The sequence below is a fragment of the Callithrix jacchus genome, chromosome 8 (genome assembly GCF_049354715.1).
Source record: "Callithrix jacchus isolate 240 chromosome 8, calJac240_pri, whole genome shotgun sequence".
In the NCBI taxonomy this organism is placed as follows: domain Eukaryota; kingdom Metazoa; phylum Chordata; class Mammalia; order Primates; family Cebidae; genus Callithrix; species Callithrix jacchus.
Window position 1 is genome coordinate 110,149,830 of NC_133509.1, and position 71,244 is coordinate 110,221,073.

At 46.9% G+C, this 71,244-nt stretch overlaps 1 protein-coding gene and 2 pseudogenes across 2 annotated transcripts; 2 read left to right on the top strand and 1 right to left on the bottom strand.

Moving 5' to 3' along the window:
• Positions 1 to 8,986: 8,986 nt before the first annotated feature.
• On the bottom strand, positions 8,987 to 9,616 carry LOC108593532 (small nuclear ribonucleoprotein G pseudogene; annotated as a pseudogene).
• A 35,510-nt stretch (positions 9,617 to 45,126) lies between these two features.
• Positions 45,127 to 48,549, top strand: FOS (Fos proto-oncogene, AP-1 transcription factor subunit). Its single transcript, XM_002754121.4, has 4 exons — positions 45,127 to 45,426; positions 46,181 to 46,432; positions 46,881 to 46,988; positions 47,106 to 48,549. The coding sequence occupies exons 1-4, from the start codon at positions 45,286 to 45,288 to the stop codon at positions 47,745 to 47,747; spliced, it is 1,143 nt and encodes a 380-aa protein (XP_002754167.1). The 5' UTR covers positions 45,127 to 45,285; the 3' UTR covers positions 47,748 to 48,549.
• A 13,035-nt stretch (positions 48,550 to 61,584) lies between these two features.
• LOC103795856 (large ribosomal subunit protein eL29 pseudogene) lies at positions 61,585 to 65,267 on the top strand (annotated as a pseudogene). The gene is made up of 2 exons (XR_623496.5): positions 61,585 to 63,601; positions 64,954 to 65,267. The product of XR_623496.5 is annotated as a large ribosomal subunit protein eL29 pseudogene (transcript).
• Positions 65,268 to 71,244: the final 5,977 nt, after the last annotated feature.

Genomic DNA, 71,244 nt, shown 5'->3' on the forward strand with positions numbered 1-71,244 from the left:
AACCTGTTCAGTGGCAGTGGAACTGTCCAGTGGGGCCAATGTTCAGTAGGGCTAGTGAGACAGAGATTGAAAGCAGGTAGAGAGTACAGAAAAGGTGGACAGAATACTAAATCAAAATACCATGTACTTTCAATAAGCTCTTGGTCTCAACTCTTAGTGACCGTACAAGATAGGCCAAAGACAAAAACTGTCAAACAACAGAAATTTCACTTTGAAGTTCCCTCCACTCCATTTCTCCCTGACTTCCTTCCCACCTCCTTTAGCAAAGTCCTTTCCTCAGAGATCTCCCTGACCCTACCTGTCCGAGCACTACAGCCCTGTCAGTCTAGCAGGGTGAATAGCTGCACTGTCTCTGAAACCTCAAGCCTGGACTTCGAAGGGGGAACAGATTCTTGCTTACTGAGTCAGCTTTGGCTGCTTCTTTTTGTGTGTGAAGAAGCCAAAGAGTGAGCAGATTGGAGAGGACTAGAAGAAGCCAGAGATGCTGGTGAATTGATACAAAAATAAAGAGCTAAGCGAGAGGTTGAGAGAGGGAAAGAAATATTTATGGGTGTCTGGGATTTTTAGGGGGCTCAGAGTAGCCTGTAAGACTTGGAGGAGGAGGCCAGGAGCAGTGGCTCATGCCTGTAATCCCAGTACTTTGGGAGGCCGAGGTGGGTGGATCACCTGAGGTCAGGAGTTCAAGACCAGCCTGACCAGATCAATATGGTGAAACTCCATCTCTTAAAAAAAAAAAAAAAAAGATTTGGAGGAGGGGGCGGCAAGGTGGCTCAGGCCTGTAATCCCAGCACTTTGGTAGGCCGAGCCTGTTGGATCATGAGGTCAGGTGTTCGAGACCAGCCTGACGAACAAGGTGAAACCTTGTCTCTACTAAAAATACAAAAATTAGCCGGGTGTGGTGGCCCGTGCCTGCAGTCCCAGTTACTGGGGAGGCTGAGGCAGGGTAATTGCTGGAACCTGGGAGGTAGAGGTTGGAGTGAGCTGAGATTGTACCACTGCACTCCAGCCTGGGTGACAGAGCAAGATTCCATCTCAGAAAAGAAAAAAAAAGACTTGGAGGAGGGAAAGGGGAAGTTCAGAAGTGCGGCTTTGCTTTCTGTCAGATCCTTTTTGTCACTTTTCTCAATATTTAAATAAAAATGGGAATTATTTTTAAAATTATTTTATCTTATTTTGAGACAGAGTTTTGCTCATTACCCAGGCTGGAGTGCAGTGGCGTGATACCGGCTCACTGCAACCTCCACCTCTAGGGTTCAAGCGATTCTCCTGCCTCAGACTCCTGACAAGCTGGCATTACAGGCATGTGCTACCATGCCCAGCTAATTTTTTTGTATTTTTAGTAGAGATAGAGTTTCACCATGTTGACAGGTTGGTCTTGAACTCCTGACCTCAGGTGAGCCACCCACCTCAGCCTCCCAAAGTGCTGGGATTACAGGCATGAGACACCTCGCCCAGCCAAAAAGCTTTTTTAGAGAGGCAGTCTCACTCTGTCACCCAGAGGGCTGGGGTGCAGTGGTGCGATTGTAGCTCACCATAACCTTGAACTCCTGGGCTCAAGCAATCCTCCCACCTCAGTCTCCCCGACAGCTAGGCAGACGCCACCATAGCCAGCTTCTAAAGCTTTTACTTAAAAGGGAAGTCCAAGAACATAAACTTCTCAACATGAATGTGTGGTAGTAGAATTTCAGAGGTCCTAGTGTGGGATGACGGCTCTTTCCTAAAAACAAACAAAACACAATCTTGTCTCGTTCTGCCTAGCTTTTACGTACTTTACCAGGTCTCTGGTTCCTGGGGTCAGCCATGCTTCCTCCCTTGAAATTTATATCATATCTGGTACCTAGTGACCCAATTAACTGTGCATTTTTTGGGGAAAAAAGTTCTTCTGCCCTCAAGCAGAAAAAGAACAAATGACCTGCTGCCTGGGCAGGACAGGATTTCTGCCAGTCCCACCTGTGAGCAGCCTTCATGGCTTCCAGGCAAGGTGGAGGCACGGGCTGCAGAGCAGTCAGCCTCGTTCACAGCCTGTCTCTCCTCTGGACCTCTTGGCACAAGCTTTTACTCTCCAGACTGTGTACGTTTGGTTGGATTGAAATAAACACAGTAGGATTTTGTTTTAGTTTATTGTTTGTTTTGCAGAACAAGGTTTTAAAGGGAAGTGTCCCAGCCAAACTTGACCCCACACAGGCCAGAGAGAAGCAGTATGGAGAGCGGCGAAGGAACTGTGAAGTACATGGGGACTGGTGTGGGGACTGACTTCCACCCCAAAAAGCCTGGAAAATTCTTCCCAAAGCCCTATGCCGCCAAACTTCCCAACCATTAACTTGAAATGTTCTCCGAGCAGGGCTCCACATGGCCCGCATGTACACCCGTGCACATGTGTGCCACACACGGAGACACACACACACACACACACACACACACACACACACACAGCTCTGTCTGGTAACAGATTGGGTCTGAAAAATCTGGCAGTCTGCGTGGCTGATGGCAGAGTGTCGAGCCTGTTCTCGCTGTCTCCCTGGAGTCCCTGTGCAGACGCAGGTGCACGTCAGCGCCTGCTCTAATTTTATCCCTGGTTGATGGAGGAGGCTAACTGAGCAGCAGAGAGGCTGCTATTTTGGGTCTCTCCGTGGCTCTGGGTTATATAAAGCCTATTGCTGTGACCTGCATTGCTTTGAGCCTGTGCCTCACTGTCTTGTGTCCTCTGTCACAATATGTCATCAGTTCAGACATTCACACACACCCCCCTGGGTCTCTGGAGAATGAGAAAGGAGGTGTGTGCTGGAGGAGTGTGTGTGTGTGTGTGTGTGTGTGTGTGTGTGTGTGTGTGTTCCTGCCAGCTCCCTGTGGAGTGAGGCCTGCATATGCTACTGGGAGGGATATTGTATGTGAAGGAGGTTTGTTCTTGAAGGAAATGGAACAATCTTTGGAGGAACATGAGGGCATGTGCTTTGGGCTTTAGGACAGAACGTTTGTAAGCTGATGTTGTGGGTTTGCTGTTGGCATGGCGATAAGAATAACTTCTATTTCAGCAACTCTTTTCATTTCGAAGGAACCCAAGGGTTGCATAAATTACACACAAACGGTTCTGCCGTTGAATGACAGGAATTTTTCATCTGGAATTAGGAGTAGCAGCTACATGAACAAATGTGATCGTGAGAATTTAGAGATGAGCTGATGGCAGGAGATGGCATTTCCTAAATCACTGGGGAAAATGTTCAACTGGAAATGTTGCCATCCTAATTAAAACAAAACAAAACTTCTGTTTGCTGCTATTGTGATTATTGTGTATTGTGTTAAGATTTTTTTTTTTTTTTGAGTCGGAGTCTCACTGTGTCACCCAGGCTGGAGTGCAGTGGGGTGATCTTTGGCTCACTGCAACCTCCGCCTCCCAGGTTCAAGTGATTCTCCTGCCTCAGCCTCTCGAGTAGCTGGTATTACAGGTGCCCAACACCACGCCCGGCTAATTTTTGTATTTTTAGTAGAGATGGGTTTCACCATGTTGGCTAGGCTGGTCTCTTGGCCAGGCTGGTCTTGAACTCCCGACCTTGTGATCCACCTGCCTCAGCCTCCCAAAATGCTGGGATTACAGGCGTGAGCCACTGCGCCCTGCCAAGATATATGTTTTCTGACCAGGCATGGTGGCCCATACCTGTAATCCCAGCACATTGGGAACCTAAGGTAGAAAAATTGCTTGAGCTCAGGAGTTTGACACCAGCCTGGGCAACATAGTGAGACCTCTGTCTCTTAAAAAAAAAAAAAGAAAAGAAAAGAGCCAGGCACGGTGGCTCATGCCTGTAATCCCAGCACTTTGGGAGGCCGAGGTGGGTGGATCACGAGGTCAAGAGATCAAGACCATCCTGGTCAACATGGTGAAACCTGTCTCTACTAAAAATACAAAAAATTAGCTGGGCATGGTGGCACGTGCCTGTAATCCCAGCTACTCAGGAGGCTGAGGCAGAAGAATTGCCTGAACCCAGAGGCGGTGGTTGCGGTGAGCCCAGATTGCGCCATTGCACTCCAGCCTGGGTAACAAGAGTGAAACTCTGTCTTGGAAAAAAAAAAAAAGAAAAGAAAGAAAAAGGCTGGGTGCAGTGGCTCACACCTGTAATCCCAGCACTTTGGGAGGCTGAGGCAGGAGATCATGAGGTTAGGCATTTGAGACCACCTTGACCAAGATGATGAAACCCCTTGTCTCTACTAAAAATACAAAAAAAAAAGTTAGACTGTCTGGTGGCACATGTCTGTTATCCCAGCTACTCAGGAGGCTGAGGCAGAATTGCTTGAACCCAAGAGGTAGAGGTTTCGGTGAGCTGAGATCTTGCCACTGCACTCCAGCCTGGGCAACAGAGCCAGACTTCATCTCAAAAAAAAAAGATACGTATTTTCTAGAGTTAATCGTATATGATATCTAAATTATCTCTCCCCATATTCAATGTGAATATTTTAGGTATAAATTTTGATAGATGAACGTACAACAGAATCCTAATATAACACAGCTCATCATTGTATGAATGTGAAAGTACGAGGTTTCTCAAAATATAAATTATTCACAGAGAACAAGGCTAACAGAGCTCAGTGAGCTTATCACACAGATATTCGTCCTGTCCCCGCAATACCAGCAGGGGAAAGATGTCCCGTACTTGGAGAGCTACGTGTCTCCCAGATATAATCTCCTAGGGTATATTCTGGCTGACATGAGGGAGCCCATAAGGCATCACCAAGGGAATGAGGACTTGGCACAGATGCCTCTTGGCTCATGGAGGCTGCCAGAATGTGAGGCCTGAGGCTGGGGCTCATGTTGCTGATTTGGGCTTCCCGTCACTGGCAGCTCCCACAGCAGGTGGCATTCCCATAACTAGCAACTTCACTGAGCCACTATTTCTTAGCTGCTCTTTGAAAAGCGTTGAAGACCGGTCTCTTCCACCGGCCAAAGCACTTCTAAGGAATCTGGGCGAGAAAAACTTGGGCGCTTTCCATGAAGAAAACAGAAGAATCTGGTGGTTGTTTCCATAGGGCTGAATGGTCACCTTAAAGAATTCCAGTGAAGGGGGCAGCTAAGGGAAGAAGGAAAGAGAAATGGACTGGAATCACAGTCAGGGATCCTAGGGGTTGGATGGGGAACTGAAGCTAGGAATGGGGAAGTATAGAGGAATCACTGTGTTATTATTAATAATTGATTTAGGCAGATTTTGCTACTCATGTCCTCCCCACACCCATGGCTGGGTCCAGGAACTCCCCACTCTGGCTTCTTGGGGGTCTGTTTGCTGCTCTCCAATACCCCTCCACCATGCTGTCCATGTCTTTCTAAAACACAAATCCTGTGATCCCTCTAAGTAAGCCTATCCTGTGGCCCTTCATTTATCTCTCTGGAGAAAACTTAAATGCTTTAGCAGACAGACAAGGCCCTCTGCAACCCGGGACCTGCTTATTTCTCTGGCTTAGCTCCTACTGCAATCCTCTCAACCCTTCACACCAGCTCCTCTCCTCCTTCCACTCCTTGGCACCTTTTTTTTTTTTTTTGAGACAGTGTCTCACTCTGTCACCCAGGCTGGGATGCAATGGCACAATCTCAACTCACAGCAGCCTCAACCCTCTGGGTTCAAGGAATCCTCCTATCCTCCCACCTCAGCTTCCCAAGTAGCTGGGGCCACAAGCATGTGCCACCAGGCCCGACTAATTTTTCTACTTTATTTATTTATTTATTTTTTTGTAGAGATAGGATTTTGCCATGTTGCCCAGGCCAGTCTTTAACTATTGGGCTCAAGCGATCCACTTGTCTCAGCCTCCCAAAGTGTTGGGATTACAGGCATGAGCCACCGTGCCCTGCCCTTGGCACCTTAAAGCTAAGTGTGCTGAACTCTCACATCCTCTGTGTGTTAGCAATCACCATTCCATCTGCCTGGAATGCCCTTCCCATCACGTTTTTTACCCTGAAAAATTCCAAAGCTTCCTTCAGGCCTCAACTCAAGCAGGATGTGTTAACCCCTCCACACCTGGATCAGGTGCCTTTCCACACCATCTTTGCTCACTGTTGCTGGAGTGCTTGAATGCTCTGCAGTCTTTTCTGGGGTTCTACAAGACCAGACTGCTTTTTTTTTTTGGGACAGAGTCTCACTCCTTCACTCCTTCACCCAGGCTGGAGTGTGCAGTGGCACAATCTCGGCTGACTGCAACCTCTACCTCTTGGGTTCAAGCTATTCTCATGCCTTGGCCTCCTGAATAGCTGGGATTACAAGTGCACATTATCATGCCTGACTAATTTTGTTTCTTTTTGTATTTTTAGTAGATATGGGGTTTTGTTGTGTTGGCCAGGCTGGTCTCAGACTCCTGACCTCTAGTGATCCACCTGCCTCAGCCTCCCAAAGTGCTGAGGTCAGGAGTTCGAGACAAGCCTGACCAATATGATTAAACACCATCTCTGCTAAAAACACAAAAATTAGCTGGTCATGGTGGCATGCACCTGTAATCCCAGCTACTTGAGAGGTTGAGACAGGAGAATTGCTTGAACCCGGGAGGCAGAGGTTGCAGTGAGCTGAGATCACACCATTGCACTCCAGCCTGGGCAACAAGAACAAAATTCCGTCTCAAAAAAAAAAAAAAAAAGAGACCTCATGCTATAAATCAAGTTCAAATGCACTGAGAGAGGTTATTTAATTAAATACCTGATACTGCCTATGTATACAAAGTAATTTTTTTATGAGACAGCTAATCACCACTTAATTCATCTGTTTTAATATTTACACTTTCATTTATTAGGCTTTATTAAAGTAGGATCTAGCTTTTCTATAATCTGAAGGCATCACTGCTCAAAATATTTTCATTTAATACTGTGTCAAAAACTACCTACTTATCTTCCAAAGACAGATTTGTGTGTGTGTGTGTGTGCATGTGTGTGTGCATGTGTGTGTGCACGCACGCACATGGGCTGTTGTCCTAAGTCCTTTGTCTCCTGTTCTCAAAGTTTGCCCCATGATAATAGAATAATAATGATGTTATTCCAGAATAAACTTGCAATGGGGGGGCTGGGAGTGGTGGCTCACACCTGTAATCCCAGCACTTTGGAAGGCTGAAGAAGGTGGGTCGCTTGAGGCCAGGAGATCCAGACCAGCCTGGCCAACATGGTGAAACCTCATCTCTACTAACCATACAAAACAAAAATTAGCCAGGTGTTGTGGCACATGCTTGTAATCCCAGCCACTTAGGAGGCTTAGGTATGAGAATTGCTTGAACCTGGGAGGCAGAGTTTGCAGTGAGCCAAGATTGTGCCACTGCACTCCAGCCTGGGTGACAGAGAAAGACTCTGTCTCAGTAAATAAATAAACAAACAAATAAACAAACAAACTTACCATGGGGGATGTGGGTACATAACTGGCATTTTTGGGGAAACTTTCAGAATTTAATTTAATTTATTTATCTTTTTTTTTTTTTTTTTTTGAGTCTCGCTCTATCACCCGGGCTGGAGTGCAGTGGCGCTATCTTGGCTCACTGCAACCTCTGCCTCCCTGGTTCAAGCAATTTTCCTGCCTCAACCTCCCGAGTAGCTGGGATTACAAACGCCTGCCACCACGGATGACTAACTTTTGCATTTTTAGTAGAGACAGGGCTTCACCATGTTAGCCATGCTGGTCTTGAACTCCTGGCCTCAAATGATCTGCCAACCTCGGCATCCCAAAGTGCCGGGATTATAGGTGTGAGCCACTGTGCCTGGCCAACTTTCAGGATTTTAGACAGTGCCTTCTTAGGCTTGTGAATCCTGACAGCTAGCCCACTGTGACAGAGAGGGAGCAGCAGAGAGCCTGTGTGTGAACAGGAGGCTGGGGGACTGGAGAGTAAAGGAAGATGACTGTTTGCACACTTAGAATTTTAGAACAGCTGCAGTGGTTAGAGTAGCTCCTCCTGAATGTGATGATGCTGGGCCACTTAGGGGAAAGGGAGGGAAGATTCTGCAGCCAATGACAAGGAGGAGGGAGAACTCACTATAATCAGTGGGTGGGTATTAAAGGGATTATGTGAATTAGGCAGTATTACCAGAAAGGCATGTGCTTTAACTGCCAAGAAACCAATAATGAATTGGAATGCCTTCCGGGGATGAGAACAAGTTAAAACAATATCTTCTGTGCTCAGCATGTATAATATTTCAAAATCAGTAGCACATTTGGCTTTATGGGATCAAAATCAGTAGCACAGTTGGCTTTATGGGACATGATGAGGGAGAAATTATAGAAGATCTCATATCATCATTTAATTTGGTCTCTTTTTAAAAGTCACATAACAAGGCTCTCCACAGTAAGGGTACCAGCTAATATTTATTGAATGTTGACTGCATGCTTATTGACATTTAAAGGTTTTATATCCAGGCTGGGCGCAGTGGCTCATGCCTGTAATCCCAGCACTTTGGGAAGCCGAGGTGGGTGGATCAGTTCAGGTTAGGAGTTCGAGACCAAGCTGGCTAATATGGCGAAGCACTACTAAAAATACAAAGAGTTCCCATGACAGTGCTTGCAAAAATGCTGAAAAAAAAAAAAAATAGAAAGAGTAACCAGGCATGGTGCATATGCCTGTTGTCCTAGCTATTTGGAAGGCTGAGAAGGCAGAGAGGTTGCAGTGAGCTGAGATCATGTCACTGCACTCCAGTCTGGTCAACAGAGTGAGACTGGTCTCAAAAAAAAAGTTCTATATCGATCAACTCAGGTAACCCTCACAACTTTGTGAAGTAGATACTCTTATTATCCCCATTCCACAGATGAGAAAATAAAGCCACAGAGAGATTAAGTAACATGCCAAGACCCCACAGCTAGTAAATGTTAGAGGTAGGATGAATTGAACCTAGGCTGGCTGACTCTAGATCCCAAATTTATTTTTATTTTATTTTTTTTTACTATTGCAAAAGTTTATTTAACAAAAAGTCTAATAAGAAAATGTACATGACCTAATACATCATAGTAAAACAGGCCCTATGGAGACAGGACATGGGTTTCTCTGCTGAACAGCCATTATTTATACTTGTTCCAAGGTTTCTAACATGATGATACTATTTCCTCGTATTACCACCATTCCAATATTGTTCTGTTGTCCGCTAGTCGCCATCTATCACAAGATTCATAAAGGGATCAAATCCCTGCAATATTCCTTGGACTTGTCTGCCACCATTTAATTTCAAGGATAACTTCTTGTCCATCAATCTTTTCAACTCGGGAGGGTGAGCTTTGCTCATGATGGCTACTCTGCAGGCTCACAGAGAGATCCCAAATTTATAACCACCATTCTATGCCACTTTATGATGAACCAGGTGCCTTCTTCTGTTTTTTTTTTTTTTTTTGGACATAGAGTCTTGCTTTGTTGTCCAGGCTGGAGTGCAGTGGCACCATCTCTGCTCAGTGCAACCACTGCCTCTTGGGTTGAAGCAATTCTCCTGCCTCAGCCTCCCTAGTAGCTGGCGCCACAGGCACGTGCCACCACGCCCAGCTAATTTTTGTATTTTTAGTAGAGATGAGGTTTCACTATGTTGGCCAGGCTGGTTTCAAACTCCTAGCCTGAAGCTATCCACCCACCTTGGCCTCCCAAAATGCTGGGATTATAAGTGTGAGCCACCATGCCTGGCCCAGATGCTCTTTTAAAACTGTCTATTGATGGTATGCTAGGTATTTGTTTTACTGAAATACATAAGAATGAGAAACGATGTGGAAATCCTGTTTAAACATCAGCATGACATCATTAATAATAAATGCTTATGAATCCAGGTCAGTTGTGTTCACCTTTAGGGCTTAGGAGCCTCTCCCCAGAGGACTCAGCATGGGTCTCATTTCTTGATGCCCTGTGCCAAAGTTTTCAACAAGCAGTCCCTTTATCCAGTCACTCAATAAATGTTTCTTGAGCACTTACTCTGTGCCAGCCATGCCAAGCACGCTGTACTAGGATCTGGAATAAACTTGGGTCTAAAGCATAGTCTCTGTCCTCAAAGGGCATGTAACACACGGACATCTCTCAACCAATGACCAATGGGTTAAAAGCTCAATAGCTTAAGGTTGATGCCCACCTGTTTTTCATTTGTCAACTGCTTCAGACATGAGGGTTGTTGCTATTTGCTGGAGGCCTGAGGGGAAGCTCAACTCCCAAATGAATGGGCTGCCATCCTGAAAGTCATCTGTGTCCAGAAAAGTTTTCCCAGCCAAGAGTTTGATGTTCTTAACAGGAAAGTGACATTGAGTGATGTCAAAGATGATAGTCAAAACAGATGATTGTGAATAGAATGTGTAACATGAACTCATTGTGGTTTAAATATGTATATATGTATATTTATGACTAAACATCTAATTACAGGCAGTGTAGTCTGGTGGCTACGAATCAGGGTTCTAGAGTCAGTTTATTTGGATTTTATTAGCTTTGCAACTTTAACCTTTCTTTTTCTTTTTTTTTTTTGAGATGGAGTCTCGCTCTGTTACCCAGGCTGGAGTGCAATGGCACGATCTTGGCTCACTGCAACCTTTGCCTCCTGAGTTCAAGTGATTCTCCTGCCTATGCCTCCTGAGTAGCTGGGACTACAGGCACACACCACCATGCCCAGCTAATTTGTGCATTTTTAGGAGAGAAGGGGTTTCACCGTGTTGGCCAGGATGGTGTTGATTTCTTGACCTTATGATCCGCCTGCCTCAGCCTCCCAGAGTGCTTGGATTACAGACGTGAGTCACCACACCCGGTGCAACTTTAACCTTTCTATGCCACACATTCAATGTGAAAACACATGAAAAGTACATGCAGTGATGCCTGGAACACAGTAAGTCCTTTAGAAATATTAGTGATTATTCTCATCAATATTGGTACTCACCAAAGCGACCTCTAAGAAGTGGTTCCAGGGGAGAAGGCAGAGATGACCTTACCTTTTTATTAGTGTTACTTACTTCTTGGTTATTGGCATTTCAAAAACATGTATTACTTTTATAATTAAAAAACAGCAAATCTTAATTAGGAGTATTTAATGCAGAAAAATAAAACAAACTAAACTGGCCAGGTGTGGTGGTTCACACCTGTAATCCCAGTACTTTGGGAGGCTGAGGCAGGCAGATTGCCTGAGCTCAGGAGTTTGAGACCAGCCTGACCAACATGGTAAAACCCCATCTCTATTAAAAATACAAAAATTAGCTGGGTGCGGCGGTGCAGGCTTGTAATCCCAGCTACTCAGGAAGCTGAGGCAGCAGAATCGCTTGAACCTGGGAGGCAGAGATTGCAGTGAGCCAAGATCGCAACACTGCACTCCAGCCTGGGTGACAAGAGTGAAACTCTGTCTCAAAAAAAAAACAAAACAAAAAAACAAACTAAACTAACCATTTATTTTGACTATCGGGAGGCTCCTGTTGAAACATAATGAATTACCTGAAAGGTACATAAAAAGTGTACCCCAGCCGGGTGTGGTGGCTCACGCCTGTAATCCCAGCACTTTGGGAGGCTAAGGCGGGTGGATCACCTGAGGTCAGAAGTTCAAGACCAGCCTGACCAACACGGAGAAACCCTGTCTCTACTAAAAATACAAAATTAGCCAGGTGTAGTGGCACATGCCTGTAATCCCAGCTACTTGGGAGGCTGAGGCAGGAGAATTGCTTAAACTCAGGAGGTGAAGGTTGTGGTGAGCCAAGATCGTGCCATTGTACTCCAGCCTGAGCAACAAGAGTGAAACTCTGACTCAACACACCAAAACAAAACAGTGTACCCCTCAGCCAGGTGCAGCGGCTCACACCTGTACTGTCACACTTTGGAAGCCCGAGGTGGGCTGATAACTTGAGGTCTGGGGTTCAAGACCAGCCTGGCCGACATGGTGAAACACCATCTCTACTAAAAAAATACAAAAATTAGCTGGGCATGGTGGCATGTGCCTATAATCCCAGTTACTCAGGAGGCTGAGGTAGGAGAATTGCTTGAACCTGGGAGGCGGAGGTTGCAGTGTGCCAAGACTGTGTCACTGCACTCCAGCCTGGGTGACAGAGCAAGACTTCGTCTCAAAAAAAAAAAAAAAGTGTACCCCTTTCACCCTCTCCCACCTGGTGCCTGTTTGCTAGGGAAAACTGACTTCAGGTAGAAAGCCTAAAAATATTCTCATCTAGTTTCTGTAGGGAGCAGTTTATAGAACTAAAAAGCCCAGGATAGGCAGCATCAGGCAAGACTTCATCTAGTGCTCCAGGATCCCACCTTTATCTTTAAGTAGGGCTCTCCTCCACTGATGGTGCAATTCTCAGGCTCCTCATGCAAAGTGGCTGACAGCAACTCTAGGTCTATATGTGCTCAAGTTCAAGTCTGGTGGAAAAAGCACATGCTTCTCTCTGGGCAATCCCTGCAAAGGTCTCATTGTGTTTCATTGGGATAATGTGCCAACCTCAGAACCAATCACTATAGCAGAGGAATTGAGCAGTGCTCTGATTGGCCAGACCATCTATGGAGGGAGAGGTAGAGTCAACTGTACTTAATGCACAGAGATTAGGAGTGGGGAAGGGTAATTTCCTAGAGGAAAATGGGAATCCGGTTGCCAGAAGAAGGTTGAATGAGTGTTGGGTGGCAAAGCGAGAATTCCAACACATCAACGAAGGAAAATGTGCAGTTTCAGGGGTGACCTGATGGTGCTGTATCTCCTCAATTGATTTGCTTGTCCAAAGCTTCCATGTAGGTATCTTTCATATACAGACCTACCCTGGGGTGGAGCAAAGAAATGGCAAACTTTCCTAGGCATCTGTCCATCTCTGGGGTCACCAGGACTAGTGACTTGGAATCAGGAGACTCATGCAGGGAAGAAGAGGTCAATCAAAGCAAAAGATTGAATATACAGAAGGCCAGGCTTGAGGTGTCAGGAAACTATACCTGTCTCCCGGGAGTGGCAGATTTGTGAATGCCTCTCAGATACACAAGACATAAGCCTGGAATCTCAAATGTCCTGGGGTCAGGCACGTGAAACAAATGAGTGTAGCAGGCTGCTGCACCAAACCCAAGATAAATGCCTATCTAACAGCAGCGACTATAACCCACGATCACTATTTTTCCCTAAGAGAGGCTGTAAATCCAGAATTGGTATGTGTGCATGTGCACATGTGTGCAATCTCTCTGTTTTTATTCTTATTTTGGGGAACAGGGTCTTGCTCTTTTGCCCAGGCTGGACTGCAATGGTGCAATCGCAGCTCACTGTAGCCTTGACACCCTAGGCTCAAGCAATCCTCCAACTTTAGCCTCTCAAGCAGGTGGGACCACAGGTATGTGCCACCGTGCGCAGGCCGGTCTCGACTCCTGGGCTGGTCTTGATCTTCCTGCCTCAGCCTCTCAAAGTGTTGAGATTATAGGTGTGACTTAACACATCTGGCTTCTCTGTTTTTAAATGCTGACAAATGAAACAAATTTTAAAATACATTGTGTGATCAGGCTCGGTGGCTCGTGCCTGTAGTCCCAGCAACTCAGGAGGCTGAGGTGAGAGGATCGCTTGAATCTGGGAGCTCGAGGCTACAGTGAGCCATGATCCCACCACTGCATGGACCTCCCCAACCCCCAAGATTGTGACATCTGATAGAGCTGTATCGACACAGAGCAAATGGAAGACCCTTCATGATTAGTACAGTATTACATCTGTGTGCTCTATATACATCTATGCCCAAATTAACAAGTACCAGGAGTACCTGTTAATGACAGCCCACTGCTTGAAGTTCAGCCCTTTCATCTACACTATCTAACTAAAATCTGAAAAATATCATGAAAGGCAAGGGAACATCACTATGAGAACTGTACTTTCATTTCCTGGCGGGGGTGTGGTTAAATTCACAACTTCGATGTGACACTAACTGTAGGAGTGTTTTACATTCGATTTCCTGTTTCCTTTTCTTAATAAAGAAAGGAAAAGTGGGCCCCCGCAGCAACGGTAAGCTGAGTTCCATAGGAAGACACCATGGGGGTTCCAACCTGGCCACAAGCAAAAGCAAAACATAACCCCCAAACCTGGCAAATAGCAATATGCAGAAAACTGTGGGCCACGTGGTTGCTTAGGGTTGTTTTGATCATCTTATGCAGCAATTTTCCACCTTAAAGTCATCAGACTAGTGGCTGTGTCCTTTATTTTCGAGTTGCCGGAACCATTTCCCATGAAAGATTTATAATACAATAACAGTGATAAGAATTATAGTAGCTTTCATGTGCCAGGGACAGTGAGAGGTGCCTCACATGTCTCTAATTTGGGGGTAAACGTTCTAAGAATGATTCTCATTTTACAGTCGAGGAAACTGAGGTTTAAAAGAGTTAAGATAACTTGTCCAAGTTACATGTAACTGACGGAGCTAGAGTTTCATTCTTGCACTCATTAAATATTTATAGATTGCCTATTTATTGGGCTAGACACTACAGAAACATTGAGGGTTGACGGCAACTGAGCTCAGAATGAATCCCACTTGCTGAAAATAACCACTGTGGAGAAGCCACATTTGGAATATTTATTTTGAGTTTTCTTCCTTTCTTTTTAGAGACAGGGTGTTGCTCTGTCTCACAGCAGTGATGCCGTCATAGCTGACTGCAGCCTCAAACTCCTGGGCTCAAGTGATCCTCCTGCCTTGGCCTCCCAAAGTGCTGGGAGTACAGGCCTGAGCCACAGCATTCTGTTTTATTTCTTCAAGATTTAAAATTTTTTCTGTATTTTATCTTTTCCCTTGGTGGTCCTCAGCAGGATTCAGACTCTTTTTTTTTTTTTTTTTTTTTGAGATGGAGTCTCACTTTGTCACACAGCCTGGTGTGCAGTGGCATGATCTCCTCTCACTGCACCCTCTGCCTCCCAGGTTCAAGTGATTTTCCTGCCTCGGCCTCCTGAGTAGCTAGGGTTACAGTCGCACACCACCACTCCTAGCTAATTTTTGTATTTTTAGTAGAGACAAGGTTTCACCACGTTGGTCAGGCTGATCTTGAACTCCTGACCTTGTGATCTGCCTGCTTTGGCCTCCCAAAGTGCTGGGATTACAGGCGTGAGCTATAATCCCAGCTGCTTGAAAGGCTGAGGCAGGAGAATCGCATGAATCTGGGAGGCGGAGGTTGCTGTGAGCCGAGATAGTGCCACTGTACTCCAGCCTGCGTGACAAGAGCGAGACTCCATCTAAAAAAAAAGCTCTATGAAAAGCTGATCCCGACTTCTGAGGGCTTGTAATTTAGTTAGGGAGACAGAGCCTATGCAATAAAACATTTATATAATAACACAAGATAATGCATGAGGAAGTGCCAAAGTAAATGGTCTAGGTGAAAAAGTTCAGAGGGAAGAGAGGCTACTCTAGGCTGACACAGGTAGGACACTGGAACAGAGGAGGCAGGTCTTCATGGGACAGACAGTAAAGAAGACAGGCTCAGTTGGTGTGCAGGAGAAAAGGGATAAAGCATTAACGAAAGGGTAGAAAGAGGAAGAATATAGTGATGCAGTATATGGTTTGGTACATAGCTCTGTTTCAGCAGTTACACCATCCCGGTGTGAATCCAGCCTCAGCACCATTCTACCTGAGTGGCCCTAGATCATGATTTTACTTGTATTAAGCCTCAGTTTCCTAATCTGTAAAGTGCACATAATGAATGAAACCATGCAAACAAAGCAGCATCTGGCCCAGGGCCAGTCCTTAGTGGCAGCTACTGCTATTATGACGATCTCTTTGCAGGGGGGACCTTTGCAGCCACTCCACCTGTATAGTGGAGAGAGATGTGTGGCCACACTGAAACCTGAAACCATAACGTAAGAGCTCAAGGGAGACTGGAAACTCTATAGCCATGAACCAAAAGCAGCATGTGTCAGCCGCAGAATCGGATAACACAGCCAAACCACACATATGCCTGCCGCTCAGGCTTTAAAGTTCTATAGCAGAGCGGGACCCACTGTGACTTACTTTGCATGATGGAGTCAAACCACATATTTTTTCTTCTTTTTCTCATCAGACTTCATAGGAAATAAACTTCTTTGTTCAGATTTGAGAGAAGGTACCCCTTCACCTTAACTCTCCTTTGTGGCATAAACACCCATTAAGCTGCTCACTTACTATCCTAGGTCCAAATCATCACCCACTTATATTTAGTAGGCATGTGGGTTTGTATCGCTCTTATGGCAGAGGTGGAATCAAAGCTTTATCTATTAAGACATAGTTTGTAGTCAGACTGAGATGGCAATCTAAAAAAAGGAGGTGAGAGTCTCTCGGAGGATATAGCCAAGTGGGGTGGATTCTGTTGACGGTTGTTTATTTTGCCATCAGTAATCCCCTGCAATGCTGTTGCTCAATAATTATTTTAGGTCTCATGACTGTCAGCCTAACCTCTGTGCCCAAAAGTGAGAATCTATACCAAGGTGTTGACATGATTTCTTAGCAGCTGTTATAAATTAATAGCCTTGACTCCCTTCCCATGTTTATTCATTAAAATTCTGAAGAAAATTGGCATTAAGGAATTTCCCAAAGACCCCTCACCCAGACTAATGGGACCTCTGTCCCATTCTAGGAGTGCTTATTTGTAGATTTATTATTTATTTTTATTTTTTTCCTTTTAAGCCCAAATCTCACCACTAGATTTCTTTCAAAAGGACTAACCTATGGGGTTGGGTGCAGTGGTTCATACCTGTAATCCCAGCACTTTGAGAGGTTGAGATGGGCAGATCACCTGAGGTCAGGAGTTCGAGACCAGCCTGGCTAACATGGCAAAACCCCATCTCTACAAAAAATACAAAAATTAGTTGGGCATGGTGGTGTGCACTTGTAATCCCAGCTACTTGGGAGGCTGAGGCAGGAGAATTGCTTGAACCCAGGAGGTGGAGGTTGCAATGAGCCGAGATCACACCACAGAACTCCAGGTGGGTGACAGAGCAAGACTCCATCTCAAAAAAAAAAAAAAAAAAAAGGACTAACCTAAGAATTGATGGTAGGGGGCATGGAAGGAGGAGTACAAGCAATAGCCCAGTCAGTTATAGCATATAGCTAGTGTTCAATAAACTTATCTCAGTATCCTCGGCTCACTGCAACCTCTGACTCCCAGGTTCAAGTGATCCTCCTGCTTCAGCCTGCTGAGTAGCTGGGACTACAAGCTTAAGCCACCACGACCGACTAATTTTTGTGTTTTTAGTAGAGATGGGGTTTCACAATGTTGGCCAGGTTGGTCTCGAACTCTTGACCTTGTGATCCGCCTGCCTTGGCCTCCCAAATTGCTGGGATTACAGGTGTGAGCCTGTGCCAGGTGCTTTTTTTTTTTTTTTTTCCCAAGACGGAGTCTTGCTCTGTTACCCAGGCTGGAGTGCAATGGCGTGATCTCAGCTCACTTTAATCTCCACCTCCCAGGTTCAAGGGATTCTCCTGCCTCAGTCTCTTGAGTAGCTGGGACTACAGGCAGGTGCCACCACACCTGGCTAATTTTTGTATTTTTAATAGGGACGGGGTTTCACTATGCTGGCCAGGCTGGTCTTGAACTCTCAACCTCAGGCAATCTGCCCACCTCAGCCTCCCAAAGTGCTGGGATTATAGGCGTGAGCCACCATTCCCAGCTGACCCTTTTTTTGAAAATTAAAAATATGGAAGCTGTGTCTCACCATGTTGCCCAGGCTGCTCTTGAACGCTAGCCTCAAGCAATCTCTGTGCCTCCATCTCTTCATCTGTCAAAGGGGAAAGTAAAAGAACCTACCTCATAGGGTTGTTTTAAGGACAAAGTAAACAAATTCATATCAGTCACATAAATTACACTCAGCACTCAGTAAATGTGGGTGATGGTAATGAACTACACCTTGCCTCTGTTTAAGAATTCATTCTAACTGTCTCAAGCCCCACAATGCACATTATCTCATCCGGGTAGGGAGCGGCCCCAGGAACAAAGCCTATGGTTTTGCCAGGCCCTGCAGCCATGTGCTCAGGCCTCTCTTGGAGAGGAAATGGTTTCATCATTCAGCTGTCTAGGTCATGGCCACTTTCTTCAGGGCAGGGATCTCTGTGGCCTTGCCTGCTCAACATGCTTGGTTACACCCAGCATGCCAGCCTGGCTCTGCCAGCCCCCAGCAGGCGAAAGAGCATAGAGAGGATACGCCTGCCTGCCGGGTAGAACACTCATTCATAACCAGCCCACACAATCACAATGCTAGGCTTCATTCTTGCCCGTAGAACAGGTGAGGAGCCCATGGAAGCTAGTGCACTTCTGAAGATCCTTTCGTTGATCTGGCTGGATGACCATGACTGTCACCTTCGGCCAGGAAATCCCTGCATTCAAGGGAAGGTTACCCCAGGGTCCAGGGCAAGGGCAATGTTTAGGCTAGTAGAAGGGCCCTTTCTGGCTGGGCACAATGGCTGACACCTGTAATCCCAACACTTTGGGAGGCTAAGGCGGGCCATCGCTTGAGCCCAGGAGTTTGCCAGCCTGGACAACATGGTAAAACCTGTCTCTACAAAAAATACAAAAATTAGTCGGTCATGGTGGCTGGCACCTGTAGTCCCAGCTATTCAGGAGGATGAGGAGGGAGGATCACTTGAGCCCAGGAGGTCAAGTTTGCTGTGAGCCAGAATCAAGTCACTGTGCTTTCACATGGGGAACACAGCAAGATCCTGCCTCAGAAAAAAGAAAAGCCCTTTCCAAAGTTGACTTGGGAGCCTCAGAAGATGACAGGGCAGGGTCTGGGGGACTGTGTCTGTGAATGCTGTTTCAGGCATCCAGCTACCGGCACAGCAGGGCTCTCCAGAAACATCACTACCATTCTGGTTCTGAGATGTGTTCCAGAGGCTCTGGCTCTGGTTCTGCATGGGCTCCAGACTTCCTTCCATCAAATCCTAGCCCTGTCATTTATGAGCTGTCTGACCTTCGGCAGTTTCCTTAACCTCTCTGCCTTCATTTCCCATCTGTAAGAGGGGATGATCATAATCTACTCACCTACTCACCTCTTCATATTGTTTTGAGGCTTAAACTAGTTTTTACAAAAATGCTTAGAACAGTGCCTGGCATGTAGTAGCATAAGTATTAGCTGTTATTTTTCACATGCTAGAGATTTTAGTTCTGGATGGAGGCTAATCTAAATAAGGGGGCAAATCCGGAGTTCTAGACTAAGTGTATTTGATGTTGATGTCAGTTCTCCTTGAAAGCTACCACGTTGTATAAAAACAGTCCCTACTTTGTATGCTTTAGGAGAGACTGTATTTCAACTTTGGGGACACCAGTCTTCTAAGGTACAGCACAGTTGTCAGACCTCAGAATTATTTTGTTGTTGTTACAAACAGGGTCTTGCTCTGTCTCCCAGTCTGGAGGTAGTAGTATGATCATAGCTCACTGCAGCCTCGACCTCCTGGGCTCGTGTGGTTCTCCTGCCTCCGCCTCCCAACGTGTTAGAATTACAGGTATGAGCCACAGTGCCTGGCCAGATTTTTGTTTTAGAAGCAGGAATTAAGTATCCATGGGTAGAAGGAACTCAGGATAATCCAGTCCAAACGGACTTGACCAACTGTCCCCGATCCCGGATCTCAGGGAGATGGGAGTCTAGGAAGCCTGCCCTTTGACCTGAATCTGAGTGACATTAGTAATACAGGAATAGGTGAAATGCTGGCCACACCTGGCTGGCCCATAAAAAGGAAATACTTCCCACGCTTTGCTTTTGCACACCAAGGGCCCCCAGGTAAAGGCATCCAGGGTGCAAGCCTCCTGCCTTAATGCCTGGGTGTGGCCACAGGAACAACCCAGTACAAACTGGAGTGAACCTGCTGCCCTCTGCCTTGCCTGCTGCCAAGCCAAACAGAACACAGGGAACACAAATAGAATCATCACAGTAAACCGGTTGTTGGAGCCAGACACAGAGAGAACCCACTCCCTGGCACTGCCACCCCATTCACAGGTCCAGACATGATGAAGGGCTTTGAGGGCTGAGGATGGTGTGGCCCATGGGCATTCCTGCCAGGCAAGAACCCCTCTGGCTTGTCTGTATTCACTGCCACCCACATGGACCTCTCTAGGGTTGCCTGCCATGCAGGGAGGGAGAAGGATCTCCCCTTCCTCCAAGCCCTGGCTCACCAGGAAATGCCCTTCCCACCCACTCGACTTGACTAATGCAGCTTGTCAAGGAGAGCACTCTTCAGACACACAACAATTCTAAAGGCAGCAGAGGTTTGAAGGAATTCGTGCTGGACGTGCTTCCCTACAGGGTCAGGCATGGGGGAGGCAGGAGAAGAGGAAGGAGGAGCTGGTTCTAAGTGACAGCTGCAGATAAATCTGAGCGGATCTCTCCAGGGAGCCGGCGAACTTAGGTATTGCCGCAGAGCCCTCCCTAGCCCGGGGCAGGTCAGAGTCTACCAGAACTGTCCAAACCTTTCTGCTGTGTGTGCTCTGGGACATGTCTCTCTTTGCCTCCTTGGATCCTGGGCCGATGAGGAAATACAGGCTAGTCCCAAGAGGCAGGGATGAATTTGTGTTCTTTGTGGTGTCAGCACCTTTTCATGAAGCTCTAGCAGATCTTACAATCTTCCCTCCTTTAAAAAAAAAAAAAGTTTGGAAAAGAGGGTTAGAGTCTCCCACTGAAAAGAAAGCTTGTGGAATGATCCAGGTGGAGAATTTCCACGCATTCCATGGCACCGTTGGGGATGCCCTGGCTTTGCACTGCATTCTTGGGCAACTTATTTAACTACTGGAACCTCAGTTTCTTCAGTTGTAAAAATGGGCACATGAAGACCTAGTTCTCATGGACGTTAACAGGATAAAACGAGATAACATACAGAGTACTCTCAAGTATGCCAGAGTCGTGGCATATCAAAAATACTAGATAAATCTTGCCTTTATTTTCTCCTTCTCCCACGCTTGTCAGTGGCTTGCTGGGTCCTTGATTAACCTGAAGAATTAGAAGAGAGATCTCGAGAGAGAGAATGGCAAAGTAGATACAACCAACTTATTTGAACTTAACTCTGAGTTTAAAGTAGGGGAGAGAAGAAGGGCTGCTGCTCCACTACTTTTCCAGAGGATAAGATGGGTTATATATGTGCCGAGGGGTAAATTACATCAGTGTTTTCCCATCTGAAACAAAACACAAACCACTTCATTTCCATGTCAAAAACTGATTCAATCTAATCTACTCATAAGTCAGTCTTTCCCATTAACCTGAATTTGAAGTTTCTTTCTTTTCCAGCTGCTTTAAGCTGTAGGTGGAGTTTAGGAAAGAGAAGTCTAGTTTAACCATTCGTTGACAGAAGAAAAGTAGAAACTGTCATTTCTTCCCTGAAAATATCAGAATTAGTAAATTGCTACCTTGGCCATAATCCTGTAATCAGCAGAATCTGCATTATGGTTGGATATATAGCATGAATCTCAACTACTGTCTGGGTTTTCATTTTTATTTACTTATTTATTTTTGAGACCAAGTCTCACTCTGTCACCCAGGCTGAAGTGCAGTGGCACAATCTCAGCTCACTGCAACCTCAGCTTTCCAGGTTCAAGTGATTCTCCTGCCTCCAGCTCTTGAGTAGCTGAGATTACAGGGGTGCGCCACCACGCCTGGCTAATGTTTTTGTATTTTTAGTAGAGACGAGGTTTCACCATGTTGGCCAGACTGGTCTCGAACTCCTGACCTCAGGTGATCCACCTGCCTTAGCCTCCCAAAGTGTTGGGATTATAGGCGTGACCATACCTGGCCAAGTTTTTTCTTCCTTCCCTCCCTCCCTCCTTTACTTCCCTCCTTCCCTGCCTCCCTCTGTCCTTCCCTCCCTCCTTTCTTTCTTTCTTTCTCTCTCTCTCTTTTCTGTCACAATCTTGCTCTGTCACCCAGGCTAGAGTAAAATGGCAGGATCTTGGCTCACTGGAATCACTGGCTCCTGGGCTCAAGGAATTCTCCTGCCTCAGCCTCCTGAGTAACTGGGACTACAGGCGTGACCACATCTGGCTACTTTCTGTATTTTTAGTAGAGACGGGGTTTCACCATGTTGGCCAGGCTGGTCTCAAACTCCTGGCTTTAAGTGATCCTCCCTTAGCCGCTAAAGTACTGGGATTACAGGCATGAGCCACTTCACCCGGCCAGGGTTTTTTTTGTTTTTCCTAAGTGCTTATGATGGCTTTGTTCCACTCACTGTGCCCTTCTGCCTCTGTTTGGAACTGGACAGCAGTTCCAAAATGCTACTGTCTTCTGTGAAGTAAGGACCAGACATGAAAAACACTATGGTGGGATGAGTGGATAGGGCAAGGGTTTGGGGAGCAATGATCAACTGGGTAAAATCCTGGGGAGTGGCAATTGAGTGGTAAGGGAGTCAAGGGAGAAATGTTTGGAGAAGGATGTCAGGGAAGTGAGTAATAGGTAGGTCAGAGGATGGAGCAAGGGAATGTTGAAAGGCAACGGATATGCTCTGTGGGCAGGTGGTAAAATATCTGAATGGGGGCCCAGGGAGAGCTACTATGGAGTAACAGGGAAGGGACCCTGAGGTGCTGATTTGTCACAGATAGACAATGGGATTGGATATGTGTTGGTGGAGGAATGGAGGGAGCCCAGGCCAACCCTGAATGCCATGCATTTTCCTGAAATCCTTCTTTATGCTTCCACCATCTGCAACAGACTATGTGCTCACCCCAATGGCTTGCTTTTAATTCCAGCAAATAATATACCCTCTGCTTTCTCCAAACACAAAAGATACCATTTAAATTCAGCCAGGATGGAAGATCATGATATTTGGAGAAAATTCAGTCTGGGCCCTTCAGCTGTGCTTTACCATTCAAAAGGCATTACATTTTGCTCAAGTTGGCTGCCTTCACATGGTCATCTCAGCCCTTCACTCCTCTGTTTCGTTCTTTTTTTTTTGAGACAGAGTTTCGCTCTTGTTACCCAGGCTGGAGTGCAATGGCGCAATCTCGGCTCACCGCAACCTCCGCCCCCTCGGTTCAGGCAATTCTCCTGCCTCAGCCTTCTGAGTAGCTGGGATTACAGGCACATGCCACCTTGCCCAGCTAATTTTTTGTAATTTTTATTAGAGACGGGGTTTCACCATGTTGACCAGGATGGTCTCGATCTGTTGACCTCGTGATCCACCCGCCTCGGCCTCCCAAAGTGCTGGGATTACAGGCTTGAGCCACCGCGGCCGGCCTGTTTCGTTCTTTCTTTCTGGTTTTTTTTTTTTTTTTTTTTGAGACAGAGTCTTACTCTGTCAGCCAGGCTGGAGTGCAATGGTGCTATCTCAGCTCACTGCAACCTCCGCCTCCTGGGTTCAAGTGATCCTCCTGTCTCACCCTCCCAAGTAGCTGGGACTACAGGTGTGCACCACCACACCTAGCTAATTTTTTCTGTTTGTTTTTTGTTTTTTTATTAGAGACAGGTTTCACCATGCTCCCCAGGCCGGTATCGAACTCTGACCTCAGTTGATCCACCTGCCTCAGCTTCCCAAAGCACTGGGATTACAGGCTTGAGCCAGCATGCCCGGACCACTCCTCTGTTTCTTGACCTGGTTTTGTTTACGATTTGTTGCTGCAATCTTCCTATAACTATTTCCAGAGTTGTGTGATGGAAAAGGCGGCTGGCACGCAGAGAGATTTCTCACACTCCGTTGGCTTGTGCAGTCGGGATGAAATTAGGCAATGTAGAAATTTAAGCTTCAGTTTAATTGACCTAGGTTTTTCCAGCCCTTCCCATTTTTGAGTATCACAGTCCTCAGGGATTTCTGAGTTTTCTTGAATGGGATTATTAAGCACCCCTTCCTCAACTCTTCAACACAGCTCCAAGGAATGAATGTCTCAAGTTCTGCTGCTTTTAACTAACGCATACAAGATACATCCAAAGTTCCTTTTGATTTTTCTTTCTGGGAGAATTCTGGGGTTTATTCCAACAATGGGAAAGTTTTCTAAGCTAGTTCTGCTCTTGTCTCATGGTCAAAGCAGTTTGGTCGGTGGCTGTTCTGTGGGCTGCTGTCTGGAAGAGACAGTCGATAAGGGAGGTCACCCTGACAATTATGGTCAACTGAGGGTGGAGGGAGTGGTCTCGGTTTGGCCCTCAGTCTGGAGTCACAGGCAGCGCAGAGAGATGTTGGCTCAGGACCTGAGGCTGAGGCGTGCTAAGACAGCCGAGTGGGTGTCCTGGCTTTCCAGGGGCTGGGGAACCCTTTCTGGCCCGGGGGCGGGAGAAGCTGTTCCAGAATCGGTTCTGCCTCCACTGCCACCTCAGCACTTTCTAATTGCGGCTCCAAACAACAGCCGCAGCTGCAGTCATAGCAACAGGCCCCGCCCACCCGGCTTCGCTCCCGGCATCCAGCACGTGACGGCGACGCCTGCGTGGCTCCCTCCGCCCCTGGCGCTAAGGGAGGCGGGGAGATGGGGGGGCGATGACGTTTACTCTATCGTCTCCATGGATATAATGCATAGACGTCAACGTCGCCAGTGTTTAGTGTGTAACGTTCTTCCGTCTCCATGGGAACGTCAGGCGGCCCGACACCAGGCCTCAGCAACAGGCTTCTGATTGGCCCGAGGCTTCCAGAGGCGGAGCTTCGTCTCCAGCGCCCGCTCGGCTGTGTTGCTGTTTTGGTTGTTGTCTCCCACTTGTTTATTTCTCTAACAGATCCTGGAGGCTGAGGTCTAGATCGGTCGCCAAGATGGAATCCAGGAGAAAACGTGCTCAACGTGCAGCTTGCTCCTATGGATTACAGCCTAGCAGATGACATAGTTCCACTGTGCTCTAGTCCATTGTGGGAATGATGGGCCTCATGCCTGGCGTCTGTCACAACCCAATATTTGGTGTTATAACCCCTGCTCCCACCGCCCCACCAGCACATCTCAGAAATGTCGTTACTCTCTCAGTCACATCTCAGAAACTGTGTTGCCTTCACGGTTACGCTTGTTTACGCTTGAGAACAATTGGAGGCCTTTCCATATCTAAAGCTGGCATTCAGTGCTACCTCTGCAGGATTTGGGTACATTTCCCCGTCCGGTCCTAATTCTGTTGAATGACCTCATTTATCCATATTCCCACCCAGAGATGGGCAGATTTCTTGCAGCCTAAATAGGTACCAAAGAATCCCAAAGGATCTGGGTGGGTTCTTCTACTTATGGGCTCCTTGGATCTATTCTTTCCTCTTCGCCTGTTTTAATTCGCATCAAGGGGACCATTCGATTTCTGCAACAGAAACAGAAAGAAATTGAGGGCAGAAATGAACAGAATCTTACAGATCAAGAGCCCAGGTTTCTTGATATCTAATACTAATATACTAATGGAGTTAAACATTCCAAAGTAGGAATGTGTTCAGAAGCAGTTTTAACCTTACCCTGGGTTTCCATCAGTGAAACCAAGTTAACATCTGCCAAAAGATAGCGATCTAGCCTCAGGGGTTTCAGTCAAGTTGTGCTTAAAAGAATGCCTTAGAATCTGTAGTTATGGTGTCAAATATAATAAATCTTCACCGGCTCATGCACGTACAAGTCTGAAATGTTTCATAAAAGGTTTAGATGCCCTGATAACATGTTTTGAAAACCCAGAGAGAAAGAGAGAGACTGATAGAAACGTCAAGTTAAAAACAAGAAAGTCAAATTAGTTGCATAGATGGGGGTTGATAAGGAGGGTATCTGTCCTCTATGCTCTAATCTGAGCCCATGACCTACTTTCCTCTATCTCCTCTGGTGGATATCCTTGCTATCTGTCTTCCCCCCGACTCTTTGGCTAGCCTCATAGCCTATAATTTCCTTGGGAGATGTGAGTGAAATTAAATGAAATTGAGAGCCTGCTTAATGCAAACAGGACCAAAGGGCACAGCTCTTTATCGTAATGAACTTCATTCTGATTAAGTCAGGGACTGCAAGTGCTTACTATTTACCCAGTAAATATATTAAATTGCTAGGCTAGTCTCCCTTCTGTCCTGACACTGCCAGGGAATATTTGAAAGTCTGATATAAGATCCTTTTTAGACCATCAAACATCCTTTTCTAATTCTATCATCTCTATGTTTCCAGGAATATAGCATGTCTTGGTCTCTGAGAGCCAATATATCTGGATTACGCTGAAAGAGGAATAGCAAGATAATATTTATGCTGTACACTGAAGAAGACCTGAAAAGCTGGAGGAGGTGACTGAGGGCATTTTCTTAGTGTGGATGAGGAAGAGGGGAGGAAGGTAAAAGACAGAATATCTAAGTGCCTAGATTTGATTCTAGCATATGGGCCAATTTTATGACTTTGTCCCAGGACATCAGTTAAACCCTCCAAACTTCCGTGTCCTTCTCCATCTCCCAATCTTAGTTCTTTACTTTTTTTTCCTTTCTTTTTTTTTGAGACAGAGTCTCACTCTGTCACCCAAGCTGGAGTGCAGTGGCGTGATCTTAGCTCACTGCAACCTCTAACCTCTCAGGTTCAAGCGATTCTCCTGCCTCAGCCTCCCAAGTAGCTGGGATTACAGGCGCCTGCCACAACGCCCAGCTAATAATTTTTCTATTTTTAGTAGAGACAGGGTTTTGCCGTATTGGTCAAGTCGGTCTCAAACTCCTGACCTCAAGTGATCTGCCAGCCTTGGCCTCCCAAAGTGCTGCTGAGATTACAGGCATGAGCCACCACACCCAGCCAGTTTGTTGTGTGTGTGTGTGTGTGTGTATGCATGTGTGTGTTTTGAGATGGAGTCTCGCTCTGTTGCCAGATTGAAGTGCAGTGGTGCTATCACAGCTCACTGCAACTTCCAATTCCCGGGTACAAGGGGTTCTCCTGCCTCAACCTCCCCAGTAGCTGGGACTATAGATGCCCACCACCATGCCTAGTTAATTTTTTGTATCTTTAGTAGAGATGGGGTGTCACCATGCTGGCCAGGATGGTCTTGATCTCTTGATCTCGTGATTCATTCTCCTCGGCCTCCCGAAGTGCTGGGATTACAGGCATAAACCACTGCACCTGTACTTTTTTTTTTAATTTTGAGATGGAATCTCAGTTTGTCACCGAGGCTGGCATGCAATGGCGGGATCTTGGCTCACTGCAACCTTCGCCTCCTGGGTTCAAGCGATTCTCCTGTCTCACTCAGCCTCTCGAGTAGCTGGGATTAAAGGCACATGTCACTACGCCCAGCCATTTTTTGTATTTTTAGAAGAGACGGGGCTTCACCGTGTTCCCCAGGCTGGTTTTGAACTCCTGAGCTCAGGCAATTCACCTGCCTTAGCCTCCCAAAGTGCTAGGATTACAGGCATGAGCCATGGCGCCCGGCCAGGCCCGTTTTTTCTTTTTGTTTGATCCAAACATGGTCATGGGCCATGATGTGGGACCCAGGGAATTTGTAATCTAGGAAATACCAAATAGATATCGTTTTGATGGTATGGCGAGAAACAGTTTATTTCATATATGCTTGCATGAACAAACACATGCATATTCTCTTGCTGTCCTGTGTTTCAGCTGAGCCTCTCTGTTTAGATGACCAGATTCAACATAGAACCATGATGTTCTTCTATTTTGCTGATTTCCTTAAACCACAAGATGATTAATCTCCCCAACCTATCTCCTCATCTATAAAATAGGGTCTAGCAAACTCACCGACTGCACAAGTTTGCTTTGACACAAGAGGATTGCAATGATACAGTGATTATTAGTTGACACTGTGGAAATACTAAATGCCGGTCCAGGTGCGGTGGCTCACACCTGTAATCCCAGCACTTTGGGAGGCTGAGGTGGATGGATCAGGAGGTCAGGAGTTTAAGACCAGTCTACCCAAGATGGTGAAACCCCCTCTCTACCAAAACAAAAATACAAAAATTAGCTGGGCATGGTGGTGGGTGCCTGTAATCCTAGCCACTCGGGAGGTTGAGGCAAGAGAATCGCTTGAATCTGGGTGGTGAAGGTTGCAGTGAGCTGAGATTGTGCCACACCACACTCCAGCCTGGGCAACAGAGCAAGACCCTGTCTCAAAAAAAAAAAAAAATGCTACATAAATTCTAGATTATTGGCTGGGCCCAGTGGCTCATGCCTGTAATCTCCAACACTTTGGGAGGCCGAGGTGGGTGGATCACCTGAGGTCAGGAGTTCAAGACCATCCTGATCAACATGGAGAGACTCATCTCATTATAAATACTAAATTAGCTGGGCGTGGTAACGCATGCCTGTAATCCCAGCTACTTGGGAGGCTGAAGCAGGAGAATTGCTTGAACCCGGGAGTCAGAGGTTGCAGTGAGCCGAGACTGCACCATTGCACTCCAGCCTGGGCAAAAAGAGTGAAACTCCATCTCAAATAAATAAATAAATAAATAAATAAATGATTGATTATTAGTCTTGGGTACATTTTCCCTTAACACCTCTCCATCTTAGTGTTGAGTGGAGCCTCTGCTTGCCAGGTTTCCCTGGCAAAAAGAGGCTTTGGCCCAGGGAAAGATGGGTAGGAGCAGCGACCTACCTGGTCTTTCAAGGCCCGGGTCCACACTATCCTTCTCTATATCCCAGCCATGATGGAATTCACTTCTTCCACTCATGCTTTTCAAGCTTGGCTTTCCTCAAATATAAAAATGGAGACATTACCTGCCCTCCTTACCTCTCAGGACTGTTAGGAAGGTCATAGTAGGTCAGCTTGTGGAAGGGCTTCAAAAACCACAAATCAGCCGGGCGCAGTGGCTCAAGCCTGTAATCCCAGCACTTTGGGAGGCCGAAGCGGGTGGATCATGAGGTCAAGAGATCGAGACCATCCTGGTCAACATGGTGAAACCCCATCTCTACTAAAAATACAAAAAATTAGCTGGGCATGATGGCGCGTGCCTGTAATCCCAGTTACTCAGGAGGCTGAGGCAGGATAATTGCTTGAACCCAGGAGGCGGAGGTTGCAGTGAGCCGAGATCGCGCCATTGCACTCCAGCCTGGGTAACAAGAGCGAAACTCCATCTCAAAAAAAAAAAAAACAACAAAAAAACAAAAAAACCCCATAAATCAGAAGGTATTTTGAAGTTTAAAATTATTTTGCAAGATGAGGTGACCTGCAAATGGAGCAGCGTCAAGGTCAAGAGAGATGTAATTCATAAACAGACTGGATGAACGCCCATCTATGTGATTTGATATGACCTATGCCAAGGAATGCTTCTTCACTGTCCCTAAAATTCCATCACCAGCAATATATTTCCTGGGATTTGTCATTCCCTTTGGGTCTTACTCCTTTTTTTTTTTTTTTTTTTTAGACAGAGTCTTGCTCTGTCACCCAGGCTGAGAATGAGAGTACAGTGGTGAGATTGAGGCTTACCACAACCTCTGTCTCCCGGGTTCAAGTGATTCTCCTGCCTCAGCCTCCTGAGTAGCTGGGATTACAGGCGTGCACCAGCATGCCTGGCTAATTTTTGCATTTTTAGTAGAGATGGGATTTTACCATGTTGGTCTTGAACTCCTGACCTCATGATCCACCCACCTCAGCCTCCCAAAGTGCTGAGATTACAGGCTCGAGCCACTGCGCCTGGCCAGAACTTACTCTTAAAAGACAAATTCTCTTGGGCTGGGCGTGGTGGCTCACGCCTGTGTAATACCAGCACTTTGGGAGGCCAAGGCAGGTGGATCACCTGAGGTTGGGAGTTTGAGACCAGCCTGACCAACATGGAGAAACCCCCGTCTCTACTGAAAATACAAATTAAAAAAAAATTTTTTAAAAATTAAAAAAAAAAAAAGAAAATACAAATTAGCCAGGCGTGGTGGCACATGCCTGTAATCCTGGCTACTCAGGAGGCTGAGGCAGGAGAATTGCTTGAACTCGGGAGGCAGAGGTTGCAGTGAGCCAAGATCTTGCCACTGCACTCCAGCCTTTGTGAGAGAGTGAGGCTCTGTCTTCAGGAAAAAACAAAACAAAACAAAAAAACCTTATTTAAGACTGAAGGATAGCCCTTTCAAATCAAAGATATGCAGCTTTATGCAAATTCCCTGCTTTGTCTTTATTTTCTGTCTTCCTTGGACACTACTGTTTCTTCTTCAGTATTTATGGGGTGGTGCTGACAGTGACGAAGAACAAATAGAGAAATCAAGGAGAGGAAAAAATTGAACTCAAGAATTAACGTTTCTGATAAGATGACCACTTCTCACATGATGCATCTTTGGTTCACCACTTTCTTGGTTAAAGGAGTGTAACATAGTCGCACCAGAATGGGTTCCGATATGGGGAATATAATACTTTGAATCATTCTCTTGGACTTAATTCCACTCTGGCCAGATCCGTTCGTTTTCAGTGAGTCCAGTCCTTGCTGAGACCATGGCGTGCCACCTGAACATTTCTGGCTTTACCTGGAGAGGTGAGATTTAATTTCTGGAAGCCTGATCTAGCTAGATCAGACGAGGCAGAGTGGTAGGGACTGGCATGGTTCCCCCCAGAGGAGGGAACAAATCTGCCTTCTAGTTGGTGTCCCAGGTAGGTACGGGAGACACTAGCAAAGCCGGTTTAACCAGCATCTTGGGCAAGATTTGGTCCGTATTTTTTTCCTGCTTCCAGGGTCCCCTAGCAGAACTGGAAGCATTTTCTATGTTCCGTGGTTGCATATGAACCCAGTGTAACAAGCATACCATATATAAATTTTTTTCCCCAAAGCCCTGTGTCTCTAGAAGCTGAGCTTATACTTTAATTCCAAGCAACATAAGCATAATTAAGACCCATGAGACTGAGATTCTCTCTCTTTTTTTTTTCTTTTGAGACCGAGTCTCACTCTGTTGCCCAGGCTGGAGTGCAATGGTGCAATCTTGGCTCACCGCCACCTCGGCCTCCCGGACTCTCCTGTCTCAGTCTCCTGAGTAGCTGAAACTACAGGCATGCACCACCACGCCCAGCTAATTTTTATATTTTTAGTAGAGACAGGTTTTGATCATGTTGGTCAGGTCGAGTTGGTCTCGAACTCCTGACCTCAGATGATCCGCCCACCTCAGCTTCCCAAAATGCTGCTGGTATTACAGGCCTAAGCTACTGAGCCTGGCCCTGAGTTTCTCTCTTCCCCGGTAGGTATTTAGGAAAATAAATTCACTTAATCAGGTCACCAGAGCATTAGCAACTACACCAGGGAAATATTTAGCCCAATTATGTGCTGTAGATTAGAAAATTATAAGATCATTATTTTAAAAATTCTATTCAATTGGCTGGGTGCAGTGGCTCATGCCTGTAATCCCAGTACTTGGGAAGGCTGGGGTGGGAAAATTGCTTGAGCCCAGGAGTTTGAGGTCAGCCTGGGCAACATAGTGAGATTCTGTTTCTACTAAAAAAATTATTGAACCTATTCAGCCAAAATAGCAGAATAAGACACCTACATCATTGAGTTGTGGTGAGTATAAAATAACAAGGCTGGGCATGGTGGCTGGCACCTGTAATCCCAGCACTTTGGGAGACCTTGGCAGGAGGATTCCTTGAGGTCAGGAGTTCGAGACCAGCCTGGCTGACATGGCGAAACCCTGTCTCTACTAAAAAATTACAAAAAGTAGCCAGGCATTATGGCTGGCACCTGTAATCCCAACTACTCAGGAGGCTGAGGCAGGAAAATCACTTGAACTGGGGAGGTGGAGGTTGCAGTGAGCTGAGATTGCACCATTGCATTCCAGCCTGGATGACAGAGCAAGACTCCATCTCAAAACAAAACAACAACAAAAAGCATAACAGTATTTGTAAAGCACTTAGCATACTTCCTGAGCAAGCACTCAATAAATATTAGCTATATTTATTTCCCTTTATTCAAGAAGTATTTCTTGAGCAGCCATTATGTGCCAGATACTGTGTTAGGGGCTAGAAAGTCAATGGTGAGTAAAATGGGCAAGGTGTCTGCCTTCTTGGGGTGGGGAGAGAGACACCAAACAAATTCATTCAACAATTAACAGCTATTAGGATCAGGCTTCTCTAACTCCTTAGGTGCATCAGTGAATGAAACACTTATTGGAACTCAATTTTTAGAAATTAGCCCAATTGCTTTCTAAATAAAATTTAGAAAGTATTATTAGAAATAATAAAGTATTATTAGAAATAATAAAGTATTATTAGAAATGGTAAGTACTAATCATGAAAAGCCTAGGGTGGAATGAGGGCTTCTAAAAGGTCCCTAATTCAGCCTGGCTGCTGGGGGAAGTCCTTTATGTGGATGTGACATTTTAAGTTTGAGATCTGGATAAAAAGTAGGCTGAATTGAGATGAGGAGTGGGAGGTGGAGGCAGAGAACATATGTATAATGCTAGTAGCTCATATTTAATTCCATGTTCCATGCCTTTTCACAAACGTTCTAGAGATCAGGACTGCCAAAGATTAGAGGTGATTCCTGCATCTGAAGTTTGCAATCAGGCTGCGTGCAGTGGCTCACGCCTTAATCTCAGCATTTTGGGAGGCAGAGGCCAAAGGATGGCTTGAGCCCAGGAGTTCAAGACCAGCCTGGGCAATATAGGGAGATCCTGTCTCTCTCTGTCTCTCCCCCACCCCACCTCTCTTTTAAAGACATTTGCGAAAATAAATAAATAAATAAATAAATAAATAAATAAAGACATTTGTGATCAGATTGAATTTAGTCCTCAGCTCCATGATGTATGGCAGCAGCTCTTCCCCTTCTCAGAAATCACTGACAGTTGGCAATTGCCGCCTCAGCTTCCCTTGGTCTCCATTATCTGGAACAATCAGTCCCAACTGTGATAGGAATGACCTCTCTCTAGCCAGGAATGGCGGTGCGCGCCTATAATCCCAGCTACTCAGGAGACCCAGGCACGAAGAGTCGCTTGAACCTGGGAGGTGGAGGTTGCAGTAAGCCAAGATTGCACCACTGCACTCCAGCCTGGATGACAGAGCGAGACTCCATCTCAAAAAAAAAAAGGAATGACGTCTCTGGGAACTGACCTCAGCTTCTTTTACTTGCCTTAATGAATGTCACCCTAGTGCCCCCAGAAATGTGTCAGCGTATATTTGCTGCTGGATTTAAATAATCAAGGGTGGGCTGAATAATCAATCTTTGAGAGTTGAACTACCTTCTTCCCCCAACATGCACATAATCCTTTAGCCCACTTTTCCTTTGCCACTGAAATTTCTCTCGTTTAAGTTTTAATGCTCTTGTGTATTTCCACCAGCAAGCTTTCAAACCTTGGTTCATATTCCAGCTTAGAAATAGTTCACATAGTTCTGTGTAGACATAATATTTACTGGAATCAGAGATGGGTGGATTCTGATAGTGGCTTGTGGAATAGTCTCCAGCGCAGTCAAAATAAGAATTTGAGAAATAAATGCTTTGAGGATCTAGTTCCCCATAAACTTCTCAAATGTACTTGCTTAAATCCTGTCTAGGGATCAGCAGAATCCAGGGAAGTGGGGGCCTGGGTGAGAAAGCCTTGGTTTGCTCACTGTTTGCTGTTTTACAGCACAAATTCTGAACTCTGTTTATCGTCAATAGCTCTCTAACAAAGGACACAATGGAATGTGCCTATTTTCAAATTCCTGTAAAAAAGGTCCCTGGAAGAACTCCAAGCCTGATGTCGGGTGATTTACTTCATTGTTTTTTAGTGATTTCACTTAAGACTCTAAGCTTTTGAGAGAGGTCTTACCAATCATCAGCATTAGTGTGGAGCCACGTATAAGAAGCATCTAAATGGGCTGTGATTGAGGAGAAAAAAATACAACTATCCATATCCTGTTCGAAGTGTAGGGACAGGTAGGGAGGAAAGTGAGCTGGGAGTAGCTGGGAACTTTTTACATTTGACAGCACTGATCCAAAGGTCTGAAGGGAGGAAGAGTTTGTTGTTGGTAAGCCAGATGGTAGGGTTTGAGGTGCCTCTTGCAAGGACAGCTGGCTTTAAAGATGTGGGGGATCGGCACTTATGTTTCTCAATACATAATCTCACATTGGGAAGCAGTTCATCTGCCCTGAATGCTGTGCTCCCTGTTCTTCCATGGCTATTCCTTCATATCATTTGCTTCTCATGGAAATGGTCACCCTCTTCTACCTAATCCAAAGTAGCAACACACTTGTTCACAACATATTCTTCCATTTTAATTACCAGCCCAAGGCTGGTCTTGGTGGCTCACACTTGTAATCCCAGCACTTTGGGAGGCCAAGGTGGGCAGATCACTTGAGGTCAGGAGTTTGAGACCAGTCTGGCCAACATAGTGAAACCCTGTCTCTACTAAAAAAATACCAGAATTAGCTGGCTGTGGTGGTGCATGCCTATTGTCCCAGCTACTTGGGAGGCTGAGGCATGAGAATTGCTTGAATCTGGGAGGCAGAGGTTGCAGTGAGCCACGATCATGTCACTGTACTCCAGCCTGGGTGACAGAGCAAGACTCTGTCTCAAAACAAAACAATAACAACAACAACAAAACCCAGGCGCAGTAGCTCATGACTATAATCCCAGCACTCTGGGAGGCTGAGGCGGGTGGATCACTCAAGGTCGGGAGTTTGAGACCAGCCTGACCAACATGGAGAAACCCTGTCTCTGCTAAAAATGCAAAATTAGCTGGGCATGGTGGCGCATGCCTGTAATCCCAGTTACTTGGGAGGCTGAGGCAGGAGAATCACTTGAATACGGGAGGTGGCGATGGCGGGGAGCCAAGATCATGCCATTGCACTTCAGCCCGGGCAACAAGAGCAAAATTCCGTCTCAAAAAAATAAAAAGTTACCTGTCCAACCCTTACTTACTTTTATGTGACATTTTTGTTTTTCTTTTTGATTCATTACTGGACTTTAAGCTTCAAGTTAGTAAGAAGCTTGTCTGTTTAATGTGAAGTCTAGTGACGGGCACATAGTAGGTACTCAGTAAAAGTGTTGAATGAATGGCAAGGAATAGGATAATTGACTTTGTACAATTTGAGTTAAGAAGAAATTAACTTTGCAGGGTCCATACAAAGTAATTGTAGATAATTGGGTTTTTTTCTGACCCTTATACAAGGTAATCATATTTTGAGGTATGTGAAAGTCATTTCTTTCCTGAAAAGAATTCTGAAACCAATGGAAAAAGAGAAAGCAGGCTAGAGATATCTGATAAGAATACAACTAAATTAATCTCAAACTAGATGTGTGATCTCTAGATGTGGGCTGCTCTTATCTAAATGTACAATCTAAAACCACTTAATCTGAAATTCCTCAGCTTTCTGCATTATTCCCTGGTCATTTTACCATCTGGGCCAGAAATGGATGAGAAATATAGAAATTATTCACTGGGGCTTGGAGCTGTCATTTGGTGAGCCTGTTGATTCTGAGGGCCAATGAGTAGAGTGCTAGTTGAAAAACATTTTTTTTCTTCCATTTCCCCAGCCTATTTCACAACCCCTTGCTTTCTCTTTTCCACATTCTAAGGTCAGACAGACATCACCTGGATGAAGCCCCAGGTTCAAAAAAACTTGGATGAAAAGTACTAGTAGCGAATGAACTCCCAATTTGTCACCTGCTGTGAAGTTTCCCATTCACTGCGAGCAGAGTCCAGGTGAAAGCAAAGGTTCTTCACCTGCAGAAACCCTCTGGGCAGGTAAGCCATGATTTATTCCCAGCCACCTGATGAATTGGGAGAAAGGACTAGAATGGTTCTGCCAGATGATTTAAATGAAGAATCCTGTGGGCCTAGCCCAGCCCTCCATGCTAACCAATCTGAGTCTGGCAGGAGTGCGGTGTTCTGTTTACAGCTGCCAGATCAGCTCCTGTTGTAGGTGCTACATGCTGGCCTCAGCTGAGCCTGTGGTATGTGATAACTCCAGTCCCTCTGTTCTGTGCAATTCAAACAATTAACAAATACCGACCTGGCCCCAGCCACGTGCCCAGTCACTGCCGGGTTGCCCAAGAAACCAAGTAAGCACATTCTGGGGCAGGGGTGGGGGGCATTCAAGAAATAAATCAGAAAGCTGTATTCATTATTCTATTTACTGAGGGCTTAGTCAGGCACTGATCCTGCCAATGGGAAAACAGCAATGTCTCCTTCACTCATGGAACTTACACCTGAGCATTATTTCAGCATACTTGTGTGTTTTCCTTATTTACTTATTTCCTTCCTTACTTCCTTATTGAAATGGAATTTTGCTCTGTCGCCCAGGCTGGTGGAGTGCAGTGGTGTGATTTCGGCTCACTACAACCTCTGCCTTCCAGATTGAAACGATTCTCCTGCCTCAGCCTCCCAAGTAGCTGGGATTATAGGTGCTGCCACCACACCAGGCTAATTTTTTATAGTTTTAGTAGAGATGGGGTTTCACCATGTTGGCCAGGCTGGTCTTGAACTCCTGACCTCCAACGATCCAGCCACCTCAGCCTCCCAAAGTGCTGGGATTACAGGTGTGAGCCACTGCACCCAGCTGAGTTTTACTTTTTAAAATAAAAATGTATTTTACAATTCGGTGTTGCTTTTGTTTTTAATTACTTGGAAGAACACCATAATCATTTCAGTATTAGGGTTATAAATGTTTACTGTGGCCCTGTGGCCAGCACTTTTACACTAAAAATTGGTTAGATTTTTACTTTTATGCACAAATATTTTCTAAAAATTTTCTTGGCTGGGTGCAGTGGCTCATACCTATAATCCCAGCACTTTGGGAGGCTCAGACGGGTGGATCACCTGAGGTCAGGAGTTCAAGAACAGCCTGGTCAACATAGTAAAACCCTGTCTCTACTAAAAATACAAAAAATTAGCAGAGTGTGGTATTGGGTGCCTGTACTCCCAGCTACTTGGGAGGCTGAGGCAGGAGAATTGCTTGAGCCCGGAAGATGGAGGTTGCAGTGAGCTGAGATTGCGCCATTGCATTCCACCCTGAGTGACAGAGTGAGACTCTATCTCAAAAAAAAAAAAAAAAATTGAGTTAGGCTAAATTTGTGTAAAAGAAAGGATCTGGGATGTAACCAACCTCGGGTGAAGTTTCTCATTGCGCTAATCACTGTTTTGGGATGGGGTGGTTGTGGATTTACAACGAAAGCACCCCATGTCCTCTTGTGCATTAGGTAGTGGAAACATTTACTACACTTAGCCAAAAGGCCAAGAAATGAGATTATGTGGAAACATTTAGACAGCAGGTATGATGGGCCTTTGAAGTTCTAAGGATAGGTGTACCCCTTGGGTTTATAAGTGTCTAAATTATGCCTGATAAGAAAACTGCTGACTAGGATTTTGCTTTCCTCACCTGAGAAGGATACAGGTAATAAACCACCCATCAAAGCTCTCTGTCCAGAAAGGGGAATCCATGCTGCTTTCTCTGTCACAAGGACAGCAACTGATGAGCCTTCTGTTTAACATTTATTCATAGGCCAGGCGTGGTGGGTCATATAGAATCTCAATACTTTGGAGGCTGAAGCACGAAGATTGCTTGAGCCCAGGAATTCGAGATCAGCCTGAATAATACAGCCAGACCTCATTTCTACAGATAATAAAAATAATTAATCAGGCGTGGTGGCCCATGCCTGTGGTCTCAGCTACTCGGGAGGCTAAGCAGGAGAATAGCCTGAGCCCAGGAGATCGAGGCTACGGTGAGCCACCGCATTCCAGTCTGGGTGACAGACTGAGACTATCTCAAAAAAAATAAATAAATAAAATAAAAATGTACAGTTATTCTACAAGCATTTATTGAGTGCCTTAGCATGAGCATAGATAACTACTAAATAAGACAGATAAGGTCCCTGCTCTCGTGGAGCTTATAGACTAGTAGAGGATGGCAATGAAACAGTACATAAATAGGGTAATGTAGTGATAAGTGCTAGATGGAAGAGAAAACCAGGTAACATAACAGAAAGTGACTGAAGGGCAAAGGGGGTTGTAACATTGGATGGGGAGGACAGGAGTGGCTGCCTGGAGGTTACATTTGAGCAGATGTTGGTCAGGAGGAAGTCAGCTTGTCAAGGTCTGCGAGGAAGAGGGAAGAGGGAGCCCAGAGGCCCAGAGGCAGAAGCAGCTTGGCATATTTGAGGGAGAGAAAGGCCAGTGTGGCTGGAGTGGAGTGAGAGAAAGTGGTTCAAGTTAAGGTTGGAAGGTGAGACGGAGGCTGAAGCCTGTGGACTCGAAATCCCCATAAGGAGTGTAGATTTTTATCTATGTGTCATTCTTTAAACTGACCTCTCAACAGGCTTGGGGGGATAACAGTTCTGTTTAGTGTTCTGATTTAATTCAGAGCCCCCCTTAGTGGGAGAGTAGTCTGCCAGTGTATAATCTGTCCTTGTCCTGATGACCTCACAGTCTGGGATGGGCCAGAGTTTAAAGGTGGAATTCTTCAAAAGAGTCATTTGGGAAATCTCACCATCTTTCTCTAACTCAGTACTCCAGAGTAATAAAACATCAGTGAAGAAATCAGACCTCACCTGGGAGTTACAGCCAAGTTTTCTTGTAGAACATAATCATGTACTAAACTAAGACAAAAAGTTGTCACATCTGAGGATGAAATTATGAGTTCTAGATCAGAAGGCAGCCTAACTGAATTCCTACATACTAGTCAGGATTTTCCAGGTTTGGGAAAGGGGAATTTCTTTGGTGTTACAATGGCCAATGTCTCTTTTAAAGATCTGTCCTTTGGCTGGGTGTGGTGGCTCATACCTGTAATCTCAGCACTTTGGGAGGCCAGGGAGGTCGGATCACCTGAGGTCTGGAGTGTGAGACCAGCCTGACCAACATGGAGGAATTCCATCTCTACTAAAAATACAAAATTAGCCAGGCATGGTGGTGCATGCCTGTAATCCCAGCTACTCGGGAGACTGAGACAGGAGAATCACTTGAACCTGGGCAGTAGAGGTTGCGGTGAGCAGAGATTGCACCGTGGCACTTCAGCCGGGCAATAAGAGCAAAACTCCATCTCAAAAAAAAATAATTCTGTCCTTTGTGGCCAGGTGAAGTGGCTCATGCCTATAATCCCAGCACTTTGGGAAGCTGAGGCAGGCGGATCACCTGAGGTCAGTTGTTCAAGACTAGTCTGGCCAACACGGTGAAACCCGTCTCTACTAAAAATACAAAAATTAGCTGGGTGCAGTGGTAGGTGCCTGTAATCCCAGCTACTCCAGAGGCTGAGGCATGAGAATTGCTTGAACCTGGGAGGCAGAGTGTGCAGTAAGCTAAGATTGCACCACTGCAGTCCAGCCTAGGCGACAGAACAAGAATCCATTTCAAAAAAAAAAGTCTGTCCTGGGCAACTTTTCAGTATAAAGGGGTGGGGTGAGGGGAAGATCTGTCTTGTTGAGTAAGGTGGTGGATGACATGGTGTAACCTCTGCTGAAGATGTCTTAACACGTCATGTGGCACCATATTGTAGCCACCCCTGTCCCTGCCCATGGTGATTATGAGATTTTCTCACTGGATGCTGTAGTTGAGGTTTCTTAGGGTGTGTTTTTGTCCTATAGGTTTAGTGACGTTGATGGGGTTCCTTTGGAATTCCAGCAGCTAAGTCTGCCAGAGCCACAGAAGGTTAGTTCAGGACAGTGGAAGAGCTGACAGCCTGGAGAAGCTGTGCTTGTCTGCTGGTGGGGAGCTCTTGTTTCTAAAGCAAGATTCGGCAAGACTGACAGACCACTATCCTATACTGATGGTGGCTGCAAAAGATGTTGCAGGCTTGGACCGCAGTGTGCCTGTCTTTGGCACTGCCACTGTTCCCCAGTTTCCTCAGCTCCAGATGGAGCATGTCTCAGGGACCACACAGAGCTTTGTTTAAATGCTCACATTAGCAGAAGGACGGGGATCCCATTGAATCATCCTCTCCTGTCAAAAAGCCAAGAGTTGTTCAGAATGAAAAAACAGTTTTTCTCAAAGAGGCTAAATCTCTAGTACTAATTAGTTGCAGTGGTAGCGTGTGTGGCAGGTGGTGGTGTGGTAATCTTGTATCTCCAGTGTTCTAAATAGGGGCAATTTTTTGGCTCATGGTCTGAGCCATAGAGTGAGTAACCTTGACCTCCTAAGACCCTTCATTTGGGCTCATGTGTGTGGGAGTCCCACAAGAATCATGGAATCCCTCTCTCTCTTGTTGGGTCCAGACATTTAGAATGAATACATTAAAGGGTGGTGGTCACACAGCCATTGTCATTGCAGGAAAAGTGGTATTTATATACAGGCACTAGCTGTCTTTCTCACAGGGCTCAGCAATAAGGGTAAGTTTGATCTTTCATCATGAACCACTGGGGTGTTCTTTCTACACAGAGGCTGTACCAGCTGAAAATAGCCCAAACATCTTGTAATTTTGTCTTTCCCAATTTTTTCCTATTCATACCCCAGAATAAAAGAGCCTGTTCAGCCTTTCCAAAGATTTAAAGAACATTATCTGTTTGCTTTCTAAGTACCCAAAAAGCACAGCCATTTACATTCACCTTGCCTGGATGAGGACATGCATGCATTCATCCATTCAATAGATATTTATTGCCAGACATGGTGGCTCATGCCTATAATCTCAGCACTTTGGGAGGCAGAGGTAGGAGGACTGTTTGAGACAGGAGTTTGAGACTAGCCTGGGCAATGTCACGAGACCCCATCTCTTAAAAAAATAAAATGAAAAATTAGCTGGGCATGGTGGTTTGTGCCTGTTGTCCTAACTACTTGGAAGGCTGAGGTAGGATCATTGAGCCCAGGAGTTCAAGGCTGCAGTGAGCTATATTCACACCACTGCAGTCTGGGTAACAGTGAGACCCTGTCTAAAAAAAAAAGCCTGGGCACTGTGGCTCACACCTGTAGTCCCAGCACCCAGCACTTTGGGAGGCCGAGGTGGGCAGATCATGAGGTCAGATGGAGACCATCCTAGTTAACATGGTGAAACCCCATCTCAGAATTACAAAAAACTAGCTGGTGTGGTGGCGCATGCCTGTAATCCCAGCTACTCGGCAGGCTGAGGCAGGGGAATCACTTGAACCAGTGAGACAGAGGTTGCAGTGAGCTGATATCGTGCCACTGCACTCCAGCCTGGCAACAGAGCAAGATTCCGTCTCAAAAAAAACAAAACAAAAACGAAAACAAAAAACAAAACAACCAAAAAACCCCAAACCAAACAAAACAAAAAACAAAGAAAAAGACAAAGGGATATTTACTGAACACCTGCTATGCACCAGGCACTGTACTAGATTCTGAGTAAACATCAGCACATGAAAAAGACAAAGACAAAAAGTTGCCAAGCAAGTCTGAGTTGATTTGGGTATATGCAGCTTCCTGACTTCTGGTCCTGTGCTCTGACCACAACCCTTCGCCACTAGACCACACTTCCCCAAATAAACAACTACTTCTGCATGCTGGGGATGGGTTGTGTGCGGCAGCATTTACGTAGGTGGCACAGACAGCAGCAGCCTTTCACTTAATGTTGCAATAACACCAGGCTAAACAATGTGCACTGACTTCAAAAGTGATGGAACGGCTTGATGTGGGTCAGGTCTCCTCCTTCAAGTACGACAGGGAGACTGCAAAATAGGGAAAGTATCGGATAAGGAAACACTACAGAGGAAAAATGAATGTTTTTTTCAATTTGGGTTAAAATTTGAACGTGGAATTCTACCTTCTTTTTCACTTGGATCCCCAGATGGGAGGTACTCAGCACATTATAGATAATCACAAACTACATACATTTTGGTTTTATATGCTCAGGCTTGTCCAGAACACGAAATCCCTGCCCTGTTGGAAGGCGGTGCCGTGCTCATGGAGGCACACAAACAGGCACCTGTCTCGAAGTCACCCTGACCTCCGCAAATGGCAAAAATAATTTTACACGTCTGTTCCAATTTGTCTTCATTTTTAGGCTACCTTGTGTGAGCTCCACTTTTTAGAGTGTGGTTTTGCAGTCCTGAAATGGATACCATAAGCAGATTGAGATGTGAGAATACGTTAGAGTGATCATAGGTTGGGATGTTAGTGGGGCAGGCAAGGGAGTCTGAGATTGTATTGGCCTATACTACGGCTTCTGGGTGAGCTCTTGCTTTGCCTGGATGATTCTATGGCCTTATTCAATCTTTATTTTATTTATTTATTTTTGAGACGAAGTTTTGCTCTTGTTGCCCAGGCTAGAGTGCAGTGGTGCAATCTCTGCTCACTGCAACCTCCATCTCTTGGATTCAAGGGATTCTCCTGTCTCAGCCTCCTGACTGGCTGGGATTATAGGCATGAGCCACCACGCCTGGCTGAATTTTTAGTAGAGATGGGGTTTCACCATGTTGGTCAGGCTGGTCTCGAACTCCCGACCTCAGGTGATCCACCAGTCTTGGTCTCCCAAAGTGCTGGGATTACAGGCATGAACCACCGTGCCCAGCAATCATTCCATTACCCAGAGAATAGAGGATCTGGGACACATCTCTGTGTTGCAGTCACTTTCTCTGGGACCTGTTTCCAAGCCGCCTTCTGTGTTTCCTGGCACCCCTTTCTTACCTCTATCAAACCACTTACTGCTGCCCTGTAAGCTCTATTGGGAAGACTGTTAGTCTTCCCATGAGACCGGAATCTCTCTCAGGGTGGTGACAGGTCCACCCTGTTCATTACAGCGAGCGCCAGAGTCCAGCCCAGTGCCAGGCCATAGGAGGCTCTCAATAGTTCTTTGTTGAATAAATAAAACAATAAATGGACACATGGTCTGTCCTTTCTGGAGGATGGATTTATTAAGTCTCCAACTCTCTGGTCATAATAGTGCCAGAAAGAAAAGAGTTGAGCTATCTGGAGGAAACAGGCTCACTCAAAGACGCTTCTCTTTTTTTATTGGCAGAGGCAGGATACTTGTATTTGAGGTAAATCCTGGATATAAAATCTTGACACATCTTTTGGGTATTGGCAGAGCTGCTTTAGATCTGAAAGAAAAGTAAATCAAATCATTCTAGGTTTTCTTCCTTTTCTTTGAGACAGAGTCTTACTCTGTTGCCCAGGCTGGAAGTGGCATGACCTGGGCTCACTGGAACCTCTGCCTCCCTGGTTCAAGCGATTCTCCTGCCTCAGCCTCCTGCGTAGCCGGGTTTACAGGCATGCCCCGCCACACCCGGCTAATTTTTGTATTTTTAGTAGATACGGGGGTTTCACCATGATGGCCAGGCTGGTCTCGAACTTCTGGCTTTAAATGATCTACCTGCCTCAGCCTCCCAAAGTGCTGGAATTACGGGAGGGAGCCGCTGCATCCAGCCAGGTTTTCTCTTAAGTGGCCCTGAGATCTAGTTGTGAATGGCAGGCAAGGCCAGACTCAGGAATTCAAAGCTTGACCTATTTTGTTTGAAACTAATATTAATAAGAGAGATGAATTTGCCTTCATAACCCCTTTCCCTCCCGTCCCCCTGTTTCTTTCTGTAATCAAGGATAGAATTAGGAGTACGGAAGAATTGCTTTAGGATTCAGAGCAGCTCCAAGGAATCTGTGTTTACGTATTATGTGTGTTTTTCCTTTTCTCTCCCTTTTTATGAGTGAGAAAAAAAAAAGCGCCTAAATTCCCACCAACATAAACCAATGATATACAATGATGAAATTCTGTTTTCACCTCTGCCTGTGACAGGGAATGCAAAAATAGCAAGTGGCCCAGTTCCACGAATCCCCGCCTCCTGCCCTCCCCGCTCCAGCCGGGTTGGATCTCTAAGAATGGAGGTTAGCGCACAGCCCCACGCGGGCCGCTCAGCCCCCGGACCCGGCGGATGATGTCAGGCGATGGGAGCGGCCGCAGCCTTGCCGGGGAGGCCGCGGCCCAGGGAAGCGGGGAGGGCGGGTGGCCTCGCCAGGCCGACGGCGCGCCCGGCCGCGCGGCGTTGCCTGGAGACGGCCCTGGCGGCGCTGTGTTGCTGTAAACAGCCGCTTCCCTGTTACTATCTATAGCAGGATCGCCTGGCTCCCGGGAGCGGCGGCTGGAGGCAGGTCTGCGGTCCCGCTCCCCGCGCGACCCGAACGATCCGCCCGCGGGCCTCATCCTGCCTCGCACGTCTCCAGGTGTCCACCGCGGGCCCCAACCCCCGGTCGGGTCCTAAGAGTGGGGAAGGGGAGACCGGGGCTATGCGGGGACTTGCGTCTTCGCGCCCTGGAGGTGGCCGGCGCGCTGGGGCCAAGCCTAGGCTGCGTGACCCCGGCTGTCCTATGCAGCCAGGCAGGAGGCTGGGGGGCGTGGCACACTCTGGAGCACCTTGCCTCCCCAAAGCCCGGTGTTCCAGGATCTGGAGCAGCGCTGGGGTCCCAGCGGTCGAGGTATTCCGTCTGGCGCTGTGGACACTGTCCTTTCAACCCGTCCTCCCCCCTCCAAGTCCGCGCTGGAAAATCACCCGCTGCGGACTCCCGTAAGCACAGCTTCCTGGCGGGACCGAACCAGCCCCCCAGCGCAGATTTGAGTTCCCCGCAAGAAGCACGCCCCACCTTATCATCCTAAACTGACCACCCTACCCACATAATCACCCCCCGCACTCCCTAGCCCTGGGCCCCAGCTCAGAACTGGGCAAATGACCCCTTCAAATGTCTTCGCATCTGGGTTTTGCACAATGTTTATCTGCTAGTGTCTCAGGGATTTGACAGTTTCGTTAATATTCCCACACATGGTCGAGAAAAATAAATAAATGCGCTGTCTTCCTTAAAAAAATAAAGTACCCAGTATCGTAGATAAAAGTAGGTTATCGTATTCTCTTATTTTGGATCTCCACTTCGGCTTCCAAACGCAGGAACAGTGCTAGTATTGCTCGAGCCCGGGGGCTGGAGGCGAGGGGTGAGGGTCTGCTTCCACGTTTTGCACTGAATTAGGGCCAGAATTGGGAATGCGGGTAGGGGCGCATTCCTCTGGCAGCCGACACTTAAGTCCTCCCGGCCGTATACCCGAGGCCGTTTCTCCTATCCCTGGGTCTCAGAACTGTCCCCAGTTTTCTTAGCATGGTAAAGAGGCGCCCCCTGCCCCATCCCCCCCGGCCTCGGGTACAAGGGTCCGCATTGAACCAGGTGCGAATGTTCTTTCGCATTCTGCGCCGTTCCCGCCTCCCCTCCCCCGGCCGCGGCCCCCGCCTCCCCCCGCGCTGCACCCTCGGTGTTGGCTGCAGCCCGCGAGCAGTTCCCGTCAATCCCTCCCCGCTTACACAGGATGTCCATATTAGGACATCTGCGTCAGCAGGTTTCCACGGCCTTTCCCTGTAGCCATGGGGGGAGCCGTCCTCGCAGCCCCTCATCTTTGGGGACCCACAAGACCCCTGAGACAGGAACTGCGAAATGCTCATGGAATTAAGACACGTGCCAAGGCGCAGGTAGGGGGCTGCGAGCGCGGGGGAGGCCGCTAAGCTGCTGCAGAGGCGCCCAGGCTGGCGCGCCACCCCTCTGGCGCCAACGTGGTTGAGTCCGTGACGTTTCACTCATTCATAAAACCGCTTTGCTATAAAAGCGGTGGCTGCGGCGCCTCGTACTCCAACCGCAACTGCAGCGAGCAGCCGAGAAGCCGAGACTGAGCCGGCGGCGGCGGCGCAGCGAACGAGCGAGCAGTGACCGCGCTCCTACCCAGCTCTGCTCCACAGCGCCCACCTGTCTCCGCCCCTCGGTCCCTCGCCCGGCTTTGCCTAACCGCAACGATGATGTTCTCTGGCTTCAACGCAGACTACGAGGCGTCCTCCTCCCGCTGCAGCAGCGCGTCCCCGGCAGGGGACAGCCTCTCCTACTACCACTCACCCGCTGACTCCTTCTCCAGCATGGGCTCGCCTGTCAACGGCCAGGTAAGGCTGGCTTCGCGCCGCCGCGGGGCCAGGGGCCTGGGGTCGCGGAGGAGGAGACACCGGGCGGGGGACGCTCCAGGAGATGAGTAGGGGTCTCCCTGGTGCCGGCAGGGACGCTGCCTGTGGCCGGAGCGGTGCCGGCTCGGGGGCTCGGGACTCGCTCTGAGTGCACGCACGCCTGCCATAGTAAGAACTGGTTCCCCCTTCTGAGGCAGGTTCGTTCCGATTAACCCCTGGTCTGCACTCCAGGACGGGTCTCTGACATTAGCTGGGGCAGACGTGTCCCAAGCAGAGACTCACTAACTAGCGCCTGGCTTCTCCGGGGAGGTGGCAAAAAGCGACAATCCCCCCTCCCCCGGCAGCCTGGAGCAGAGAGGAGGGGTGAGGGAGGAGGGTGCAGCGGGCGGGTGTGTAAGGCAGTTTCATTGATAAAAAGCGAGTTCATTCTGGAGACTCCGGAGCGGCGCCTGCGTCAGCGCAGACGTCAGGGATATTTATAACAAACCCCCTTTCAAGCGAGTGATGCTGAAGGGATAACGGGAACGCAGCGGCAGGATGAAGAGACAGGCACCGCGCTGCGGAATGCCTGGGAGGAAAACGGGGAGACCTTTCATCCAGGATGAGGGACATTTAAGAAGAAACGTCCGTGGCAGGATCATTTCTCTCTGCTGCTGCATGCGGCACTGGGAACTCGCCCCACCTGTGTCCGGAACTCGCTCGCTCACGTCGGCTTTCCCCTTCTGTTTTGTTCTAGGACTTCTGCACGGACCTGGCTGTCTCCAGTGCCAACTTCATTCCGACGGTCACTGCCATCTCGACCAGTCCCGACCTGCAATGGCTGGTGCAGCCCGCCCTCGTCTCCTCCGTGGCCCCATCGCAGACCAGAGCCCCTCACCCCTTCGGAGTCCCCACTCCCTCCGCTGGGGCTTACTCTAGGGCCGGCGTTGTGAAGACCATGACAGGCGGCCGAGCACAGAGCATTGGCAGGAGGGGCAAGGTGGAACAGGTGAGGGGCTCTTCCGTACCTTTCCTGGGAAGGTGGGGGCTGGGTGGGAAGCAGCCCTGGAGATAGATGGAGGAGCCCAGTAGTGAGGGTGAAAGCCACTGGGGCTGACTGCACCTCCCTAACTGGGAACCCTGGCTCCAAGCCCACTCCATCCCAAGTCAGTCTTTGAGTCTCACCCTAAGAAGTACTCTCCTAGTTTCTTCTCTAAGTTTCCTACTGCGTGCTTTTGGGCTGGGCTCTTCTTTGTTCTCTTGCTGAGGATCTTATTTCAAATGCAAGTCACACCTGGTCTGCAACCGCAGGTTACAAATGGCTTCACAGGGGCTGGGGTGGGGGTGGGGGGTGCCAGGAAGCTGGGAAGCTGCAGGAGCCAGTTCTACTGGGGTGGGTGAATGGAGGTGATGGCAGACACTTTTACTGAATGTTGGTCTTTTTTGTGATATTCTAGTTATCTCCAGAAGAAGAAGAGAAAAGGAGAATCCGAAGGGAAAGGAATAAGATGGCTGCAGCCAAATGCCGCAACCGGAGGAGGGAGCTGACTGATACACTCCAAGCGGTAGGTAGACTCTGTGGGTTGTTCCTTTTTAAAACTTAAGGGGAAAGTTGGAGATTGGGCATAAGGGTCCCTGAGTAAGACTATGTCTTATGCTTTCCTTTATCCTTCTGTATTCAGGAGACAGACCAACTGGAAGATGAGAAGTCTGCTTTGCAGACCGAGATTGCCAACCTGCTGAAGGAGAAGGAAAAACTAGAGTTCATCCTGGCTGCTCACCGACCTGCCTGCAAGATCCCTGATGACCTGGGCTTCCCAGAAGACATGTCTGTGGCTTCCCTTGACCTGACTGGGGGCCTGCCAGAGGCTGCCACTCCGGAGTCTGAGGAGGCCTTCAGCCTGCCTCTCCTCAATGACCCTGAGCCCAAGCCCTCAGTGGAGCCTGTCAAGAGCATCAGCAGTATGGAGCTGAAAGCTGAGCCCTTTGATGACTTCCTGTTCCCAGCATCATCCAGGCCCAGTGGCTCTGAGACGGCCCGCTCTGTGCCAGACATGGACCTGTCTGGGTCCTTCTATGCAGCAGACTGGGAGCCCCTGCATGGTGGCTCCCTGGGGATGGGGCCCATGGCCACAGAGCTGGAGCCCCTGTGCACTCCGGTGGTCACCTGCACTCCCAGCTGCACTGCTTACACGTCTTCCTTCGTCTTCACCTACCCCGAGGCTGACTCCTTCCCCAGCTGCGCAGCTGCCCATCGCAAGGGCAGCAGCAGCAATGAGCCCTCCTCTGACTCGCTCAGCTCACCCACACTGCTGGCCCTGTGAGTGGGCAGGGAAGGGGAGGCAGCTGGCACCCACAAGTGCCACTGCCCGAGCTGGTGCATTACAGAGAGGAGAAACACGTCTTCCCTAGAGGGTTCCTGTAGACCTAGGGAGGACCTTATCTGTGCGTGAAACACACCAGGCTGTGGGCCTCAAGGACTTGAAAGCATCCATGTGTGGACTCAAGTCCTTACCTCTTCCGGAGATGTAGCAAAACGCATGGAGTGTGTATTGTTCCCAGTGACACTTCAGAGAGCTGGTAGTTAGTAGCATGTTGAGCCAGGCCTGGGTCTGTGTCTCTTTTCTCTTTCTCCTTAGTCTTCTCATAGCATTAACTAATCTATTGGGTTCATTATTGGAATTAACCTGGTGCTGGATATTTTCAAATTGTATCTAGTGCAGCTGATTTTAACAATAACTACTGTGTTCCTGGCAATAGTGTGTTCTGATTAGAAATGATCAATATTAAACTAAGAAAACATGACTTTATTTTCTGGTAGATAGAAATAATTAGCTATATCCATGTACTGTAGTTTTTCTTCAACATCAATGTTCATTGTAATGTTACTGATCATGCATTGTTGAGGTGGTCTGAATGTTCTGACATTAACAGTTTTCCATGAAAACGTTTTATTGTGTTTTTAATTTATTTATTAAGATGGATTATCAGATATTTATATTTTTATTTTATTTTTTTCTACCTTGGTCTTTTGACATGTGGAAAGTGAATTTGAATGAAAAATTTAAGCATTGTTTGCTTATTGTTCCAAGACATTGTCAATAAAAGCATTTAAGTTGAATGCAACCAACCTTGTGTGCTCTTTTCATTCTGGAAGTTTTGTAAGTTTCTGAAAGGTATTATTGGAGACCAGTTTGTCAAGAAGGGTAGCTGCTGGAGGGGAACACACCCTCTGTCTGATCCCTTATCAAAGAGGAGAAAGAAACTATAGAGCTGATTTTAGAATATTTGACAAATACATGCTTTCCATTGCTGTGCTAAGATTCTGCACTGCTTCTGGGGACAGGAAAGTGCTGTGCAGCAGCTTTTGTGGGAACACATCTTTTCTGTTTTGGTAGTCACAGGGAAATATTTAAATTTGGTTGTGCTAATATTAAATTTAGATGTTTTGCTCATAAAGGAACCCTTTAGGCAAACAACCTAGCTTTGTACAAACAATTTCAACTTTTTATTCCCACAATATCATGTGGAGGGTTATTCTACTTCAAAGATGAGCACATTGAAGAATGGTTAGGATAAACAACTTTCCCTATATTCCATAATCGGCATTAGAATCTTCCTGCTCGTTATCTTATCCAGCAGGCTGAACTGCCTCGATACTCGATACTCATCCAAGCACGCTGGGCTTGGTGGCTCATGCCTGTAATCCCAGCACTTTGGGAGACTGAGGCGGGAGGATCATCTGAGGTCAGGAGTTTGAGACCAGCCTGACCAACATGGAGAAACCCCATCTCTACTAAAAATACCAAATTAGCCAGCTGTGGTGGCGAATGCCTGTAATCCCAGCTACTTGGGAGGCCGAGGCAGGAGAATTGCTTGAACCCAGGAGGTGGAGGATGTGGTGAGCCAAGACTGCGCCATTGCACTCCAGCCTGGGCAACACGAGTGAAACTCTGTCTCAAAAACAATAAAGATAAAAAAGTTTCTAATCCTTAACTCCAACATATGTACATTTTGTTGGACTCTTTTATTCTTGAAAGGAAAGGAGGGTGATTGTCCTATCCCTTATTAATAAATGCATTGTGATTTCTGGTTTCTCTAATACCATATGCCCTTCATTCAGTTTATACTGGGGGGAAGAGGGGGAGAAAAAGCTGCTCAGAATTCAAAAGACATCTCAAACAGCACAAATAATGGTTGATAGTTCTGTAAACAGAAAGTTACATAATAGCTCAAGAAGGAGAAGTCAACATGACTCTGAACAAGCTTTAACTTAGAAACTTTATCGTCTTAAGGAAGAACATGACCTTTGTCCGGGACACCTCTGGTAATGGGGCACTTACACACACTTGCACACGTACAAGTCACAAGGAAAGGAGACCGCCCTTCTGCCCCTCTCTCGAGTATCATGAAGGCACCATGCACTCTTTTTCCACACACACTGGAAGAAGAGCTTCAGCATGTCTTCTAATGCTTTGGTGATCATGAAAATGACTGGGTGTTACATTCAATTGAGTTAAAAATTTTAATTTAAAATGACAGTTTTACTGAGGTTGTTCTCGTCCATGATATCTCTGCTCCTCCCATAAAAATGGATATTTAAAAGCAACTAACCGCTCTTTAGAACACTTCTATGTCACACACCAGTTGGGTCCTGTTTCTGCCAGTCTTGCAATGACAGTGGCCTTAGGCTCCCTGTTTGCTGTTCAAAGGGTAAATATTTTATAGCCTTTAAATATACCTAAACTAAATATGGAATTAATATAACTAACAAACACATGGTCAAAATAATAAGGTGATCTACCCTGTAAGGACCCCAGCTGGTAGGCCAGACGCAGTGGCTTACACCTGTAATCCAAGCACTTTGGGAGGCTGAGACAAGAGGATCACTTAAGTCCAGGAGTTTGAGACCAACCTGGGCAACATGGCAAAACCCAGTGCTCCTCTGTTGTTTCAGTTACTCAGGAGGCTGAGGTGAGAGGACGACCTGAGCCTGGAGGTAGAGGTTGCAGTGAGCTGAAATTGCACCACTGCACTCCAGCCTGGGTGACAGAGCAAAACCCTGTCTCAGGAAAAAACAAACAAACAAACAAACAAAAATGCAGCTAGCTCCCTTAGGTGTGCAGTAATAATAACCAGAGGAAGAAGATTTCCCAGATGAAGAAGGGTAGCTGGACCTCCAGACCAGGACATCGACCTGCTCCTGGGGACCTCAATCATGGTTCCTGTCAGCCGCATGCTGGCTCTAGAGGGTGAGCATTGCTTTCCCATTGACAGCCCTGGCCAAGGCCCAGACAGAGACTCTGATCTAGCTTACCACATCCCAGTGGAGCCCAGGCTGCTTCATCAAGATGCCATTAAAGGTCCAGAAAGAGGAAATCAGAGGCCATTGGTTTCCCAGGGCTGACACTCCACCAAGCTTCCTGCTGACTACTTTCATAAGCCTGTGAGAAGAAGAAATTCCTTCCCTCTTTCTCCAGCTAAATGGCTCCTTCCAGATCCCCTTTTACTCACTCATGACTGGACAACTCTCATGGATGATTAACTCTGGGAATTTTTTTTTTTTTTTTTTTTGGAGACAGGGTCTCGCTCTGTTGCCCAGGCTAGAGTGCAGTGGCGCCATCTCTGCTCACTACAACCTCCAACTCCCGGCTTCAAGATTCCCCTGCCTCAGCCTCCTGAGTAGCTGGGATTACAGGCACCTGTCACCACTCCTGGCTGATTTTCGTATTTTTAGTAGAGACACGGTTTCACCATGTTGGCCAGGCTGGTCTTGAACTCCTGACCTCAAGTGATCCCCCTGTCTCAATCCCCAAAGTGCTAGGATTACAGTTGTGAGCCTCAATTTTCTTTTGAAAAGGCTCCCAGGCTTTGTAGGATTCCTACCCACAAGATATGGCCTCATACTAATCTCAGTGAAACAACTAACTGAGGGTACCACCACTGAACATTGATATAAGACATATACATATAATTGAAGGGGATGGAGGCAGGGGTCATTTCCTCATGGGGATTATGTCCAGTTTAGCTCACCAGTATCCCCAGACCTGGCTCAGTGCCTGGCACATAGTACAGGGTTAATTAATACTTTGCCAAGTGGATGAATAAATTCTATGCTATTTCCATACACAAAAATATATTCCACACATATTCTCTAACTTCTCCTCTCCTAGTCCCTGTTAAAAGCAATGGTAATTTCATATCTTTTATGTCTGGCTGCAAAAACATACCCCATTCCCATCCTTGCCTCCTGGAGTTCCTTCACTGTCTTCCTGAATGACATCTGCCAATTCAACTTCAAAGCTGCCATTGTACTTCTGGCTCCAAATTAATTTTGGTGGGAAAAGAGAGGAAGAAAAATATTTATCTCTGTAGAACAGTGGATTGTAGATTCTGCATCATCTTTGCACATCACTGCATCTTGTGTAATTATCCAAATTAAAGGGTAGCATTTAACAATTTGTTCTAATAACAGTAATTTTGTATCAACAGCAATTCCCATGTGTGAATGAAAGTAAATCAATTATGCTATCTTTAATTAATAGACAAAAAAAATTGAGGCACAGGTCGGGAGCAGTAGTCCCAGCACTTTGGGAGGCCGAGGTGGGTGGATCACCAGAGATCAGGAGTTCGAGAACAGCCTGACCAACATGGAGAAACACTGTCTCTACTAAAAATACAATTAGCCAGGCATGGTGGCGCATGCCTGTAATTCCAGCTACTCAGGAGGCTGAGGCAGGAGAATTGCTTGAACCCTGGAGGCAGAGGTTGCAGTGAGTCAAGAATGCACCATTGCATTCCAGCCTGGGCAACAAGAATGAAAATCCATCTCAAAAAAAAAAAAAAAAAAATTGAGGCACAGTAAAAATTCTCAGATGATTATCTCAAGGTAATCATCTGAACTTGCAATGTTTTTACAGTTGAAAAAAAGCTAAACAAAATTGATCTCTAAATGAATGTGTATGAGACTCCTTCCAAACAGATGATTCCTCAAAAAAAAAAAAAAAAAATTCCTCCTTCCAAATCAAAGTCCTCAAAAAAAAAAAAAAAAAAAAGAGAGAGAGAGAGAGATGAGCCTCACTTGAATGCTGAATAGCAGACTGCTTTAAACTGTGCTGTTTTCCTATTAATATTAAGGAGTTAACTTTTGCGAAGTCCTGCTTGGGCACCCTTCTCTCTCTACCGAAGAAAGAGCTCTTCTCCTTTCTCTTTCTTTTGCTTATTAAACCATGACTCCTAAACGCCACCCTTCCCTGCCCCAAAATAAAAGTTGGCTCTTAATTCCTCTCCCACTCCATCTCTTTTCCTTCTTCCGTACAGGTACTCTGCTCACGAGCCTTCCTTGCACTCCTGGCACATAGAATGCATGCTCTTGCAGCAGGGCGTCTGCACTTGAGGTCTCTCTGCCTGGGCCTCTTTCCCCAGGCTGGCTGCATCCTATCATTTGGGTATCTGCTCAAATCACATGTCTTCCAAGGGACTTTCCCTGGCCATTCTATCTAGGGTGACTTCTGGACATACTTGCTCCCTAGGACTCTTTATTTAGTTATCCTGCTTTGTTTTTTCACAGCATGTATCCTACTTGCAACATCTAATTTATGTGTTCTTTTCCTTTTAAAAGATTGCCTGTCTCTTATCCCTGAACTGTATGTTCCACGTGAGCAGGAACCTTTTCTGTCTTGATCACATCTGTATCGCTAGTGTCTATTAGGCCTTCAAGTGTGTTGAATAAATGAAGATGATTGAGTGAATGATTGCAGATGGAAATTATAAAAATATCGGGGAGGGGGCGGGCGCGGTGACTCACGCCTGTAATCCCAGAACTTTGGGAGGCTGAGGCGGGTGGATCACGAGGTCAAGAGATCGAGACCATCCTGGCCAACATAGTGAAACCCCGTCTCTACTAAATACAAAAAAAATTTAGCCGGGCATGGCGGCACATGCCTGTAATCCCAGCTACTTGGGAGGCTGAGACAGGAGAATCGTTTGAACCCAGGAGGCGGAGGTTGCGGTGAGCGGAGAATACGCCATTGCACTCCAGCCTGGGTAACAAGAGCGAAACTCCGTCTCAAAAAAAAAAAAAAAAAAGAAAGAAAGAAAGAAAGAAAGAAAAAAGAAACCCGTCTCTACTAAAAATACAAAAAATAAGCTGGGCATGGTGGCGCGTGCCTGTAATCCCAGCTACTCAGGAGGCTGAGGCAGGAGAATTGCCTGAACCCAGGAGGCGGAGGTTGTGGTGAGCCGAGATCGCGCCATTGCACTCCAGCCTGGGTAACAAGAGCAAAACTCCGTCTCAAAAAAAAAATATCGACAGGGACATAACTAGAACTTAAAAGTGAAGATGAACTGTATACCTCACAGATTTCTTTCTGGGTAGAAGAGTATGCTCATTTGTTTAAAAAATTCCTTTCAAGGATTCTATACTATCAAGATGAGGAGCTAGCTAGCTTGGGAAAGAATTCTAAGGGGTACAAAAAATACAAGTAAACTGTAGGTCAGTGACACTTCTAGGCTAATTATAGGTTCAGAAATTGTTTCCACATCAAATGCAGAATGAATGGATATGTAAATCTAGATATAATCATCTTCAAATAAACAAACAAAATTATGTTTTTCACTCTTACTGATATAAAAATTTCAGACTGTCACAAAAATCCATGAGTTCACTAGTTCCTAGCAATCAGTGTGTTAAATGGTAAAACCTATAATTTAGTCTGCATTAAAATAGAAGAATAAGGGTTAACTACTATCATTATCAATATCAACATCATTATCATAATTATCATTTACCGAGAATATGTCCAGACCTGAGGAGAAGCAGGTAGAATAGGGTACATTGAATCCTGAGGAATCAGTGCAAAGTCTCTGAAGGGGGATGGTTGAATAAATTTCCATTTCCTTTGCATGCAGGAGAAAGCAACAACAAAAAAAACCATAAACCAGTTCCATTGCAACACAATTTATTTTCGTTCGTCAACACATCCACTTTTGAACTAAACTAAGCTGCCTCTCCTTTGCCCAAGAAGCATTGTTCTGTTGCTCAAGAGGACACAGAGTAGAAAGGGCTCTGGAGCCTGCCTGGCCTTATGGCCATCAACTCTTCTTTTTTTTTTTTTTGAGACAGTCTGGCTTTGTCACTCAGGCTGGCTAACTGCAACCTCCACCTCCCAGGTTCAAGCGATTCTCCTGCTTCATTCCTGCCTCAGTCACCTGTGTACCTAGGATTCCAGGCAACTACTGTCATGCCCGGCAAATTTTTGTATTTTCGTAGAGACAGGGTTTTTCCACGTTGGCCAGGCTGGTCTCAAACTCCTGACCTCAGGTGATCCACCCATCTCAGCTGGGATTACAGGTGTGAGCCACCATGCCCAGCCAGTTCTTCTTAATAAGCCCTTTTCCCTTTCAGCTCATGGTGATTGTATTTGGTACAATCAGGCGACTGGGAGGTTTGAGAACTCATGGGTTTAATTGTTGGTTATGGTAGAAGCGGGCGCATCTGAAGCGGCCCCTATGAAAGGGTCTATTTATTTATTTATTGAGACAGTGTCTCACTCTGTCACCCAGGCTTGAATGCAGTGGTGCAATCTTGGCTCACTGCAAACTCTGCCTCCTGGGTTCAAGCAATTCTCCTGCCTCAGCCTCCTGAGTAGCTGGGATTACAGGCACACACCACGTCTGGCTAGTTTTTGTAATTTAATTAGAGATGCTGTTTCACCATGTTGCCCAGGCTGGTTGCGAACTCCTGACATCAAATGATACATCTGCCTCAGCCTCCCAAAGTGCTGAGATTAAAGGTGTGAGCCACTGTCCTCAGCCTAGAATTGGTTTCAATTTAGCAGAGTGGTCCAAAGCATAGACTTAGCCTTGAATCCTCACTCCTAGACCTTGGGCAAGTTATTTAACCTCTCTGCTCCTTAGTTTCTCCTCTTGTAAGATGGGGATAATAATCATATTCAATTCTTGGGATTGTTGTGAACGTTAAATAAGTTGGTATGCCAGCCTGGCCAACATGGTGAAACCCTGTCTCTACTAAAAATACAAAATTAGTCAGATGTGGTGGCACACACCTGTAGTCCCAGCTACTCAGGAGGCTGAGGCAGGAGAATCGCTTGAACTAGGAGGCAGAGGTTGCAGTGAGCCCAGATCCCACCACTGCACTTTAGCCTGGGCAACAGAACGAGACTCTCTCTTAAAAAAAAATAAAATTTCTGAAAGTTTCTGGATGTCTACTATGTATCGGGTGTTGAATTCAGTGTGAGGAAGAGACAATCCTGTCCTCAAAGAGCTCATGGTCTAGTAAGGGAGACAAACAGGGAAACACATACCTTATAATACACCATAACAATGGAAATTAACATGGTTATGGGAGTTGCATGGAAGAGCTAGTGACAAACTCACTCTGGGGGAGTATCTGAGGAAGGTGTCCTCTCAAGCTTCAAAGGTGTATAGAGTTTGCTGGATGAGCAAGTGGCAGGGTGGAGAGCTTTTAGGTGGAGGATTAGCACTGCAAAGGCACAGACTCATAAAACACCGAATTTTTTTTTTTTTCTGAGACGAAGTCTTGCTCTGTCACCCAAGCTGGAGTACAGTGGCACGATCTCGGCTCACTGCAACCTCCACCTCCCGGGTGCAAGCGATTCTTCTGCCTCCGCCTCCCAAGTAGCTGATGTTACAGGTACCTGCCACTACGCCCAGCTAATTTTTGTATTTTTAGTGGAGACAGGGTTTCACCAAGTTGGCCAGGCTGGTCTTGAACTCCTGACCTCATGATCTGCCTGCCTTGGCCTCCCAAAGTGCTGGGATTACAGGCTTGAGCCACTGTGCCTGGCGAATCTGGTTTGCTCGACTACAAAGCATGTGAGGGAGCAATGAGGGGGAGATGATGAGGTGGAGATGTAAATTACCTAACATCGTGTTAGTACGTTTAATTTCTTGTTGTTGTTGTTGTTGAGATGGAGCCTCACTCTGTCACCCAGGCTGCAGTGCAGTGGCGCGATCTCAGCTCACCTCAAGCTCTGCCTCCCAGGTTCAAGCAATTCTCCTGCCTCAGCCTCCAGAGTAGCTAGGATTACAGGCAAATGCCACCATGCCCCGCTAATTTTTGTATTTTTGGTAGAGATGGGGTTTCACCATGTTGGCCAGACTGGTCTTGAACACCTGACCTCAAGTGATCCACCTGCCTTGGCCTCCCAAAGTTCTGGGATTACAGGTGTGAGCCACCAAGCCTGGCCAGTACATTTAATTTCATTCATATCAATATTGCAGCATCAAATGGATGGGGCTGAAAATCAGCCAATAAGAGGTAACTGTGGCCAGATCACGAAAATCCTAGTGCTTACTTAGTTGTGTGTAGGCTGAACCAAGGCAGTGGTGGTGGAAAGGAGAGGGAATAAGAGGTAATTAGGGGGTCGGGACACAGTGACTGAGTGGGTAGGGGAGGCGAGGGAGAGGGAGGAATCCATGCTCACTGTCAGATTTACCAGGCTTGACACATGGGAGGCTTGTGGTTCCAACAATGGCTTTGTGACCATAGGAAGAGGAGCAGGTTTGGGGGTAAAAAGGTAAGTTTTATGTTGTACATGTTGAGTTTGCGATGCCCAGGGAGTATCCAGCGGCAGATGTGGGCAGCTGGAATTGCGTAATAGAGGCTCTATGATATGAGTTTATAGAGCTTGTTTGGAGGCAAATGGTTGGGAAAGTACCTGGAGCCCCAGGAGAGCATATTGATAATGCCCAGTGTTTCACATGTGCTTGCTCTGTGCCAGGTTGTGCTATGCACTTTATAGGCCATGCGAAATCAATGACTTTGGTTTGCTAATCATTGTACCTCTAGCAACTGGTATATAACGGGCATACAATAATTATTTTGTTGAATAAACACTCTCATTTAGTCCTTACAACAATCCCATGAGGCAGATGCGATTAGTGTCCTCATTTTAAAGATAAGGAAAATAATTTAGGAAAGGTTAAATAAGCTGACCAAGGTCACACAGCTGTTAAGGAGCAGATCTGAGATTTGAATGCAGCTCTTTGTGACTTTAAAGCCTAAAGTGCTTAACTGCATTGCTAGAGGGTGAACATCAGCCCTTAAAGATGTGCTTATGTGACCTGGGGTGAGGCTTTAAACCCTCTGAGACTGTTTCCTATGCCAGATTAGGGGTGGATTCAAAACTCTCTAAGCTCCCTTTCCATCTTCAAAACTCTGATATCAGGTGACTGCCCGGAAAATGCCCTGGCTGGGCTAGGTGGCTGACACCTGTAATCCTAGCACTTTGGGAGGCCAAGGCAGGCGGATCACCTGAGGTCGGGAGTTTGAGACTAGCCTGACCAACATGGAGAAACCCTGTCTCTACTAAAAACACAAAAAGTAACCAGGTGTGGTGGTGCAAGCCTGTAATCCCAGCTACTCGGGAGGCTGAGGCAGGAAAATTGCGTAAACCTGGGAGGCTGAGGCAGGAAAATTGCATAAACCTGGGAGGCGGAGGTTGCGGTGAGCTGAGATCATGCCATTGCACTCTAGCCGGGCAACAAGAGTGAAACTCCATCCAAAAAAAAAAAAAAAAAAAAAAAAGAAGAAAATGCCCTAAAGTGCCCACACGACATCATTCTTAGATGCTTTTAGATGTTTGATGTTCTAGTAGCAACACTGGGGGATGCTCTGCAGTTGACACTCCTTGTAATTCTCTCATGGAACCTTTTGAGGACGGGAGGCTTGAGCAGTGTGTACAGAGCCACAGAAGTATACCAAGCCCAGGGAGGTGGGAGCAGTCTGTTCCAGAGATAGGCAGTGAGAATGTATTTGTGATCTATTTCTATATAACAATTTACTACAAACTTAGCAGCTTACAACACCACACATTTGTTATCTCACGGTTTCTGCAAATCAGGAGTCCAGGTATAGCCAGTTGCTTATGTAGCAAACTCCATCCATCTTCTGAACAGAACAGTGTTGGGTTCAAGGTCTTGCAACGCTGAAATCAAGCTGTCAGCTGAGCTGTGTTTTCAGCTGGAAGCTTGAGTGGGGAAGAGTCCACCTCCAACCTCACTCAGGTTGTTTGCAGACTTTATTTCCTTGTGGCTGTATAACTAAGAGCTCTGGTATTTTGCTGGCTCTTAGCTGGAGGCCACCCTTAGGTCCTAGAGGCTGCCATGTAAACTTCTTCAACATAGCTGCTCGCTTCATCAAGCCCACAAGGAGAACCTCTCTAGTGCATGCCAGCAAGATGGGGTCATACACAGACATAATTCCGGAAGTGACATCCCATCACCCCTGCATTTTCTATTGCCAAGAGACAAGTCTCAGGTTCCACCTGTACTCAGATGGAGGAAATTACACAAAGGCATGGACATCAGGAAGCAGGAATTACTGTGGGTCATCCTAGGATTTGTTATCCACAAGGGATCACATTATCTGCTTAGAATTTCAAACTAATAATAAAACCAACAAAAGTTGGTCTGCCTTTTAAATTTTTTTTCCTTATTTAAAACTTTATTCGTAATAAAAAAATGAGAAAACCCCAAAACTTTCTTCTTTAATTGGGAACCTTCAGAAAAGATATTCATAACAGGACTCAGAGCAAGGACACAGACCCCCAAACAGACAGTTTTTCCTTAATTTATCAGGCTGGAGCACAGTTTAAACCAAGCTGGAACCACTCTGGCTCTGGCCACAACCTAATCTCTACATCCTGGCCTCCATCACATTGGCTGGAAGCTGGTTCGCTTCATCCAAGGGCCTAATTTGAGGGCATTTGTAGCTTCTGCAAGTTTGAGCGTCCCTTGCTCCTGGTGCTGTCAGTGCCACTCAGCCATGGGCTGGAGCATCCACTTGGTTCAGAGCTTATACCAATAGGAGCAGTAAACCACAACCTCGGTGTGGTCTGAAGACTCCTGAGCCTTCAGCTGGAGCATGGTCTTGCTCACCTGCTCTGTGTAAGAGAGCTGAGATCTATCAAGGCCTGTTAGGAGAAGAGGATGAGAGCCCCCAGGCAGAGCACCCAAGCCAGCACTGGGCACACTCACCAAAGATGGCTTCCAGCAGCCACGTCTGGACCTGGAATACCTCTGGGCCGTTCAGGTCTTTGCACAGTCTGCCTTTTAAATGAACACTATGAGCTGGCAATTCTAATGTTGCCAGTGACAAAGTACTTCTTCCTGAAAAATACTTTTGTTATTTTAAGTCCTTTTTTATTTTTTCGAGACGGAGTTTCTCTGTTGATACCCAGACTGGAGTGCAATGGCACAATCTCGGCTCACCGCAACCTCTGCCTCCTGGGTTCAAGTGATTCTCCTGCCTCAGCCTCCCGAATAGCTGGGACTACAGGCGCGCACCACCATGCCCAGCTAATTTTTTATATTTTTAGTAGAGACAGGGTTTCACCTTGTTGACCAGGATGGTCTCGATATCTTGACCTTGTGATCCACCTGCCATGGCCTCCCAAAGTGCTGGGATTACAGGCATGAGCCACCAAGCCCGGCTGTTTTAAGTTCTAAACAGTTGCTGGACTTACTGTTGAGTTTGAATAATGTAATGTATGCTTCATTTAAAAAAATTACTTGCTTTCCGCTATCTTTCCGTGCCACCACAGTGGTGCACATGAATGTCCTGGCTGATACTCTCAAGAGCATCAACAATGCCAAAAGGAGAGGCAAATGCCAGGTGCTTACTAGGCCATGCTCCAAAGTCACTGTCCTTAGGATTTGTTATGTGATGATGAAGCATGGTTACACTGGCAAATTTGAAATCATTGACGATCACAGAGCTGGGAAAATTGTGAAACTCACAGGCAGGCTAAACAAGTGTGGTGTGATCAGCTCCAGATTTGATGTGCAACTCAAAGATCTAGAAAAATGGCAGAATAATCTGCTTCCGTCCACCAGTTTGGTTTTATTGTACTGACAACCTCAGCTGGCATCACGGACCATGAAGAAGCAAGACGAAAACACACAGGAGGGAAAAAGAATCCTGGGATTCTTTTTCTAGGGATGTAATACATATATTTACAAATAAACTGCCTCATGGAAAAAAATTTTAAAAAATAACTTAAAAACGGAGGTAACACCATTTATCTGACTTCGGAGTTTTTGTGTTTAAAATTTAAATCTAGCCAGGTGCAGTGGCTCACACCTGTAATCCAAGCACTTTGGGAGAATGAGGCAGGCGGATCATGAGGTCAGGAGTTTGAGATCAGGAGTTCAAGATCAGCCTGGACAACATGGTGAAACCCCGTGTCTACTAAAAATACAAAAATCAGTCTGGCATGGTGGTGCACATCTGTAATCTAAGCTACTCAGGAGGCTGAGGCAGGAGAATCTCTTGAACCTGGGAGGTGGAGGTTGCAATGAGCCGAGATTGCACCATTGCACTCCAGCCTGGGCAACAAGAGCAAGACTCTATCTCAAAAAAATAAAATAAAATTTAAGGCTGGGTGTGGTAGCTCTCGCCTGTAATCCCAGCACTTTGGGAGGCTGAGGTGGGCGGATCACCTGAAGTCAGGAGTTCAAGACCAGCCTGGCCAACATGGTGAAACCCCTTCTCTAAAAAAAATAAATAATTAAAATAAAATTTAAAACTGTGAAGCAGTGTGATACGTGCTTTGCCATGTTTTTATTTGACAAATGTACATTTTAGTTAATACATCACATATTTTTACTTGATTTGAATATTATCTTTAACAAAAAATTCCTTTTATTTATGTATTTATTTTTGAGAGAGAGAGTCTCCCTCTCTCACCCAGGCTGGAGTGCAGTAATCACAATCATGACTCACTGCAGCCTTGATCGCCTTGGCTCAAGAACTTCCCACCTCTGCCTCCCATATAGCTCCCACACACACAAGTGTGTGCCACCATGCCCAGCTAATTTGTTTTTGCAGAGTCGGGGTCTCCCTATGTTGCCCAGGCTGGTCTTGAACTCCTGGGCTCAAATGATGCTCCTGCCTTGGACTCCCAAAGTGCTGGGATTCCAGGCATGAGACAGCGTCCGGCCCCCTTTTGTTTGTTTTAAATCTAAAGAAGACTCAAGAAAAAAAAAATTACATCAGTAGTATGATTTAGGAGTTGCACTACTAATACTAGGTAAGTTTTTCTTGTGCTGCCCAGGGAATAAAAACAAACAATCGCTTCCGGTCCTAGGAGCTTTGGGAACTGCGGCTTGGGTACAGACATGGCCAAGTCCAAGAACCACACCACACACAACCAGTCCCGAAAATGGCACAGAAATGGTATCAAGAAACCCCGATCACAAAGATACGAGTCTCTTAAGGGGGTGGACCCCAAGTTCCTGAGGAACATGTGCTTTGCCAAGAAACACAACAAGAAGGGCCTAAAGAAGATGCAGGCCAACAATGCCAAGGCCATGAGTGCACATGCCGAGGCCATCAAGGCCCTCGTAAAGCCCAAGGAGGTTAAGCCCAAGATCCCAAAGGGTGTCAGCTGCAAGCGCGATCGACTTGCCTACATTGCCCACCCCAAGCTTGGGAAGCGTGCTCGGGCACGCATTGCCAAGGGGCTCAGGCTCTGCCGGCCAAAGGTCAAGGTCAAGGCCAAGGCCAAGGATCAAACCAAGGCCCAGGCTTCAGCTCCAGTTTCAGTTCCAGCTCAGGCTCTCAAAGGTGCCCAGGCCCCTACAAAGGCTTCAGAATAGATATCTTTGTCTGCCAATGTGAGGACAGAAGGACTGGTGTAACTCCCCTGGGGCTGCCATCTGCATGGGGCTGGGGTCCTCCTGTGCTATTTGTACAAATAAACCTGAGGCAGGATTAAAAACAAACAATCGGCACTAATTTGGGCTCACAACATGCTTGACACTGTTCCAAACACACACACACACACACACACACACACACACTCACACTCATTTTAGAAGTCCTCATCGACTCTCAAAGGTAGGTCCTGCTATTACCCTTATTTTTGTAGATAATAATATAGTCTGGGGTGCAGAGATCTGCTCAAGATCACCCAACCGGAATGGCAGCGCTGGAATTTGAGTCCAGGTAGTGTGGCTTCAACGCCTGAACTCTTAGCCATTAGGAAAACCAAAGCAAAATCAGTATCCCCAACAACCTTGCAGGCACGGAAGCCCTCAGAAAGGACAGGAGAGGCCGGGCGCGGTAATCCCAGCATTTTCGGAGGCCGAGGCGGGCGGATCACCTAAGATCAGGAGTTCGAGACCAGCCTGGCCAAAGTGGTGAAATCTACTAAAAATACAAAAAATCAGCCAGGTACGGTGGCGAGCGCCTATATTCCTAGCGACTTGGGAGCCTGAGGCGGTAGAATCACTTGAACCCGGGAGGCGGAGGTTGCAGTGAGCCGAGATCGCGCCAATGCACTCCAGTCTGGGCGGTAGAGTGAGACTCCATCTCAAAAAAAAAAAAAGAAGGGACGGGAGGGCTTCCTTCCGTTCCTGACCAGCCCCTGCTGGCCCCTGGGCGGAGGGAGCGCCGGCTTCCAGAGACCTCCTGGAGGGATGTTTGGGTGTGCCCTCTCAGCGTCCCCTCCACCGCCATCTCCACACCCTTGCCGCGCCCATGCACTCGTCGACCAGGCCAAGGTTTCTCCTGGCCCTTCCCAGCTTCCGGCGCTTCGCTCCAGACCAGGTCGCAGGGCCGGGCGGTGCCAGGAGTTCACGAGTCCTCTGTTTACTGTTTGGTTTCCACGGTGATACGTAGGTGCCGTCAGCGACTCCCGTCACCGCCTCGCAGCGCGGCCCCCACCCGGCGCCGTGACGTCAGCCCGCCGCTTCCGCTCTGCCCATATTTGGCTCAGCCACTCTGCCGCCGGCCGCGGTAGGCTGGGGGCGGGACTCCCGCTGCGTCCAGCCCCCGGTCCCTGCCCCGCCCCCTGGAATGCTGGGTGAAGGCTCCAAGCCGCGAGACCCCCGCCCCCTGCCCCGGGACCCGCGAGGGCGGAGGCGAGGGCGGGGGCGTTGGGGGTCCAGAGAGAGGGTTCCGCGATTGATGGATAAGCTGTTTCCAGCATTCCTATGCGTCTCCTAGTTGAGGCTGCAGTCAAGATTTGGGGCGGTCTCGTTTGTTGTGGGTGGCTGATCTGGGATCACGATTTTCTCACTCTGTGCCCGGAAATCATGCCATCCCTCGCCCAACGCTGTATTTTATAGGCTTCAACTAAAAATTTTCCTTCATGGCGCAGTGGAAAGCTTTGAAGACCGCAGTTCTGGGGTCAGTGTTGCCCCTTAGGGGATAAGTGACCTTGGGAAGGCCACTTCCCTTTTCCTGGCCTGATAAAACGAACCGTGGGGGTGGTCCGTAATGGTTGCAGCACTGTCATCAGGCTTGTGAGGGGAACTCTCCCATCCCCCTATAAGCACTCCCTCCCCACGACGTAACTGGAATATCGGTGAAGTTCTTTGAGCGCTGACTCCTTCAGTTCTGTCCCCATAGTGATTGGATTTCTGTGTCTTTGCACCTTGCTCCTATTAAGCGCTTAATGAATAATACAATCACCTTCATAAATCCGGACCCCTGCAATTCCATTTCCAGGCGGGGGGAACGGTAGGGGGTGGGGGAGAATATTGCGATGATTAATAATCGCGCGGCAGGGTTGCTAATGTAAAGCGATTTGCACATCTAAAGGGCAATAAGCATTCCTGGGAGGAATCCAGCGAGATTCCAGAAGTTTCTGAGGGAGCCGTGGGTGTGTACCGCCGGGCCCAGAGGGCGGGGGTGGGGCAGGCAGTGCCGCAGTCGCCACTACTGGGGAGCCGATTGCGATTGCGAGGAGAGGTGTGGGAGTTAATCGTTTAAGATGCCTGTCACCATCCTCCCGCCCCCATTCCTGCCCCCTAGATTCCTCAATTCCTGGCTGAAGGAGTATGTGTTTTTCAGAGTTTCAGAGCTGGAAGGCACATCGGAGCCTTTTAATCTAATTTAACCTATTTCACCAACAAGGAAATTAAAGCTCAGAGAAGTTGATTCACCCATCCAAACTTGCACAGCTAGTTAGAAACTGATAAAAGTCAGGATTTCTAGCTTCAGATAGTGTTCTACATCCCCTAGTGCTTCTAACTTCCTGGGCTTCTGTGGCTTCAGAACCCTGTTGCCTAGCTCAGCCGGTGGGTTGTACAGTTAGGCTAAATATTGACTTCAGGGCTCTTAAAGGATGCCACTGTCACGTCTGCAGCGACACGCAGCCCACACCGTGACTGCAGGGCCTGGGGGATGACCAAGAAGTGTGTGCTTCCTAAGGCCTCAAGCATTCCTCCTTAGAGTGGCTGGAATGGTCACCCCTGTCCTGGGAACAGGAGTCGGCTGTTCTGAAGCCAGTCTTAGTCTAGTAATTGGTCACTTTTCCTAGTAGACCAAGCCTTGCATTAAACTTTTCTCAGCCAAGACTACAGCAGGAGGCATGAGTAACCTGAACCGTTTCCTGCTGTTTGCAAGTCTTTTCATGGCACATGGAGGTTCCTTGCTGGGGGTGGGGCAGATTGTCTCTTTAAAGCTTCTCTCTTTCTCTTTCCCCTTTCAGTCTCACCCAACTTCCTCTTACATGCAATTTCTTCCCTAACTTCTAGGCTGAATACGAAGGCAACTCGGATTAAGAAGACGGCTGCTTTCCAACTGCCCTCCCGCCCTGCAGCTGGCTGATTTGAGGAAGGGGCTGGGATCCTTCGCTTGCTCTCTAGTTTTTCTTGGAGTTACAGCAGTCCCGCGGCAGCTCTGCCCCCTGGTGCACCTGTGAGGCAGCGCGCCCTTCTCCAATTGAGACGCATCTTCGCGCTGCTGCCAGCAAGGGGAAGAGGTTTTCTGTATTTCACTCTGGTGGAAATAGCAAAACTGGACAGAAAAAAACCCCAAGCCAAACCAAAATACACGAACCATTCTAGTCTTTTCTCTCTCTGGTTTCTTTCTGAGGATCTGGTCTATCTGGATGCAGAAAACATGTCTGTTGCTTCTGCTGCAAAGACTGCTGTTTCTCTTCCTGCTATCCGAACCCTGCCCCTTCTTTCAAACCCTATTTCAGGTCAGGCATGGTGGTGGCTCATGCCTGTAACCCCAGCACTTTGGCAGGCCGAGACGAATGGATCACTTGAGGTCAGGAGTTTGAGACCAGCCTGGCCAACATCGTGAAACCCTGTCTCTCCAAAAATATAAAAATTAGCTGGGCATGATGGAGCATGCCTGTAATCTCAGCTACACAGGGGCTGAGGCAGAGAATTGATTGAACCCGGTAGGCGGTGGTTGTAGTGAGCCAATATCAGGTCACTGTACTCCAGCCTGGGTGACAGAGTGAGACTCCGTCTCAAAAAATAAAAATAAAAAGGCTATTTCAAATTCTACCTCTTGCCTAAAAGCTTTTCCTGATTTTTCTCTCCTATGCATCTTTTTTTTCTTTTTTAAGCTGGAGTCTTGCTGTCGCCCAGGCTGGAGTGCAGTGTTGCAATCTCTCCACTCACTGCAACCTCCACTTCCCGGGTTCAAGCAATTCTGCCTCAGGCTTCTGAGTAGCTGGGATTACAGGCATCTGCCACTTCACCCAGCTAATTTTTGGTATTTTTAGTAGAGTCAGGGTTTCACCATGTTGGTCAGGCTGGTCTCAAACTCCTGACCTCAAGTGATCCACCCACTTTGGCCTCCCAAAGTGCTGGGATTACAGTCATAAGCCACTGTGCCCGGCTGTCCAATATGTCTTTTGAAATGTGGCTGTACACAGGCCTAGCACACAGTGTGCACTTATATGCTGTGTTTCTTTAGTGGGGCCCACGTATATGTGTCTTTTGTGTTCATAGACTCCAGGGTGCCCAGCACAGGGTTGGGGACACACACTGCTATCAATAAGCCCTTGTTAATTAATTAATTGATCAGTTTCCACAGAAACAACCCTGAGCTTTTGCTCGGATAAACCTTTCAAAAGTCTTTGTTCTTTAGGGTCTCTGGATAGTGATCTAATCAAATATGGCCTTGCACAATAAGTCATTTCACAAAGCAATTTCACAAGAGAACACCACCACCACCCAGAGTGGGATGAGGAAGTCTGAAGTTTGAAGTGGACTCTCAGAAAGATGAGGAGGATGGCGGTGATGTGGACAGGTCAAAGGACCAAGACATAGGAGAGATGGTCCTCTGCTTCTGGGGAAGAAGACACAGCACAGGCTCTAGAGTTAACTTCCTTTCCTGGCTCTACCACTTGCTGTGTCCTCGGGCAAGTTTCCTTTCTGTGCCTCAGTCTTCTCATCTGTAAAAATAAGTACCCAGGCTGGGTGTGGTGGCTCATGTCTGTAATCCCAGCACTTTGGGGGGCCAAGGCATGTGGATCAACTGAGGTCAGGAGATTGAGTCCAGCCTGGCCAGCACGGTGAAACACCGTCTCTACTATGCATACAAAAATTAGCTAGGTGTGGTGGCATGTGCTTGTAGTCCCAGCTACTCTGGAGGCTGAGGCAGGAGAATCGCTCGAACTCAGGAGGCAGAGATTGCAGTGAGCCAAGACTGTGCCACTGCACTGTCGCCCAGCTTGGGCGACAGACCAAGACTCTGTTTTTTTTTTTCTTTTAAACAGTACCCATCTCATAGTGAAATAATGAGTTGATATTTGTAAAGTGCTAAAGCAGCAGCTTGCACCTCATAAGTACCATGTAACTGTAATGAATTTTCCAGCTTAGTTGTCTTGTCAATGGAATGGGAGTAGATTATATGTTCTCTTGGTTCCCTCAAGCAGTGACCTTTCAGGACAGTGCATAAGCTTTGGGGTCAGGCGGGTGTGGGTTGACTCCTGTCTCTGTCGGTGGTTGTATGACCTGGCACAGGTAACTTCTTGGAACCTCAGTCTTCTCATCTGTGAAGTGGGAATCATTGTGTCAACTTCAAAAGACTGTTGTGGGTATTGCATGTTTGTAAGGTGCCTGGTACAAAAGGATCGTGATAATCAGAAGCTATAGTTTTTATTACAGTTATTATTATTATGGACAAGTGGAGCCACGTGTAAGGGAGAATAGAGTTTCCAAGGTCACTGAAGTTTCCAGAAAGATTTAATATATTGAATAGCAATAAGACCAGCTCCACGTGTGGAGCTTGGTGGGACAGTGGGCTTGGGTCTGCACCACAAGTAATATCCTCCCATCTGAGGGAACAGAAACAGTCTGATTCGCACATCGGCTCTAAGAATATTTTCTGCTCCAGGGCTGTGCTGAGGGCGTGGACCCACTGGGGCTGGATGCCAGGAATAGAGGCCCCTCCTCTCTCCTTCCTAGGAGGGGAGACTTCAGTAGAGAGGATGTGGGGTGGGTGGGCCTTGGAAACCTCTTGTGTGTGTGTGTGTGTGTGGGGGGGGGGTTGGCGGGGGTAGTGTGGGAATGGGATATCTGGCCCTGGAGGTGGACTCCTAGGCCTGGGGTGGCCTCCTTGCCTTCACGGCTCCTTCAAGCTGCCATCCTTCACTCCGACTGAGGACACCCCAGATTGATTGCCAGCAATTATCTGAGGGATCGGGGAAGGAGGGTAGTCTTGCAGCCAAATTAATGTTAATTCTTTTCAACTCCATGTGTGGAAAAGTACCCACAGAATATGCAAAGGCTGCATGTGTTCCTTCAGTGCTTTTTGAAAGGGGAAGGAGGGTTGCAAAATCAAACAATGATAGGGTGTTGCAATCCCAAACGTGTGAGGAATTACTCTTAAGGTCCTCATACTGGACAGCTCCGGTCCCTTGTGACACGTGAGGAATTTTGTGCTCCAGAACAGGCCAGGACCAGGGTGTCTACCACTCTTACCACCAGCTGTGATTTTGGAGTCCCAAATACAGTCTGAGACCTGGCAAAACTATCTCAGGAACTGGGGATCACGGAGGAATCTGCACACCTCCTTCCAAACTCATATATCCAGTGGTGGCAACAGGGTGGGCCCTGAATAGCTCTTGGAGCAGAACTTGGAGGTTGAAGCTATCTTTAAAAAAAAACATAAGCTGGGTGTGGTGGCTCATGCATATAATCCCAGCACTTTGGGAGGCCGAGGCAGGCATATCAAGAGATCGGGAGTTCGAGACCAGCTTGACCAACATGGAGAAACCCCATCTCTACGAAAAAAAATACAAAAAAATATTAGCCAGGTGTGGTGGCACATGCCTGTAATCCCAGCTACTTGGGAGGCTGAGGCAGGAGAATCACTTGAACCTGCCTGAGATCCTTGCGAGGCTGAGAAGGCAGAGGTTGAAGTGAGCTGAGATCATGCCATTGCACTCTAGCCTGGGCAACAAGAGTGAAACTCCATCTCAAAAAACAAAAAAACAAAAAAATAAACAACAAAACAAAAATATCCCTTTTCCCAAAAGAAATATATGCTACTGGTAGAAACTTTTGAAACTTTACATAATCAAAAAATAGACAAAACAAAAGTTGATTGTAATCCCATCACCAGAATAACCACTGTCAACAGTTTTTTGGTTTTCTTTTTTGAGATGGAGTCTCACTCTGTCACCTAGACTGGAGTACAGAGGTGTGATTTTGGCTCACTGCAACCTCTCCCTCCCTGATTGAAACGATTGTCTTGCCTCAGCTTCCCAAGTAGCTGGGATTACAGGAGCCCACCACCAAGCCTGGCAAATTTTTGTATTTTTAAAAATAGAAACGGGGTTTAGCCATGTTGGCCAGGCTGGTCTCAAACTCCTGACTTCAGGTGATCCGCCTGCCTCGGCCTCCCAAAGTGATAGAATTACAGGCGTGAGCCACTATGCCTGGCCAACATTTTTAATTCTACCTTTTCAATATACACACTAGTTTTATTTTTTATTTACTTTTTGGACAGGATATTGCTCTGTTACCCAGGCTGGAGTAGTGTAGTGGCACCATCCTAGCTCACTGCAGCCTTCAACTCCTGGGCTCAGGTGATCCTCCCACCTCAGCCTCCTGAGTAGCTGAGACTAGAAGCACATGCCACCACTCTGGGCCAATTTTTTTATTTTTTATAGAGATGGGGGTGGGTCTCACTATGTTGCCCAGGTTGGTCTCAAACTCCTGGCTACAGGCGGTCCTCTCTGCATGTTAGTTTTATACTTCAGTTTACATACTATAGTTTTTTTTTTCTTTTCTTTTTTGAGGCAGTCTCACTCTGTAGCTTAGGCTGGAGTGCAGTGGTGCAATCTTGGCTCACTGCAACCCCTGCCTCCCGGGTCCCGGTTCAAGTGATTCTCCTTCCTCAGCCTCCTAAGTAGCTGGGATTATAGGCGTGCACCACCATGCCCAGCTAATTTTTGTATTTTTAGTAGAGATGGGGTTTCACCATGTTGGCCAGGCTGGTCTTGAACTCCCGACCTAGTTATCCACCTGCCTTGGCCTCCCAAGGGGCTGGGATTACAGGCATGAGCCACCATTCCTGGCCACTACATACTGTAGTTTTTACAAAAACAGGATCGTGCTGTAATACTTGTAGTTACAAGTATTGTAATTTTGCTTTTTCTACATGGTAGTTCACGGACATCAAATTTTTTTTACATGATCACTTTAATAGTCATGAGGCTGGGTGTGTGGCTCAAACCTGTAATCCCAGCACTTTGGGAGGCTGAGGCAGGCACATCATGAGGTCAGGAGTTCAAGACCAGCCTGGCCAACAGTGAAATCCCATCTGTACTGAAAATACAAAAAATTAGCCAGGTGTGGTGGTGGGTGCCTGTAATCCTAGCTACTTGGGAGGCTGGGGTAGGAGAATTGCTTGAACCTGGGAGGTTGCAGTGAGCCAAGATCGTGCCATTGCACATCAGCCTGGGCAACAGTGCCAGATTCTGTCTCAAAAAAAAAAAAAAGTTAGTCATGTAGGTTTCTAGCTATAAATGACTCACGATTTAACTAACCCTATATTGTTGAGCCTTTGGGTTATTTCTAAATTCTCTGCTATTATAGAAATGCTGCAAGGACTTCTGTAGATATCTAAGATGACTTTTTCAGAAGTGGGCCAAAGGGTGTGCTCATTTTTAAGACTTTTGAAATGTACCCATGCAATCAGTACATTGTCAAGTAGGACAATGTGCAGTCCTGTTATCACGCAGGAGGATAGTATTGGTCCAACGAGTTTCTAGCTGCGTAATCTCGAGAAAATTACTTACCCTTTCTACACTTCAATTTCCTCAACTGTAAAACTGGAATGATAGTAGCTATTGGATAAGATTGCCGTGAGGGTTGGATGAAAAAATGTGGAGAGTGATGCCGGGCCCAGCATATGGTGAGCTCTCAATGAATGCTGGTTGTGTCTGACTTAAAGATTATCTTCTTTGCAGGGGAAGAAGTTGGCTTGGAGATTGACATCGAATTTCCTGGAAATGTTGGGGGCAGGTTGAGATGGTAAATGAGGCTGAGTACAGTGGCTCACGCCGGTAATTCTAGCACTTTGGCAGAACAAGGCTGGTGGATCGCTTGAGTTCAGGAGTTCAAGACCAGCCTGGGCAACATGGCAAAACCCTGTCTCTACAGAAAACACACAAAAAATTAGTTGGGCATGATGGCATGCACCTGTAGTTCCAGCTTCTTGGAGGCTGAGCTGGGAGGATCAATTGAGCCTGGGAGGTTAAGGCTGCAGCGAGTCACAATCACACCACTGCTCCCCAACCTGGGGGCAACAGAGTGAAACCCTGCCTCAAAAATTAAAAAAAGAAAGGGTGAATGAGGAAGATGCTGGGCAAGCGAGAAGAGGATAAGCAATAGAGAAGCTGATGGTGATGGGATAGAGACCAGATTAGTAGGCGGGAGAGCAGAGGAGGATGGGAAGAGGATGGAAACTGGAAGAACAGAGTTGAGACGTCTGCATGGGCCATGTGGTGTAGGGCCCCTGGGAAGTAGAACCATGCACTAGTCATCTTGAAAAATGGGAGGCTACCTCTATCA

Bases quoted from the DNA above. Each gene is read 5' to 3' on its own strand.
- FOS (XM_002754121.4), top strand. From the start codon at position 45,286: ATGATGTTCTCTGGCTTCAACGCAGACTACGAGGCGTCCTCCTCCCGC. The intron at 45,427-46,180 runs GTAAGGCTGGCT...GTTTTGTTCTAG, and splicing joins GCTCGCCTGTCAACGGCCAG to GACTTCTGCACGGACCTGGC. The intron at 46,433-46,880 runs GTGAGGGGCTCT...GTGATATTCTAG, and splicing joins GGAGGGGCAAGGTGGAACAG to TTATCTCCAGAAGAAGAAGA.